This window comes from Carya illinoinensis, chromosome 10, assembly GCF_018687715.1.
Source record: "Carya illinoinensis cultivar Pawnee chromosome 10, C.illinoinensisPawnee_v1, whole genome shotgun sequence".
Lineage (NCBI taxonomy): Eukaryota > Viridiplantae > Streptophyta > Magnoliopsida > Fagales > Juglandaceae > Carya > Carya illinoinensis.
The window spans coordinates 16,091,997-16,164,085 of NC_056761.1; positions in this window are offsets into that span (position 1 = coordinate 16,091,997).

The window sequence follows — 72,089 nt, forward strand, 5'->3', positions numbered from 1 at the left end:
AAAGAATTGAATAAAGACAAATAATTTAAACATGCCTCGGAAGAGAAAGATCATAGATCTGAATTTCTTTTATGCACTCTTATGAAGATCATTACTTGAATAAAGGCAAGTTATGTAAGACATAGCTTTGTAACGTTTAAGGGTGGCCATACTGGCTATTTTTGGTTCTAGGACACTGAAAAATATTTGCCTAATCACAATAGGGACATAATCACGAATCCATTAACCATGGTTCTAGATTATTGCCAAGTTTTTCTCTTGGTCTAAAACATATGTTTAGATTATAACATTGTTTCAAAATTGCATTTAGATACATCCTGCATCCAGTACCAAGATCATTAATTAATGAGTCACTTACATAATTACCCATGGTTAACGTGGTCATTGTTACTTGTTTGTCTATGAATCTTCCAACTTCATAGGCACCCAAAAGAATGCATATAATTAATATGTTTGGGGCAGATCTTGGGAGGTAGTCTTCACATTAGTCTCATAGGAAGCCTACAATATGAACGTGTATTATATTTTTCATGTATCCTGAATATGTATATTTTTTAATTTGTAAGGGACTTTTTCCTATGAGCAAACCTCGCGCAAAATTTTTTTGCAATATGAGACTAATTTTCTGGCCATAAAAATAGAGGCAATTTCCCGCAACAAAAATCCATCGAAAGAAGTCCTCCCAGCGTCGATTAACCATGGTTTAACTTATATTTGCAAAGCAATTTGGACTATTTTCAATGACATATAATCGTCGCAAAAACTCAATACTTTGCAACCACCGCAAACAAAGGCCGAAACTTCATTTACTTGGCTCAAAAATTGCAACAACGTTTCTGCAAACGTTAGAATTGAAAGATTTTTTTTTCCCCGGTGAACATAGGGCTTTTACTGGCAAATATGGTACACAACATTAATTTGTCTCCTATGTACAAATAGAGATCTTTTCCATTGGATGATCTAACTTGGATTGTGATAAACACAACATTAATTAAATAGTATGTTGATATTGTATTTTGTACACCTATGGGCCGGGCTTTCAGTAGTCCACATCTTCAATCTGGAGCCTGCAAACACAAAGAGGAGATCGGCAGGAGGTGGCCCTAGGGTGGTTGGGAAAGCCTTTGATGCCTAAATCATTGTTATCCTTATAGATGAAGTGAGAAAAGTAGGAAGTTAGCTAGCCCTCCGCATACTTACGAGTGCGTTGTCAGTCTCTTTTATACCTTACTTCGTGGCCTAGCCATGCCCTGCGACTGGGTGAAAGGGTGTCCTCCTGGAGTCCCTTCTGCTAGGCCTCATTTAATGCGTTGTGGTTTTTTGAGTAAGGTAATTAATGCAGCGTGATCCTCTGGTGAGTGCATTTAATGTGGCGTGATCCTCTAGTGTTGCCTTAGAGTTCAATTCTGTCGAGATGGCATGTTCCCTCCTTCCTTCATCAGGGTAGCATCCCATGCCCCCTGAGTAGAGACCCATCCCCCATTCTAGAACCTTGCACCCAACAGGTTGAGAGTCCTTATTCGGGTCATTGAGTGGCCTGGTGGATTCGGGCCTTTGGGTATGGGACCTGGCTTCTTGGGCCCTTTAGGGTTTTGGGAAAGACCCCCTTAACACCTAGTCTGGGCTTGAAGACCTAGAGAAAAATCCTCCTAACAATTACCCCAAGAATTCTCATCAAGCTAGGCTGATGGGAATTCTTTATGCTCTTGGCTACCTGCTACTCTATATCCGATTGGCTGGGATGAGATGCAGTAATCACCCCTTGATCATTCCACGTGTTGGGCTGTTATTCTTTATCGTTCCTTTTGATGCAATTCCCGGAGATTTGATCCTGGTATTCGATGGTGGTAGTTCTATCTTTCCTGCAATGGTGGTTGACAGATGTTTTCATCCTCTCCTCGCATCATCATGTGTATGTGGGACTTGAGTCATCTCTGTCTTTCGCATTCTTTAGTGTATTGAAAGAGTCAACTTTCACTTCTTCTATATAAATCTTGCCACACCCTTGCCTCTCCCCTTTTATTTCATTTGCTTTTCCCTTACCTCTCTCTATCTTCTCATTTCCCTTGGTGTATTTGTTCCCTAATGATTGCTAGGAAGTCTACTGAACCTACAAGTTTCAACGGGCAGATTCGTTTTGAGGCCGACGTCTTGGAGCCAGGTTACACCTATCGCTCCTGGCATTCAGAAGCCTCTCCCGGCTTCCTTCGATCACCGATCTCCACCTAGCGCATTCTTGACATGATGGCCTTAGAGGCCCCTGCATCCTGCGAGGGGGCTGTCGATGCTAATGGCTCAGCATTGCAAGTCGCTCTCTTCCCCAGCATGTTCTCCTGTGGATTGAGTCTGCCTTTCCCTTGTTCGGTTCTCTCTTGCATCACCTTGGGTTGGCTCTTGTCCAACTCCATTCAAATGTATGGCGAATCATGATCTACTATTGCATTTTGTGGTAGCGGGCTTTGTTGAAGTTGAACCCGAAGAGTGTCGATTGATTTGTCGCGAGTTCCTCTTGACTCATAATGTGAAGTGAGGTAGTGGGAATATCTATAGCTTTAGGGCGATGAGCAGCCTCGTAGTGTTAGAGCAGCAGTATTGTAAGGTTTTTGATTGGACTGACAAGTTCTTTTTCGTGTCTGGCCTTGGATGGGAGTTCCCTATTAAGCAAGCCGGTCTTCCGACCGACCGCCATGCTTGATGAGGTGCATCCCATTGCCATTGTAAGGGAGTGGGCAACACAATGCCTCCTCCTCGTTCACTCGGAAGCCCTCATCAGGGAGGATAATCTTGCTACTTTTCTTCCTCTTGTTGGGCATATCATTCCTTCCGCCCTGGCATGTTGATTCGTCTACCTGCTACGTCGCCGAGGAAGCAGGCCTCGAGCTTCCCCTTGAGGGCAAGGGAAGAAAGTTTGCTTAGAGGTCGGCAAGGTCGGAAGTGACCTTATACCCCCGTGGAGCTTCACCCTTGGGGCTGTTGGCATCTAGTGGCCTGGGCCTTTGACATTTGCCTGAACTCCTTTCTGTATGCCTGTTGTGGAGCTAGCTTGACGATCTGGGGCGAGGAAGTCTCTTGATCTCAGTACGTCCACTGTGCCTTCCTCTTCTGTAACCTTGGTCATTGAGCCCATTGTTACTGCTGATTCGAGGGTCCCCGTCATGCCTGCAGAACTACGGGGCACAACTTGGAGAGGGAACTTGGTTCAGATGCATTTTTTGGGAGCTCTTATTGTAACGCCCGTCCTTGTGGTGGGTCATTTTTCATATCGATTTTGATAAAAACCGACGGGAATTACGATTCATTTTCAATCTCTTTTCCATACATACCAGGATACAAAAGGCTCCATGTTATAAATAAAATCTCATTTTTTTTTTAAACTTTCAGCGGAAAACATTACATTACATAATTAAAGCTTTTAATGTGAAACATCTTGCCTAGGCCTTCGTGCTCTTCCCCTTGGGCTGTGCCTGTTCTGACCTGTCATGCTCATCTTATGCCTGGGAGGGCACACATAAAAACTAAAATGAGTCGATGACTCGTAAGCATTACTTCATACAGTTAAAATATAATAACATAGTTTTTCAGTCATGCAGTTATCATTCCATAAATACATATCTTACGTAGCATGCATACGTCTTTCTTTTCGTTTGAAAACGTTTCGAGGTGGGGTTTTTATTTAAAACATGATTTCTTCTTTAAAACAGTTCCCCACGCATCGCTGCCTTCGTTACTTAAAGAATCTTTTCATGCATTTATATTTCTACGTACATTCATGCATACATACGTTCATTAAATCATCTTTTCTTACTTACGTACATTCATGCATTCGGTCCATTCATTCATACATACATACATGCATCCATTCTTAACATGCATTCGTTCATTCTTATCACTTTCATGTGGTCGTTGCACACTGTTACGCCCCGTGCGCTGGGGTTAGCGGTCTTTTGGACCTGATTCCGCCCGTGGCCGTAGGTTGGGAATCCATTCAGTCAGGGTGCAGCACTGGGTGCACTACCAGTTCTACTTACCCGGCATTGCAATCTGCCCATTTCTTTGATATCATTTCCAGTCCAGTCCATGTGGCCATTACGTATTTTCATACATCATACATTCAATCCGTTCATTTCTTTACAGTCCTTTCCTTTTCATTCGTATCGTTTAAAGCATAATTTTCTTTACTTTCATAAAAGTTGCTTTAAGAGAAGTTTCCTTAAGAGGAAAAAAATGATTTTGTTTCTTTTCCATTAAAATTATTTTAGAAAGAGTTATTTTATTTTAGAAAAGATAGTTTTCTTTCTTTATCAAACCTTACAATCCTTAACAGTTCTAACATCCTTTAAAGCTTCTTTTCGTTTCCTTTCATAAATAGACATACAATACGTACTACGTATAGCATCCATTCACATGCATACACGTACATAATTTGGGTGCATAAAAAGGGGCTGCCAAGGAAGGCCGCTACGTACTTATACTTGAAAACTTACGTTTTATTTTCCTTTTTACAGAAAAGCTTTCGTCTTATTCTTCATTTTTATAGAGAAAACTCTAGAAGAGTATGAACGTAACACTTACCTGGACTTCATGCCATACTCAATTCATGCAGTCCATTCATGTGCGTGTCAGATGGCAACCTACATGCATACACATAACTTTATGTCATCATCTATCTAATGCATAAGTAACTATTCTAGAAAATAGAACTATGCCTTGCTTGAAACACTCTCTATCCATCCCTGGGCTCTTACGTGTTATTTACTATGTTAAAACCTTCGAGGTCTTATTCCTTAAAGTGAACCTCTGTGATTCACCTTAGGGTTAAGACACTAAGACCTCCGTCTCGTTCTTCTATTTACACAATTCAACGCATAATTCTGACATACAGAGTCATGCGTCCCAACCTTAAACTATATGCTCATCACTACTTTCACGTATCCTAGCCCATGCTACATCTTCATTTCATCCACTTAGGCTACATGAATTCAAGCCAACTCTGGGACTAAAATACCATGTAACCATGATCAAAACAGATTACCCATTACATATGGTAAACCTGTCTAGTACACTTGTCTTGCCAGAGACACAAGTATCTCATCCCTTTTTTTTATCACCTAAGAGCAACTTATAATTCGAATAAACGCCTGCTTGTATAAACAAGCTCCAAACTCCAATACCAACTTGTTAAGACCCGGTCGATAGGACTTTTCCTACTTCCCGGCTCTTTATAAGTTCATCCCAACACTTAATGGGAGATGATTGCATCCATAAATGCACCTCTGTCACGTCACGTAATTCGAGATAAATCCCGAGTCACATCACGATACCCATCATGCTTCCGCTGCACGCTCTGATACTTCTTCATCACTTCCTTATACTCCTAGTCACAAGTCAGTCTCAAGGCAATACCCGTTACCTTGGACTACAGGACACATCACTACTGCTTCGGGACACTGTTACACAGTTCCCGCCACTTGACAAGAGGACTACATCCACAAATGTGCCTCTGTCACATTATGCAGCTCAAGACAGAATCTCGAGTTACAATACGGGGCCCATTGTGCTTCTGCTGCACTCTCTGATACCTTTTCACCACTTCCATATACCTTTAGCCATAGTCAACCACAAGGTAAATCTCGTCACCCCGGACTACAGGCTATGTCACCATTGTTTCGGGATACTGTTACACAGTTCCCGACACTAGACCATACACTTCACACTTCTCTGCTACGTCATCCAACCCTTCGTGACACGCCATCTAGTGTATCACGACCTCGTATAGAGTACACTCACGTGAACTCTCTTCCATCCACAGTATGACAACATCACTACGATACACGCCTCACGGTGCATCGCTACGCGACACGGAGTACGTGCCACGCGTACTCCTTTCGTTACAACACTCATCATCACGATGCACATCACACGGTGCATCGCCATACAACACAGAGTACACTCCACGTGCACTCCCTTTCTTCTACGCCACACATCACTACAGCACACGTCACACGACGCGTCGCTGCATTTCACAGAGTACGCTTCACGCGTACTCTCTTCACACTACACGCCGTATCACATATGTGGCATCCATCTCACGCCCATACTTCACAACATAGTCCACAATGCTACACAATCAAGCCCAACACTTCACAACTACACTTCGCTTCACAACTACGCAGCGAACTCCACAAATACTAACTACACAGTCTACGATCCAACCAATCAACTACTTTAAACATAAATAACTAGAGATAGAGGGTTATACCATCGATGGGCTAACTCGTGCGTTGCTCGCTGCTCGTCACGATCATGCGTCGTGGGAGCATACGTGGCGGTAACACCGCGTACGGTGGCTGTCCACCACTTAAAGTGGCGGTTCAGGCTTGAGGATAGCTAGGCGTGGCCTTGGAAAGGCTCATGATGGCCTCGTGGTGGTCAAAGGTGGCGGAGCACGGCGGCATCATGCCGTGAACAGTGAATCCGAATGGTGGGTGTTTGCTTGAGGTGGTGGAAGACCATAGAACTTCATGGCAAGCTAGGGAAAGGTAGAGGAACATGTGGTAGAGCTGTGGTGGTGAGGTGGTGGCCATACGGTGGCTCACGGCGGCGGATCGGCCGTTTGAAGCCATTTTCGGCCTTGGAGAGTGAGGGAGAGTGAGAGCTCTACATAGCTCCGTTGGCCATGGAATTTCTTGGGGAAGTTCGTGGTGATGAGAGGAACAAGGTGGTGGTGGTGAAACACCATGGGTGGCCGTGGATGGTGGTGCACGGTGGTGCAACCGAACGTGTGTGTGTGAAGACCCATCGGAGAAAGAGTGAGAGTTAGGGAGAAAGAAGGACATGGGGAGGAAGCCCTTGACATGGTGGTTCCATTGGTGGTGCTTGGTGGCCGTTTCAACCGTGTATGGTGGTCCAAAGAGGTGAAAAAGGGTTGAAGACCCATTTCTTTGAAGGGAGATAGAGAGAGACTCGGTGGCTGGTAAAGCACACCACCGGTGCAGTGGAGGTCGCCGGTGAGGGAGGATCACGCCGGTGTGGGAGGTGAGGCACGGCGGCCGGAGGTGGCGCCGGCTGGAGCTTCAACCGAACGGACATGGAAGTCCATGCACAGTGATGAAACACGGCTGGACGTGCACGAGGGAGAGAGAAGAGAGAAAAAGAAAGAAAAGAAAAAGAGAAAAGACTGAAGGGAAAGGGTAGGGGCCTGGGTATTTATCTTCAATCCTACGCTTCGGGATCCTTAAAAGGATCTAACGATGAGTTTAAAACACTGATTTGAAAACGCGTAAGTATTTTATTTAAAATAAAACACTTAGATAAAACACTGAGAGAAATTAAGATAGAATATTATTTTATAAACTAAGGTTTATAAAATAATATTTTCTTCATCATTATATAAAATGATAAAATATCATTAATTAATCAAAGTGCATAAAATCATTTAAACAAAACACTGAGAGGAATTAAGATAGAATATTATTTTATAAACTAAAGTTTATAAAATAATATTTCTTCATCATTATCTAAATTGATAATGTATCATTAATCACTCAAAGAGGATAAAACCATTTAATTTAAATAAGAGTTTTCAACGTAAAGTTAAACCTCTTAATATTTTAAAACAACTAAAATATTTAATATAAGATATTATCCACAATTATAATATTTGCAGAGCTCATTAAAATATTATAATTGTGCTACATTAAAACAAGCTTATCTAATAATACTGAAAATATCTTCCATAGATATTTTCTATAGATATTTTCATAATATTAAAATATCCATAAACTTTAAAATATCTATCTTACTTTGAAATTCGCATAATAACTTTCAGAACACGCCATCGAGATACAACACGTAGGATAAGATTCAACATGTAGATCGAGGCTAGTCAGATAGACTGACTCTCGACACGTAGAGCAAGGCTCAGCACATACACCGAAGTTTGAGACGTGGATCAAGGCTCATACGTAAAGAAGAAGAAAGAAGGAGCGGATATCACACTTATAGACATGGCACCTCGCCAAATCCCGTTTGGTGAAGCATGCCTCCGGAGGTCAATGTGGAGGTGTCCCTTTCTTCAGCATCTACCACTCAGTCTTAGCTGGGGACCTTGTGCCTGGGGATTCGGTTGGGGGCTCTATGGTGGAGTTTGATTCTGCTGGGGAATGCACGTCAGTTCGAAGGTCTCTTTAGGGAGTTGCATCTATAGGCGACTTCCCATCCACCACTGCTACCGTTAGCCCATTGGCTGGCTTGCTTGTTGGTTTCGTCGAGGGTTTTCAACCAGTGGTTGAGTTTCCCATTCCTACCTCACCAAGTGTTAGGGAGACTGTGGTGGTCACCGTAAGGTCTGAAGAGAGGGGTTATCATCTTTCCCAGCTGCCCCACATCCTGTGATCGAGGAGGTTCCCGCTTCCCTGTGAGGTAGGTTGGACAGGGGTCCCTGAGAGACACTGGGGGTGCAGGGGCAGATTAAAGATCACCTCTCTCAGGTGACTCAACCGGGGCCATCCTTGCATCTTCTCGTCTTGAGGGCAGGACCAGGCGAGTGGAGGCCTTGGAGCTGGTGTCCAGATCGTTATGGGGCCTTCTCTCTGAGGTTTTCCTTACTTCATACTCTTCTTTTTGCCTCGTTCTCCTTCCCTTAACTTCTTGCCCTCACTTTCTTGCTTCTAGTCGTGAAGGTTGTAAGGGACTGATTGGTTGGCTGAGTACATTGTGAGTGGCCAAGAGGCGGTCGAGAGGGAGAAACTGGAGCTTCGGTCCATGGTGATGATGATCCTCCATTATGAAAGTGGAGAGAGGGAGGAGAGGAGCTACCTGGAGGCGGAGCTTGCAATGGCTAGGGAGTAGGTTGTGATGGCCCAGGAGTTGCAGGACTTGCTTCAAGCGGAGAACGAAAGACTGAGGGGCCTTCGGGATTTTGACGCCTAACGGCTTAAGATGTTGGAGGGGTAGTGTTCATCATTGTCAGCTATTGTAGAGGATTGGGGAGTCTTGCTATCGACGACTAGGGCCAGAGAGGAAAAGGTGTTGACCGAGTTGGGGGTGGCCCAGAAGAGGGTGGCCATTCAGAAGTTGATCATCCAGGATCTTCAGAGCAACTTGTGTCAAGTACAAGAGGTCGCTACCTGCGCAAGCGACCAACTGGGGAGGGCCCTCTTAGTCCATGATGACGCTTGGTCACACAGATATCTTGAAGGCCTTGAGAGGATGAGCGACTACATCATTCTGAACCCTCAAGAGAGTTTAAGGGTGCTAGAGGCGCTTTTGAGGGCTGTTGACCTCAAAGATCTTGACCTCGATCCTGCCGCCCTTAATCATGCTAGCGAGATTGATTGGGCTATAATTCCAGACACTTTCCTTACTGTGAATGATGTCTCCCCGGACTGTGCTCCTAGGGTCGGCCTTGAAGAGGCTGAGGTTGACCCCATTGGGCATCAACCGGACTTGGGCACCCTTGAGGATGGCCTTGACTCCGGGATGGAGTTTGATGCTCCTCTTGACTAATCTCATCTTTTATTTTTGTACTTAGCATGATGTAACCTCTTCACCTTTACTCTCGTATTAGTATATATTGCGGTGGTTGAAGCACTATTGCACTTGTACATACATTCTGCCTTTCATTGTGCGATTATATGCCTGTTTTGCATTGTGATTGCTTTCCTGCATTTCCCAATTTCCTTCCCCCTCATTGCTTGTCTTGTCGGGGTTGCCTGCTTCATTTAGCATGCTTCTCTGCATGAGGTTTCCTTCTCAGAGAGGAGGTGTTGCATTTCGTATTCCATGCTTTTGCTCTTCCGCTAAGTGGCAACCTTGGGTTTTCCCAATGAAACCAATCGTGGAGTCGATGCGTCACTCAAAAATCCCCGTGGGCCTTGCGCAGTTCGCTATTAAGGCCCACCCATTATGTTTTCCTCGCATTGATGGTGCCAAATGACGTTTGTTGCTCATGTCGTGAGATTCATGTTATACTGTTTATGAGATTCATGCCGAATTTGATGGGCCCGTGGGATACACACCTCCTAGAACCTTGGGGAGTGAACTGTCACACCTCGCCTATATAATTCCTTCCTGCCTTGTGACTTTGCCATCAAACCTCCCCTCTAACCCTTCAAGCGTTTAGGGTCTTTTACCTTCTTTGTAGAGGTTTTCCTTGGTTAACTTAGACTTTAATGAACCTTCTAGCCTTGGGTGAGGCTTCTTGTATGGAGGTTCACATCGAAGTGGGTGTTTGGCGACTCCTCATGGCTCTCAGAGGAAATTTGGCTAGAGATCATGTTGCTTCTTGTCACTATGAGATGCGTTGTAAAGGTGGTGCAGATTGGGCTTTGGGGTAGCATCATTTGATGGTTTTCCCTATCTCAGGACTCGTTGTGTAGTCTATGTTCTATTATGACATCTCGACTTGTTCCCCTGATCGAGATGGATTAGGGCCTCTCACTTAGGCTTGGCGGGTGAAGGGGATTTTTCCTGGCCAGAGCCTATTCTGGTTCAGGCCCATCCTCTCTAGCCAAGGAGGGGAAAAGGGGAGCCCTTGTCTTGGTAAGGGGTCCTTGCCAAGTTCAACTCAGGCTCTTTACATCGCTGTCACCTTTGACTTGGGCGGTGATCATGAGGGAGATACCTCTATTTGCCACTCCATATGGAGTTCTCAGTCCATGTGGAAGTGGTTTTGACTGCGGCTAGTTTGCTCGATGGTCGTTCGTGAGTCAAGAGTCTTGATGTGCTCAAGCTCGCCCTCCTGTCTTCACCTCCTTCATACTTCTAGGATGGTGCCTCTTTAGCGACCCCACCGATGGTGTCTTTTTTGCCGATGGTACCTCTGTGCATCTTGTTGAGTTTGACCCCGCCGATAGATTACTTCTATCGCTTTTTCCTTGTATGGTTCCTTGCGAACACACTATAATATTCCTCTTTGTAAAGATTCCGACAGTTGATGAATAAAATGCTTTTTGCATATGTTTGTTGCATTTACTATTATCATTCTTTATTTTACAGTCCATTCATGTTGCGCACGAGGCCCCTTGGGGGCAACCAAGTGTTGACCACTCGACGACATTGTTGAAGTCGAGGGCTTGGCTCCCTTTCCTCCTGAAGAGTGGACAATTTCCCGTGTCATGAGGGCAGGCCAGCGTGCTTCAGGGCACCCTACTGAGTCGAGTGGCTTGCGACATTGGACCTGTCGTACACTTTTGTGGGGGTCAAGCAGCACTTAGGCTGAATTCTCCCTATTGACCATCACGATTGGTGAGAGTGGCCAAGCAGCATGTGAAGCCGGGCTCACCCATAAGTCTTTGTGGAGGTCTAGCAGCATGGATGACCGAGCTTCCTTGTTGACCCTCGTGCTTGGTGAGAGGGGGCTGAGTGGCATGTGAAGCTAGGCTCACCTAGAAGTCCTTGAGGAGGTTGAGTAGCACTTAGGTTGAACTCACCTCATTGACCCTATCACTTGGCAAAAGGGAGTCGAGCGGCATGTGAAGCCGGGCTTGTCCAGAAGTCCTTGCAGAGGTTGAGCGGCATGTATGGTCAGGCTCGCCTCATTGACCCTCACACTCGTTGAGGAATTGAGCAGCATGCGAAGTCGAGCTTGTCTAGTTCACCTTTGTACTTGGTGAGAGGGAGGCGAGCAATGTTATAAAGTCGGGCTTGCTCAGAAGTCCTTGTGGGGGTCAAGCAGCAATTAGGCTATCCCAAGTGCAGGAGGGTGTCATGTAATAATTAGGAATAAAAAGTCCTAAATTTTCTCATCATGAAAAGTTGTTTTAAATTCAAATTCTTGTAAAATGGTAAAAGTATTCACAACGAGAAAATAAAGATGGTGATTTATGCAATGAGTGGAAGAGTGCAACGAAAATGAAAAGGACACTGGTCATGGACCATATCTATATTTTTAGATTTTTGAGTGTAGCAAGAAAGAGTAAGAATTAAGATGCAAAACAGTAAATTAAATACTAAACTAAATTTGTTGAAATTAATTAATCAAGAGGTGACTTACTAAACTAATTTAATAACAAGGCATTACATGAAAGCCAAAACTAACTAAACACCAATTTATAAAACAAGCCAACCAATCAAATATTAACCAAATAATGGGGCAAAGTAGAAATTAACTCTAAATTACCCATCTATTAACCAACGAAAAATGCCAAACTAATTTCAAGACTCAAACTTAACAACTAAATATAACGAAGTTAAATTAAGCAATTAAGAAACCAACTAAGCTGAGCAATCTCAATTAACAGAAAATTAATTAGCAAAACTAAAATTAATGAAGCCCTAATTAACCCTTAATCAATCTAATGTCTAATGGAACTAAGAGATTCACAAAACTAAGCTAAGAGATAAGCTAGATTAGAAAATAATTAATGCAATATGAGTTGAAAATTGAAAAGCCCCAAAACCTAGATTCCGGGGTTCATCCTTGTATTCAAATCATAATTCTAAAAATCAATCCATAACCATTGTAATACTTATCTAATGAAAGCTTAATAAAATAGGAAAAATAACTAACATCAATTAAAATAAACAACAAATAAAAGGCCCAAACTTCTAAGCCAAAGATCTAAAAAATACATCATAAACTTTAAACTAAAATTAAATAAAAACTTAAGCAATGGAAAGAGCAAGGTAGATGGCTGGAGATGGGGGCTGGATAGCAGTGGAGGAGGGCTGGGGAGTGGTAGTTGGACCACTCAATGAACTCTTCAACGGTGCTGTAGCTTCATCATTTCGAAAATAAAAATGCCAACTTTTTTGTTCTGTTTTTCCCTATTTTGCGTCAAAGAACCCAGTTTGTATCCCGCTCCAAATGAAAAGAAAATAAAAAATTTGCTCCATGTATTGCGTCCGTCAAAACCCCCGCATGCGTAAACCAACTACCTTTCTTTCTCTCTCAAAATGCATAAACCCATTGCCTCTTCTCAAAATGCGTGTGTTTTAAAATTAAAGACCCCTCTCATTTTCATTCCAGCATGCCTCTAAAACCCAGCTATGTTGCATCGCTTTGAGAGGAAAACAAAAGACCCTCATTGGTGTCTTTTCTCTTTTGTAATGTTGTGCATTTTTTTGGCCTAAAAAGAAAAATAGAAACCAGAAAAAATAAAGAATAGAATATTAAAGATGTGACGAAATATTTTCTAATTAAATCACAAGTTATAAAATTAAGTATAAACCATACTATGAACCAATTTAAATCACAACTCAAATTTAGGCCTCTTAACCATTTTTTCATCTAAAACCAATAATAATGTTATGAAATAATTAAAATATATTAGTTCTAGGTGTATAAAATATATAATAATTCAGCTCAATCAAACAACACTTAGGTTGAACTAGCTTCATTGATCCTTGCACTTGGCAAGAGGGGGTCGAGCGGCATGTGAAGTTGGGCTTGCATAGAAGTCCTTTTTGAGGTTGAGCAGCACTTAGGTTGAACTCACCTCATTGACCCTCACGCTCGGTGAGAGGGGTTGAGCGGCATGTGAAGCTAGGTTTGCCCAAAAATCCTTGCGAGGTCGAGTAGTATGTATGGCCAAACTAGCCTCATTGACCCTCGCACTTAGCAATAGGGGTCCGAGTAGCATTGTGAAGCTAGGCTTGCCCAGAAGTCCTTGTGGAGGTCAAGCAGCACTTAGGCTAAACTCTTTTGTTGACCCTCATGCTTGGCGAGAGGGGCCAAGCAACATGTGAAGTCAAGCTTGCCCAGAAGTCCTTGTGGAGGTCGAGCAACACTTAGGCTGAACTTGGCTCATTGAACCTTGTGCTTGGTGAGAGAGGCCGAGCAAAATGTGAAATTGGGTTCGCCCAAATAATTTAACAGAGGTCGATTTCTTGTGCACGCTACAGAGTTCAAACCACAAAATGGGCTATTATTGTTGTTCAATAACCTGAATTTTCAGGCCAATGTGTGGGGATGTTCTATATCATTATCCATTGTAGGAGACAATCTCTTTGAAGTTGTGTCGGGTATTCTTGGGACTATCCCACACTTCATCGAGGGAGGGGTAGAGGTGCTCAAACCATACTCTCCCCATTCATCCTTCCGGGAGAGGTAATTAGTGGACTACTTTAGAGCCGGATTACTCTTCACCTTGGAGGGACGAGATAATTTGTTTGGGCAGTCTTAGGGCTAGTCCCTCTCTCCTCTGTGAGGGAGGTCAGGTTAGCCAGGGCTAGTCCCGCTTGTTTACCCTCAAGAGGATGCAATCTATTTTGGTAGTGTGTCTGACTAGACCCGCTCCCAACCATTGACACCATAGGGAAGGTAGGTGAGGGTCGAGCTAGCATTGTGCCCACTCTTAATCATTGCAAAGGTTGGGGTAAGAGTTTAGGTGGCCTTAGGGCCTGCTTGCTCTCCTCTGTTGGAGGGTCAAGATGGCCTCTGGCTCATCCTGCCTTTGGTGTCCCTCGGGGAGGTAATGATTGGGCAGTGTGTGTGACTGTACCAGTTGCCGTCTTGTGAATACCCACGAGGAAGGTAAGTTGTCCGGTAGCTGAGGATTGACCTGTACTTCACTGTGGGAAGGATTGAGTAGCCTTTGGCATTACACCCATTCCTTTGTTACCTTACGAGAAGGTATGTTGACAGTTGTGTAGTCGGTCCACACTTCAGCCATGACGGAACAGGGTAATTTGTTTGGGTAGCCTTAGGGCTGGACTTGCTCTCTTCCGTTGGGGGGTAGGGTTAGTATTGGACTAGTCCTGCCTATTTACCCTCACGTGGCAGTAGTCTGTTTGGACAGTTTGTGACTGGACCTGCTCCTGCCCGTTGATGTCACAAGGAAGGTAGGTAAGGGACGGGTCGGTGCCGTGCCCATTCTTCATCATGGAAGGACAACGTAATTCTTTCGAGTAGCCTCAGAGCCAGGCCTGTTCTCCTCCCTAAGGGAGGTTAGGCTAGCCCAGGCTAATCCCACCTGTTGACCTCACGTGGAGGTAGTCTATTTAGGCAGCTTGTAGCTGGACCCGCTCCCGATCATTGACGCTCACAAGAAAAGTAAATTATCAGGCAACCAAGGGCTGGCCTGCACTCCCCCGCGGGAGGGATAAAACAGTCTTTGGCATTACACCCATTGCTTTATTCACAGGTGAAGATTCAACGTTGAAGGAGATATTCACAGGTGAGGATTGTTGTTGATGCATATTTGCTCATTGAATTGCTAAAAAAGAGACTAGTGTTGTTCATTAAGCATAGTTCATACACCAAAAAATGAAGTTTATAAAATTGTAGGTGGGACCAGGATGCTTCTTTGTTTTTCTTATATGCGCGCTCTCCCCTCCTCCAGCCAGGACAGGTCGCGTTTTTGACAAGAGCTTGCCATGACTTCATGTGAGACGCATACTCGTGCTGTGTGTCAACCCATTGGGCTTCGGTTTCAACTCTTACAAGTAACATCCATTCTCCAATGCTTGTTCTACTTAAATCTTCCTTGTCCCTTGGGTAATTGGAAACTTCACCTTCAAATGGTAGGTGGAGGTGATGGCCTTTAGCTTGTTGAGAGTTGGTCGGCCAACGATGGAGTTGTAAGAGAAGGGGGCCTTCACTACCAAGAAGTCAACCATAATAGGGGTCGTAGAGGGAGCGTTGCCCGCCAAGACATGTAGGGTGATCATCTCGGTTGGTTGGAGTCGAGCTGTGTCTATCCCCATGAGGGTAAACGCTTCCCAAAATAGGATGTTAGCCAAGCTGCCGTTGTCAATGAGAATCATTCTTGTGGTGAAGTTGGCGATCTGTATAGTTATCACTAGTGCGTCGTCATGTGGGTAGATGACTCCTTCCTCATCATCACGGAGGTGGTTCGCCCCTCTTGTACTTGGAAGGGTGGTACGTTGTTGAGTAAACTTCTCAGTAACGGGCCTCCCGGGCATGTGTCTTTCTTTCGGAGGAGGTCACTCCTCTACTAGCTAAGCCTCTTGCTATAATTTTGATTTACCCCATCGGGGGCATCTCTCGATGCGGCTATTGGGGGGTCTGCATGGAGGTTCTTGCTCAAACTCCCTCCTCCATAGGCTCTCTGCTCTATTTTGCTTGTAGTCCCTATCGAGGCTCTTTCTCGAGACCTCCTCCTCCATACCTGCTCTTCCTACTAGAACGAGGGATGTCTTGGCACTGTTCAGTCTATCCGGTGTGAACGGCATTCACCCGTGTTGTGGGTGGTCGACTGGTGGTAGGTGCAGTAGTGACACATCATTGGGTCATCCTCTTAAGTCAGCTGGCATTCCTCTCTCTGGATGGTGAACCTAGAGCGGTCGTGCTAGTATTTCACATTCCTCAATAAAGGCTCTTCCTTCCTTACCTCACCCAGCTTTCACTCACTAGAGGAGCCTTTAGTCGAGGCCTTCCCCTTTTGGTCTACCCGCTCTAGCTCTTTCCTTCATGGTTCAGTTAAGGCGCGAAGTGTGTTTTTGACATTAATGAAATTATCTACCTAGTCCATGAACTCTCGTAGGGTCGTGGGGGTCCTCTTGGCAAGCTTTGCCATAAATGTGGACTGGGGCCATTCTCCTTCTAGGAGTGTTGCCAAGGTGTTCTTCTCATCTTGGTCCTCCATTGTTATGTGTTTTTTGTTGAACCTAGCCAAGTAGGCTTTTAGGCTCTCATCCTCTTTCTACTGATAGTGAGAAGGAATGCTACAGGGTGCCTCCTCCTTCTGCTAGCCATGAAGTGTGTGAGAAACATGTGGGCCAGCTCCATGAAATTTTCTATGGAGCTGGGCACCAAGGAATCAAACCACACCCTCGCTGGTCCTTTTAGGGTTAGCAGGAAGGCCTTGCAAGCCACTTTCTTGGGGAATCCATGCAAGGTCATATACGCCTTGAAAGTTTTGAAGTGCTCGGCTGGATCTCGGGTCCAGTCATACACTTCCATGGGGGGAACCCGGAACTTTGGTGGTCGCGGGGCGACCATTACTTGTGCATTGTATGGAAAGCCTGTGCTAACGAGTAGTTGGTCCACTGACAATGAGTCGCCAATCTTCTTCATCATTTCCTCGTATTTTTCTTTGAGGTTGTGTAGTTTGTCCTGCATGTTCTTCCTTTCTTCTTGGTTGTTGTCATCTCCCTCCATATGTCTGGATCTATGGTGGTCGCTGGTGCTGGGTTCTTCATCGTGTATTGAGTCTTGGACATTATCCTTGAGGGCTTTTTTTTCCTTGCGGAGGGCACATATGTCATTAGTAAACTTTTCTATGAGTTGCTCCATTGTTGTTATTCTGGCTTCCATGCTTGCTGTCATTGTTTCTTCTTGGTCCCGGACTATTTGAGAATTGGTTCTTGTAGGCAAATAGAGGACACATTATTTTCTTAGGATCCCACAGACGGCACTATTGTTGATGTCGTGTTTCGTACCACTATAGGTCGGGCTCTTAGTAGTCCCAGTCTTTGATCTGGAGCCTGCAATCACAAAAAGGAGATTAGCAAGAGGTGGCCCTTGGGTGGCAGGGGAAGCCTTTAATGCCTAACTCAGTGATATCCTTAGAGATGATGCGAGAAAAGTAGGGAAGTTAGCTAGACCTCAGCGTACCTTTCGAGTGCCTCGTCGGTCTCTTTATACCTTAGTTCGGGGGCAAGATAGCCATGCCTTGCAATTGGGTAGAGGGGTGTCCTCCTAGAGTCTCTTCTGCCAGGCTTCATTTAATGCAGTGTGATCCTCTGGTGAGCACATTTAATGTAACGTGATCCTTTGGTGTTGCATTAGAGTTCAGTCCAGTCAAGATGGCATGTTCCCTCATTCCTTCATTGGTGTAGCCTCACGTACCCCTTGAGTAGTGACCCATCCCCTAACCTAGAACCTTGCACCTAGTTTACACAGGTCGAGAGTCCTTGGTCAGGTCGTCGAGTGGCTTGGTAGATTCGGGCCTTAAGGTATGGGGCTTGGCTTCTTGGGCTTTTTGGAGTTTTGGGAAAGACCCCCTAACACCTGGCTTGTCCTACACTCTGGGGCCTAAGACCTTGGGGAAAAATCCCCCTAATAACTAGTAATAGAAATTATGTTTTCTGTAATTTCATATGTATGCAATTACGAAGTAACATAATTTCTATAGTGACACTATTAAATGTTATAGCGATGTTCATATAATGATCTTATACACTGCCATTCATTGTGAATTTAAAATCCATCTTCTGATCAAATAAATGACCCTATAATAGTTGAAAAAAATCCTCATCAAGAACAATTAACACATCAATTTTCTTAAAAGCTATATATTTTTCCATCATTATTTTCTTCTAAAATCTTTTTCAAGAATCTATATGTTTGGTCATGAGAAGGCAGGAAGGACTTGGGAAAGAGAGTCATCATGTAATGTTAGGAACCCAGCTAGAGAAGGAAAGTGGATACGATGGAACCGAGCTGACGAAGTGTAGTGATGCGAAGGTCTAAGTAGGAAACAACGCTGTGGGATTTAAATGGAGCACAACAATTTTGGTGAGTGGCTGGAATATGGAGCTACCATTTAAAGGGTTGTAATATGCAGTGTTTAATTTAGGCTTTAGGTCTGTCGTTTATGGCTTTTTTGTAATGCACATCGTTTTGGGAACTAAAAATACCAAATGGTGTGTGTTATGCTATTGTTATTTTTATGTATTTTTTCAAGTCAGTTTATCATAGCTAGAGGTTAGTTACAAGCTAGAGTTCTGCGTATAAGAGGAAGGAAGACATGAACAGAACAGATATTTGGAATTTTGCTAAGTCTGAATATGTAAGGAGGTTGGATTTCCCAAAAAAAAAAAAAAACCCTTATCAATACAAATGTTACTCATTCGAGCATTTCTACATACACCTTCCATCTCTGCATCCCATTTAACTATAGCATTCTTCTTTTACATCTCTTAACACTCTCTGGTTACATTCATCCTTTACAAGAGGTTCTTAACAATTGGTATCTAGAGCCAACGATTCATTATGGACGGGGTAAGCTTCAACAAACAGCAAAAAAATTTGCTATTGATGGAAAAGATTCTTGACAAAATGTTGCACATTAGAGAACTAATTGACCGATTGCTTGAAAATCACAAAGTTTTCAAATACCAAGTACAGGAATACTTCTTGGTCTGGGTTGTGAATTTTTGATTTGGGGACTCCTAACCCAAGAATCCTTCGTCACCACCATTACATCCCCAAACTCACAGTCTGTTAGGGTTGTGGTCGCTAATAACTGTAACTCCTTCACCACTCGCCACGACAGCAAGTTGTTCCAGTGGGGGTCTACTGCTACGAACACTATCACACCTCCCATCTCCAAAGAATTTGTGCTCCTTACTCTTGACCCAGGTGAGCCTCATCATGCGGCAGTCATCCATAAAGGCCATGTCTTTTTCGTGCTTCTGCTTCACCCAGATGAAGCCTATGGTGCAGTTGTAGCCCACCTCTATGACTTCATCAAGAGGGAGGAATAAGCATCGGAGATTTGAATGGTTGTTCATGACTCAACCAGCTTCCTCTCTGGCCTAAATCACAACTCCATCTTCATCAACCCTGCCACACCACCCCTCATTGCCTCTTACAACCACTTAACATCCAATCCTTTTTCTTATAGTTATGTTGCGATCCAAGAACTTCAGGCTTGCCACTCATTGGAATGTGGAACCAGGTCACGAATGGGAACTATTCTCATTTGCAAGATCAGAAAAGAGCATCGAGGTATATTCATTGTGATGCCCCTAGATTCTGCTTAGGATCGAACTGACATTTGAAGTGTTGGGACATGCAACATAAGGTTACCTGCCCCCGTTCACGACATATAAGATGCAATATTCCTAAAATACATCTAGCATTATGCAATATTTGCAGTGGATAATTTTTTTGAGCAATACTATGCACCAAACTTATAATATCCCAAATAGTTAAATCGTAATCCAAGCATACTTAACAAAATAAACATCCATGATTTCAGTATGAGTCTTAGAAGACTATAATCTCAAAAACATAAGAGGTCAGACTCCATATTTACATAACCAAAATACACTATTGAGGAAGTTTGTCGAGTAACTCAACTAACAAGGCCAGAATATTGTCTAAAAACTAACTATAGAAGCTGTAAGCTCAGAGTCGTGTCTGCGGCATCTAGTAAAACTCCTTCAGTCTACCAATGTCTACTCCTGGGATTACCACGGTGAGATTTGATTACAAATCTCAGTAAATTAACAGGAAACTCACACACAGGTTAATGATGCATGCATGATAGTAAAAGTATGAATGCATAATTAAAGTTGTAAGTAAACATAACATAACTTGACATATAGCATGGCATAACTGATATAAACTGAACTGAAACGTGAACTAAACTTGACTTGACATGAACTTGATCTTAAAACATAATATGGACTAACAACATAACATGAACGTGAAGTAGAAACATAACATGGACTTAAAATATAACATGAACGTGAATAGACATAACATAAACATGAACTTGAACTTAACATAAACCTGAGCATAACATAATATAAATGTGAACTAGAGACATAATGTGAACGTGAACTTGAACATAACATGTACATGAACATAACATGACGTGAACGTGAACCTAAACATAACATAAATGTGAACATAACATGATATGAACATGAACTTAAAACTTAACGTGAACATAAACATAACATAACATGAATGTGAGCTTGAACATAATATAAACGTGAACATAACATGATATGAACATGAACTTGAAATTTAACGTGAACATGAATATAACATAACATGAACGTAAGCTTGAGCATAATATAATATGAACATGAACTTGAAACATAACATGAACATGAACATAACATAGTATGAACGTGATCTTGAACATAACATAAACGTGAACATAACATAATATGAACATGAACTTGAAACTTAACGTGAACATGAACATAACATAACGGCAGATTATACTCTTTCACCGTAGTACTCGTCAGCGCATAGCTTTGATCGCAGTACCAGGTAGCGCGTATCATCCTTTTGTAGTATGGTAGATTATACTCATTCACCATAGTACTTGGCAGCGCATAGCCTTGACCACAATACCAGGCAGCGCGTATTATCTTTGATTGTAACATAACTTTACATAATGGTAGATTATACTCATTCATAGTAGTACTCGGTAGCTCATAGCCTTGACCGCAGTACTTGGTAGCACATAACCTTGACCGTACCAAAATTTCACATAACGATAGATTATACTTATTCACCGTAGTACTCGGTAGCACATAGCCTTCACCGTAAAATGAGGCAGCGTGTATTATCTTGACCGTAACATAACTTAAATGATTTAACCATCTGTAGTATAGTAGATTATACTCCTTCAGCTTAGTACTCGGCAAAGCATAGCCTTGACCGCAATACCTGGCAATGTATATCATCCTTGACCGTAGTATAAATTAACTGATAACTGAAACTTAACTGTTCTCGAAATACACAACTGTATTTAAAATGAAACATGACTGGAATATAAAAGAATAGAAGTCCTAACGTCACATAACATGACTTGAATGTAACTTGAGAGACGTGCCTTACTTGAGATAGAAATATTTTGTAGTATGATATAACATGTAACAAACAACATGACATAACATGTAACAGTGAATATTACATGACATGACATACATGGAATAGATGGCATAACATAATATGACATACTTGTAACATATAGCAATACGTGACATAATAGATTGTGTAACAGATAAGCATTCGTGACAGAATAAATTATGCATAACAGATAAACATGTAATGACGTGGCATGGCATGGTATATATGATAACATACAAATTTAAATTTTAGTTCCCTTACTTGTCATACATACAATAAACTGATAATAAATTAGAAGCTAATTTACATCAATTGTTGCATTGTACGAGAATAAAGTACGAAATACTAGAAACTGTAAGAGGGTATTCTAAAAATTAAAAATTTAATTACTAACAATTAGAAGCATGAAAACAAGCTAACTTAGAGTAAAATTATCATTTTACCCTCTACATGTGAGAAAATGACCATTTTATCCCTAACTTAAGGATTTCACATCCTAACTCCAAAAATTTCTAAAATTTACATTGTTAATGTAAAGTTTGTCCTAAATTCAAATATCAACTCTGAAAATTTTGAAACAAATCACAACTATAAAAAATACACTATGGCCAAAACATCCAATAGGCCATTTTTTTTTAAGAAGAGTTAAGGCCACATGTCCAAGAGTGACCCATTCTCAGATTTATTAAGAAATACCCTCACTTACGGCAGAGGAATACCAAAATTACATAAGAACCAATAAAGATAGAAAAAATTACATCCCTTAAAATAAATCTCCCCACCAACAAGAACAAACCTTTAAGCAATAAAAACAACTTAATGACATCTAATCAACTTAATTACCTCTAACATAAGGCAAGGACAATTTATCTATGTGAATCAAACCTTTAAGAAATTTTGGAACATGTAACAAAGGTCGCCAAACCAAGGTTGAACCTTGAGCTCCCATTTTAGCTAAAAAATCAGCCGGTGCATTTCCTTCTCTATAAACATGCTTAATAACAAAATCCCCACTTTCGTACAGTCTCATAGCCTCCTCCCAAAAATCTTCCAAATGCCAAACTCCACAATGCTTCATCTGAACCCAAGATACACAATTCAAGGAATCAAACTCAACAAAACTCATGCTTAAACCAAAATTTTGCAACATAGATCTTCTATCCTAAGTTTAAAACAATACTTAAAACATCCATTTAGAAAAACTAATAATCAACACTAAACTTTTTATAAAAACATCCACACAGTTGAATCATAAGCTTTGACCCTAAATCAAAATATCTCCAAGAATTTCAAAAAGATCAAATCTTACTTCTAACATATTCATAACATCATCATAAGGTCAACCATGCTTTAAATCATTAAAATAAAGTCACCAAAATCACAAAATAACACTTAGTCCAAAAACAGGAACTTTTTTCTTAAATAGTTTTGATCAATCTCTTGATTCATGGTTTAAAAAGATGAGATCTTCAAACTAAAATATCACATGGTTTAAAAATATGTCCTAAATAAGATCCAACCATCAAACTTAAAATCACATGGCTAAAACTCAATACAACATGGATCTAACCCAAAAAATCAAATCTTAGGCCTAACCGAAATCCTCTTGCATAGAAAAATCATATCTTTAAAACTAATATCAAATATCTTCAAAATAAAATCCTAAAATGAAAATAAGAGACTTGGGATCATCATATAAAAATATCAAAGCCTTTAGAGTAAGATCAACCCACGAAATATTCAAACTTTCTCCAAACAGAACTGCTTTTCCACTTCGAGTTTTCAAGTTTCTAGATCTAAGAAAATATATCATCAAAAACTTTATTTATGCAACAAAACCTCAATGGAAACTCATAAACATATGCTAACAACACTCCATAAAATTTTCGGAGCAAGATATGTCCACTAGCTTGGTCAAAACTCCAAAACATAATATACTCTCTAGTTTTACTCCCAAAATAACCTTTCCATTGTTAAAAATACTTTTGACCAAACAAATGACCATGGAATGAGACGAATAATATATTTACGAAAAATACACTCAAATACAAAAAATGTTTATGAAGAATTCATCATGTAAAAATACTTACAAAGGGTTAAAAGCTCCACGTAAAAAGACCTAGAAATCTGCCCCAGAGAGCTCTTTTGGGTTTCTCTCTAAGAACAGGGTGAAGAAGTGATGAAAGGGAAGGAAGTGTATCTTCCATGACTCAAGACTTCTGGAGGGGTAAGATATGGACTTGAATGACCCTTGATTGGAGGAGACTATGTGACATAAAGTGGAGAATAGTGAGAGGCAAAAGATTGCCTGCAGAAATTGTGGGAAATGGAGGTTGATGAGGTGGATTCACCTTCTTATCAAGGCACTATTTGGTGCATCCAAGGGCAGTGGATGGTCTGCCATGTGGGGGAGGAAATTTCTTCAAGAAGCTTTGTCAAGGTGGCCAAATCTGCGGGCCTTGGTGGGTCTCAACCAAGTGGACTTCAATTTGGGGTTTAAAGGGGGTTTGGTTAGGATTTGAGATGCTATCAAGTTCAAATCCAATTTTTCTTGGCCCAATCAAATTTTCAAGGTTTAAAATGTTGGATAATGATGTCATAACAAATATTCGATGAATTAATAGCATGTGAAAGTGATTTAATCAAGTGATTAAATACAATACTAGAAATCAGATAAAAAGCGGTTTGAAGGCCAATTTTAAGGTTTAGGGAAACCATTTAGGGTTTCAATTTCAACCAAGCTTTTGGGATTTCAATTGGATTCCAACCATTTAGGGTTTCAATAGGGTTGAAACCGTCTTTGATTTGGCTCAATTTGGTTGATTAGATGAAAAAAAGTTTTGCTTAGGTGGCATGATCTCACACCTTGATTTCCATCACAAATCCATCTAATGGTTCATCTTTATACTAAGTGTATAATACTATTCACTATGTATGGCTAAAATCTTTCAAAGTGTCCCAATAAAACTTTTCTAATCTAATTTGGACATTCCACACAGTAATTTTGAAAATACTGCACTTAGTATATTTATCGAGGTTACTATTCACTCCAAAAAAATGCATAATAAACTTAGTACTAAAAAATCATAAATATTCATATTAACATATAGTGAAAATCTTTTAGCAAAACTCAACCCCGAATTGCCTCTAAAAATAATTTCACAGTTTTGAATAGCCGTTTCGTCCAAAATTATGAAAGTGAGTTATTGCGCCATAAAATTCTAAATAATCAATTGAGTCTAGTGGCTCAGACCATAATGTATTCTGACACTTCTAACTATTTCAAACAATTAAAATTGCATTACTGGTACCGTAGTGAGTGATAACACTGACTATATTGACAGACTAAAACCTTTGCGATTAGTCGATTCGTGAAAACTTATGGAGTTTTCACGAGGTTCTTAAAGTATATAGAAATTTCACCATTGTATTTCTAGCGGATTGTTACACTCACCTTCTCTGCTCTTCCATCTCCCTTGGTGATCAGAAGTCAATGAACTCCCCAACTTGGTAATTACATATAGTTTGATAATGCCTCTACTAAGATAATAGAAAGCTAGAAATCAGCAACTCTCAAAATTGAGGTTTTTAGTTTGAAAATCAAATTAAATAAGAAGGACCTTTCCCTTGCTTGTTTTGAGAGGCTGCTGGTGCTTCTTAAGATTATGGCTATGAATCCAGCTAGTGTTCGTTTGCAGGTTGTTGAGTGGTTGGAGTCTTTTTCAAATGTTGGTGATAAATTGGATGAAGGGGTGAATAGTGCACCTCAATTGTTTGATATATTGCCACTTAAAGGTGTTTTGTTGTATGGGACATTTCTCAGAGTTGGACTTGTGAATTGTGCTGACATTGTATTTGAACGTATTTACTTCAAGGATTTGGATAGGGAGAAGAAAAAAATCATAGTTCAGGTTACCATAAATGAATTAAGACAAAAGATATCAATATATGATCTTTTTCTTGGTGATATTGTTCATCTCGCCATTGGAGATCAGGTCTCATCAAATGGACTTGTTTTTGGGTTCTCAGCGTTGATAAATGAATCTAGTTTAACAGGAGAGAGTGAACTAGTTAATGTCCATTTTGGTAATCCTTTTCTCCAGTCAGGAACTAAAGTTCAAGATGGATCATGCAATATGCTCGTGACTATTGTTGGAATGAGAACTCAGTGATATGGCTACTCTCTCTATTATGATGAAAGGCCTAATTAGCTGCATGCTGCAATAAGGGTGTACCGATCCGCTCTTTCTTTCTTTTATAGTTACGAGCCTTGTTCTAAGTGTCGAGCCTCGATGATGTGTTTTTAAAGATACCAAGCGGATTTTTAAAGCAAGTTCAATACTTTAAACGCCCTAGAAATATTTATCTATCATATTTCTAGTATTATCGGACTAAGCTTGTTTTTAAATAACACAATTATAATATTTTTGAAGAAATTTCAAAAATATTATAATTGTGAAAAATTATTTAAATTAAATGATTTTAGTTATTTAAAAATATTACAAGATTTAAAATATGTTGTAAACTCTAAATTAATTTAAATAGTTTTATTCTCCTCACTTTTTCCTTTACTCTCTCTCTCTCTCTTCTAGCCCTTTGGTATGCTCTCTCTTTCTCTTCTCCACCATGGCATTTCCTCCTCCAGCCGGCGCCACCACACCCCACCCAGCACCACCACCACCACTGGCAACTCCCGTCCCTACCGGTGATGAAGTGTTAGAAATGCATAATTAAGCTGTTTTAGTGAGTGATTTATTACATCAAAGAATGGTTGAACACTTAATTATGCATCAAAATTTTAACACTTAATGGAAAATTTATTGATGATAATATTTTGCACATCAAAGTCTCATATTTGCTCTTGAAATACTTAAACTATAATATCATTTCATTTATATATTATAGGGCATTTATGGAAGGAAAGAAAGAGTGGGACCTATAAAGAAATAAAAGAATTGATTATGGTCAAGTTGGAGTTTTATTTTCATTTTTTTTGTTCTAGACACAGCTTTATTTTCTTTCTTTTTCATTTAGCTGGACACAACAGCAGAGTCTTTATTGCTTTCTTTTGGTTTTCATTTGGCGCAACAGCAGAGTGGAGTAGGAGCACATCACACATGCAGACCAGCAAAGCACTCATTCACAGAACACCAGCTCACACACGCAGCACGTTACAGTAGACTCACACATGCATAAAAGTGCAAACACAGCAGACCGCAGCCTCATTCGGACAGCACACAACCTGCACATTGCAGAACACTCACACATGCAGAAAATGTGACAGCAACTCACACATACAGCAGAACACTCATTCAGACACAAATATGCAGACCAACTCACACATGCAATACACATGCAGAAAGAAACTCACATTGAAGACAGCAGCTAGAGCAGCAGAGATTATTCCTCCTTTTTCGTTCGGGTAGCTGGCAAGAGGAGGAGCATATATACTTCTTTTATTTTCTTACCTTCTCATTAGAGACAGAGAGAGTTGAGTAGCTTAGCTTTTGAGTTGTTATTTTCTTTCTTTCCTTTTTCATTTCAAACGCTGGGTAGTTTATTTAGTTTTCTTTTCTACTTCATTTCGTATTCATTCGGCTACAGCAGAACCTAGCTTAGCTTAGAGTTGTTAGTTTGTTCTTTCATTTTTGCTTTCTTTTTTCGTTTAAGCTGGAAAATAGCAGAGTGGAGTTTCAGTTTCTATTTTATTTTCTTTCTTTCATTCAGACAAAGAAGAGGGGCGGAAGCTCCCATTTTCGGATTTGTTTCTGTTGTTTTACGTTCTTTCTGTTGTTTTACGTTATTAGTGCAGATGGTAGATGGCTGGTGTTGTTTTTATTTTCATTCTTGCTTTGCTTTTAGATGGAAACCTAGCAGCAGAGTTTTAGTTTGAAGTTTATTTATTTTCTCTTCTTCAGTTAGACAAAAGCAGCAGTTTTTACTATCCTTTTTTTTTCGTTTGGTAGGATTGTAGGCTGGTTTTGTTCTTTTTCTTCTTTTATTTGTTTTGCTTTTCGTTTGAGACGCTGGCTGGATTATTTATTTTATTTCTTCTTCTTTTCGTTTTGGTTCGTCAGTAGTTAGTTCTTAAGAGTTTTTATTTTCTTTCTTTACATTGCAGAGTAGAAAGCGGCTTATTTATTTTATTTTCTTCTTCTTATCATTTAGTTCGGCACAACAGAGGCTTGAGATTTGTTTTATTTTTCCTGTGTTGCGATTTCTCATTCGTTTAGGCTCATCTTTATTTTGAGTTTTTTTTTTGCTCTCAGATTTTGTTATGGCTTTAATTAGATTAATTTTTGTTGCTAGAAATATCATGTGTAGCTAATTTTAGAAACTTTGGTTGTGGAATGAGATTTAATTTATTTTAGGTTCTAGTTTAATGCAATATTTTGTGATTGATTGTTGATTTCACTATATTACTAGTCAGATTTAAATTGAAAATAGATTGCGATTCTTGCTCTTGTTTTGTTGTTGACGTAAGGCACAACAAAAGCCTGAAAATTATCAAGGCTTCTCTCGATTGGCTGTTGATGTGTGTTTGGCTAGTAAAGTAGAGAATCCCTTAGAAAAAATATTGCAAAACTTGAGCACAAATTTTTATCTTCCGTTTATCAATGCTTTGATTGGATTGTTAATCAAGAAAATTATCTGGGATCCGAAATAAAGAGAGTCTCACACCCAACCCAAGTGTTTGTTAAATTGGTTTTTTTTTTAAACTCTAATTTCAACCTCGATTATCTTTTTGCATTGCATTTGAATTTTATTTTTATCTCTCATACTTGACTCATTTGTTACTCACAAATATCTTATTCGCTTTGATAACCTATTGTCCCTGTGGAATACAATTCTGGATTTATCCTTGATACAACTTGACACTTCTACACTTGGAAGCACATTCGACCACGAGTCAAGTTTTTGGCGCTGTTGCCGGGGACAACTGGTACTTATTAGAGCATTCCTCTACTACTGAGAGGATGTTGTGGAGCTGTGAACCTTTTCACAGCCTGGGTGACATCTAATCTTTTTCCCTTCTCTCTGTTTATTTTTCATGGTCCTTAATTATCTGCTCTTGTTTGTATGACTGGTTGGACTAGAGACCATACATCTCGACTGTTTAGGCCAGAATCATTGACATCTTTTAGTTCTGCATCATCTTCTGTTGAATCATCATCAGACACTGATAGCATCATGGCTGAAAATGAGCATCATGATAGGGAAGTGGAGAATCCAAACAGGACTCTTAGAGAATATATTCAGCCTATTAGGACTAGCACACCTTCTTGCATCATTTTACCTATTAATGCAAATGCTTTTAATTTCAAACCCGGGATGATTCCATTGTTACCACACTTTCATGGTATGGAATCTAAAAACCCCAATTTGCATATCAAAGAGTTTGAAGAAGTGTGTTCAACATTCGTGGATAGAACATGCACTAATGAGGTCATAAGATTGAAACTGTTTCCATTTTCTTTAAAAGACAAGGCTAAGACATGGTTGAATTCCTTAAGACCAAGATCCATTGGGACTTGGCAAGAAATGCAAACTGAGTTTTTAAAAAAAAAATTTCCCATGCATAGAACCAATGCTTTGAAAAGACAGATCATGAATTTTTGCCAAAAGGATGTAGAAACATTTTATCATTGTTGGGAACGATTCAGAGACCTTTTAAATGCATGTCCTCATCATGGATATGAGAATTGGAGGGTCATTAGTTTTTTTTATGAGGGGTTGCAACAAAAAATGAGACAATTTGTGGAGACCATGTGTAATGGAGCGTTTTTTAACAAAGAACTTGAGGAAGCTTTTGAATATTTTGATTATTTAGCTGAAAATGCACAATCATGGGATACATCTAATGTTCATGATAGTCGGAAAGTTCAAGGACAATTTCAGGGGGTGGGAAATATAATCTGAGAGAAGTAGATGATTTGAATGCTAGGTTGGCTATGATTTCTAAGAAATTAGAAATCATAGAACTGAAGAAAGTGAATGAAGTACAAGCTGTACCTCAAATTACCTTGAGCTGTAATATTTATGAAGGCCAAGGGCATTCAACTAATGATTGCCCAACCATTCCAGCTTTTAAAGAAGTTCTTTTGGATCAATCTAATGCTGTTAATATGGTTGCTAAATCTTTTTCAGGTGCTTATTCCAACACCTACAATTCGGGATGGAGAAATCACCCTAATTTCAGTTGGAGAGGTGATCAAGTTGCTTTACCTGCACCCAACATAGCTGGTCCTTCACAAATTGTACCCTACACTACCCCAGGAGGTCCAGGACCATCTCAATATGCCAACCACATGGTCCCAGCTCAGAAAAAGAACCTTGAAGACAATTTCCAGCAATTATCCACCAACTTCTAGCAATTGTCCACCAATTTTCAGCAATTCATGCAAAGCCAAGCTGCTATCAACAGTCAAAATTCACAAGCCATTGCTGAGATTCGTGGGTCAGTCACAAGGTTGACTACAACCATGAGTGCTCAAGAGAAAGGGAAGTTCCCTGCACAATCTCAGCCTAATCCCCAAGGCCAAAACCAGCAATTTCAAAGTATGGCAGGAGATTCAAATGTCAAGCAAGTCAAGGCTATTACAACCTTGAGAAGTGGTAAGGTGATTGGCATTCCAGCTCAAGAGGTAGAAAAGAATGGTAACACTTCTAAACCTCCTTCTGAAAATGAGGCACATGATCCTTTGGAATCTGAAAGTGTCCCAAGCACTACACTTGCACCTTTTCCTCAAAGGTTAGCCCCTTTGCACAAAGATAAGCATCACGCTAAAATTCTTGAAATTTTTAAGCAAGTTAGGATTAATATACCATTGTTAGATGCTATTCAACAGATTCCTACCTATGCTAAATTTTTAAAGGATTTATGTACCGTAAAAAGTCTACTTCTATCACATTGCAGTTGGCTGATAGGTCTATAAAGATTCCTAGAGGTGTTGTGGAAGATGTTTTGGTTCAAGTAGACAAATTCTACTATCCAGTAGACTTTGTCGTACTCGACATGCAATTGACTAATCATTCTACTTTCCAAGCACCTGTTATCTTAGGAAGACCCTTCTTGGCTACTTCTAATACACTCATAAATTGTAGAAGTGGAGTTTTAAAGTTGAGTTTTGGAAATATGACCTTGGAGCTAAATATTTTTAATCTTTGCATGCAACCGCAAGAAGTTGAAGAAGTTCATGAAGTGAATTTGCTGGAAAATTTCATTGATGAAAACTCTGCACATTACTTTCAACTTATTGATTCTTTAGAGGAATTTGAAGAAGATTTGAAAATATTTGATAATGTTAATAACTCATCTCTTGTTTCCTCAATAGGTCAGCAAGTTACACCACCATGGAAGCCAAAATTTGAGCAACTTCCACCATTGACATCAACCCTCAAGCCTTCGGAGGAGCAATTCCCAACTTTGGACTTCAAACCTCTTCCATTGGAGTTGAAGTATGCTTTCTTAGGACCACAAAGCACTTTCCCTGTGGTAATTTCTTCTCACTTAACTAGTGAACAAGAAGATAAATTGCTAGATGTGCTTAAGAAGCATAAAAAATCTATTGGTTGGACGATGGCTGATATAAAAGGTAAAAATCCCTTGGAGTGTACCCATAGGATTTATTTAGAAGATGATGCAAAACCTTCTAGGGAAATGCAAAGAAGGTTGAATTCCACAATGAAGGAAGTGGTTAAAGGTGAGGTGTTGAAATTGCTTGATGTGGGTATCATTTACCCCATCTCGGATAGCAAGTGGGTAAGTCCTATTCATGTAGTTCCAAAAAAATCTGGGCTTACCATTGTTAAAAATGAGCAAAATGAATCGATTCTCACCAGAATTCCTACTGGTTGGCGCATGTGTATAGATTATAGGAAGTTGAATGCCGCCACTAGGAAAGATCATTTTCCTTTGCCTTTTCTTGATCAAGTGTTAGAAAAAGTTGCTGTACATGCCTTTTATTGTTTCTTAGATGGATTCTCCGGTTACTATCAATTAGAAATAGCACCAGATGATCAAGAAAAGACTACCTTTACTTGTCCTTTTGGTACTTTTGCTTTTAGGAGAATGCCTAAGTCAATAAAAGACATTAGATCTTTTCTTGGGCATGCGGGTTTTTATAGGAGATTTATCAAAGACTTTAGCTCTACTTCTAAGCCTCTATGTAAGCTATTGATGAATGATGTAAAATTTGATTGGACACCCGAGTGTCAAGAAGCTTTTTGTCGGCTTAAAACTTTGCTAACCACTGCTCCTATTCCTCAACCTCCTGATTGGTCACTTTCTTTTGAAATCATGTGTGATGCAAGTGATTTTGCTATAGGAGCTGTTCTTGGACAGCGTAGGAACAAACTTCCTTATGTCATTTACTATGCAAGTAAAACTTTGAATTTTGCTCAAAAAAATTATTCTACTACTGAAAAAGAATTACTTGCTGTGGTATTTGCTTTAGAGAAGTTTTGTGCATATATTCTTGGTTCTCCTATAGTCATCTTTACTGACCATGTAGCTCTCAAGTATTTATTGACAAAGAAAGATGCAAAACCAAGGTTGATTAGATGGATACTTTTACTCCAGGAGTTCAATATTATCATCAATGATAAGAAAGGAGTAGAGAATGTGGTAGCCGACCATTTGTCTAGGCTCACAATTGCTGAAACTGAAAAACCAACACCTGTTCTTGATTCTTTTCCTGATGAACATCTTATGTTAGTTGAAAATTTGCCTTGGTTTGCTGATATAGTAAATTTCTTGGTGACAGGACAAACACCACCTCATTGGAGCACTCAAGATATATGGAAATTCATGCATGAGGTGAGATCGTTCTTCTATGATGATCCTTACCTTTTCAAGTATTGTTCAGATCAAATCATTAGGAAGTGTGTGCCCAATGATGAAATTTCTGGTGTCTTAAATTTTTGCCATACGGAAGCTTGTGGTGGGCATTTTTCAGCCCACAAAACAGTGGCCAAAATTCTTCAAAGCGGATTTTATTGGCCAACCATGTTCAAGGATGCCTTTATTTTTTGTCAAACTTGTGAACCTTGTCAGAAATTAGGAGGAATCACTAGGAGAAATATGATGCCTATGCAACCCATACTAGTGATTGAAATTTTTGATTGTTGGGGGATAGATTTTATGGGACCATTTCCTTCTTCTTATGGCTATTTATACATTTTGCTTGCTGTTGACTATGTTTCTAAGTAGGTTGAGACAGTCCCTTGCAAATCTAATGATCATCAAGTTGTTTTAAAATTTTTGAAAGAAAACATTTTTGCAAGGTTTGGCATGCCTAAAGCCATAATCAGTGATAATGGCACCCACTTTTGTAACAAGCATTTCTCGCCCTTAATGAAGAAGTATGGTATCCATCACAAAATCTCTACTCACTATCATCCTCAAACCAATGGACAAGCTGAACTAGCAAATAGGGAGATTAAAAACATTCTTGAAAAAACAGTTAACCCAAACAGGAAGGATTGGTCTTTGAGATTGTCTGATGCCTTGTGGGCTTATAGAACAGCCTTTAAAACCATTTTGGGCATGTCTCCATATAGACTAGTGTATGGTAAGGCTTGCCATTTGCCTGTAGAGTTGGAACATAGAGCGTACTGGGCCATTAAGCAATTCAATTTTAACATTGATAAAGCTGGTTGTGTGAGAAAATTGCAGTTATCTAAGTTGGATGAGTTGAGGAAGGATGCCTACAATAACTCTAAGTTGTCCAAGGAAAAAATGAAGAACTTCCATGACAAACATATCCAACGTAAGACTTTTGAGTCTAATCAAAAAGTGTTATTGTACAACTCTCGGTTACACTTGTTCCCTGGTAAGTTAAGGTCTCGATGGAGTGGGCCTTATGTGGTACAAACTGTTTTTCCTCATGGTGCTATAGAGATAATGAATCCTCTCAATGGTAACATTTTTAAGGTTAATGGTCAAAGGCTCAACCCTTTTATTTCTAACTTTGCACCTAAGGAATCTACTCTACATTTGCTTGATCCTAATTAATGGTTCTTGATCTATCCATTTCTTTTCATTGTCTTCTTTTTTTCTTCAATTTTTATTTTTTATTTTGGCTGCATTCCTTTCAAAGCTATCTAGGTACTTCCTTTTCCTCTTTCCTTCAGTTTTTCTTTGAATTATCGGTTCTTCTTTTAGTTGTTTTGCCCCTTAACTGCTCTCTTTGTATAAATTCTTTCGTTTCTCTTACATCATTGAGGACAATGCTACAATCTAGTTGGGGGGTGGAAAAGAATTTATTTCTCTGTTTGCATGCCTTAGACATATTTTGGTCCACTTTGGGGGAGTGTTAGTAATGAGTTGAAAGCAGATTAAATCCCTCATTCTTGAAGTTTACACGCTGGAAAGTGATTAAAAAAAAAAAAAGATTTGTTGAGGTCATGGAACATGTGGAATGTAGTGCAAATATGAGTATATGTCAAAAGATGGACTTATCCATTTTATTTAGTTGTTAAACCAAGGGAAAGATGTTAAAAGTTTTGCTAAAACACACACAACACATACCCGGAAGGCCTAGAAAGACTACATTGAGTCATTGTTGGTTGATTTACACTTCAATTGTTTGAGACTCTAATGAACCATATCCGAATGGCTTAGGAAGAAATCTGAAATGAATTAAATGAGAAAAGGGACAAGCCAGGGATCCCAAAAAAACAAAAACAAAAATCCTTTAGGTAGACTAGTGGTAAGGGCTGATTTGTGAAAGTGTGGGTAGGCGCACATTCATAAGTCCGATTCCCCCACTAGGAAATATAAAAAAAAACATAAATTACATATGTGTAGTGAAAAAGGCTGCCTATTACCGGGGTCCTTACAAAAAAATAAAAAAAGTAGGCGCCTTTCAAAGTGTAATAGCGTGAAAGCCGCCACTACAATGGTTTTGAATTAGAGTAAGACCATGTGGTTTTCTTGAGATTGGTTGTTGTGATTGAAACTGTTAATGTCTCTTGGTAGTCGATCTTGGAATTCTAACCCCATTTCCATGCACTTGAAAGAAAGCAAACTTTGTTACATGTAATTCCCTTGGTTGATTAACTAAATGGTGTATAAATCTCTCAGTTGATACAAAATTCATATTAATCTATCTCCAGTGTTCTTAAACTCAACAAGTTTATTTCATAGCATGTGATTCTTGGATTTTCTGAAATTGTATTTGGTAATCTCACCTTTGCATGAATTCTTTCACTCTTTTTGCTAGAGACTAGCAAAGAGCTAGTTGGGGGGTGTGATGAAGTGTTAGAAATGCATAATTAAGCTGCTTTAGTGAGTGATTTATTACATCAAAGAATGGTTGAACACTTAATTATGCATCAAAATTTTAACACTTAATGGAAAATTTATTGATGATAATATTTTGCACATCAGAGTCTCATATTTGCTCTTGAAATACTTAAACTATAATATCATTTCATTTATATATTATAGGGCATTTATGGAAGGAAAGAAAGAGTGGGACCTATAAAGAAATAAAAGAATTGCTTATGGTCAAGTTGGAGTTTATTTTCATTTTTTTTGTTCCGGACACAACTTTATTTTCTTTCTTTTTCATTTAGCTGGACACAGCAGCAGAGTTTTTATTGCTTTCTTTTGGTTTTCGTTTGGCACAACAGTAGAGTGGAGCAGGAGCACATCACACATGCAGACCAGCAAAGCACTCATTCGGACAAAACACCAGCTCACACACGCAGCACGTTACAGTAGACTCACACATGCAGAAAAGTACAAACACAGCAGACAGCAGCCTCATTCGAACAGCACACAACCTGCACGTTGCAGAACACTCACACATGCAGAAAACGTGACAGCAACTCACACATACAGCAGAACACTCATTCGGACTCAAACATGCAGACCAACTCACACATGCAGAAAGAAACTCACGTTGAAGACAGCAGCTGGAGCAGCAGAGATTATTCCTCCTTTTTCATTCGGGTAGCTGGCAAGAGGAGGAGCATATATACTTCTTTTATTTTCTTACCTTCTCATTAGAGATAGAGAGAGTTGAGTAGCTTAGCTTTTGAGTTGTTATTTTCTTTCTTTCCTTTTTCATTTCAAACACTGGGTAGTTTATTTAGTTTTATTTTCTGCTTCATTTCGTATTCATTCGGCTACAGCAGAACCTAGCTTAGCTTAGAGTTGTTAGTTTGTTCTTTCATTTTTGCTTTCTTTTTTCGTTTAAGCTGGAAAACAGCAGAGTGGAGTTTCAGTTTCTATTTTATTTTCTTTCTTTCGTTCAGACAAAGAAGAGGGGCGGAAGCTCCCATTTTCGGATTTGTTTCTGTTGTTTTACGTTCTTTTTGTTGTTTTACGTTATTCGTGTAGATGGTAGACAGCTGGTGTTGTTTTTATTTTCATTCCTGCTTTGCTTTCAGATGGAGACCTAGCAGTAGAGTTTTAGTTTGAAGTTTATTTATTTTCTCTTCTTCAGTTAGATGGAAGCAGCAATTTTTACTATCCTTTTTTTTTTTCGTTTGGTAGGATTGCCGGCTGGTTTTGTTCTTTTATTTGTTTTGCTTTTCGTTTGAGACGCTGGCTGGATTATTTATTTTATTTCTTCTTCTTTTCGTTTTGGTTCGTCAGTAGTTAGTTCTTAAGAGTTTTTATTTTCTTTCTTTACGTTACAGAGTAGAAAGCGGCTTATTTATTTTATTTTCTTCTTCTTATCATTTCGTTCGGCACAGCAGAGGCTTGAGATTTTTTTTATTTTTCCTGTGCTGCGATTTCTCATTCGTTTAGGCTCATCTTTATTTTGAGTTTTTTTTTTTGCTCTCAGATTTTGTTATGGCTTTAATTAGATTAATTTTTGTTGCTAGAAATAATATCATGTGTAGCTAATTTTAGAAACTTGGGTTGTGGAATGAGATTTAATTTATTTTAGGTTCTAGTTTAATGCAATATTTTGTGATTGATTGTTGATTTCACTATATTACTAGTCAGATTTAAATTGAAAATAGATTACGGCTCTTGCTCTTGTTTTGTTGTTGACGTAAGGCACAACAAAAGTTTAAAAATTATCAAGGCTTCACTCGATTAGTTGTTGATGTGTGTTTGGCTAGTAAAGTAGAGAATCTGTGATGACCCGCTTTCGCGTGTATTTTCACTGAAATGGTTGTTTTTATTTTATTTAATATATTAGTTTAGTTATTTTAATTTATTGCGTTTTAAAATTGGTTTTTTATTTAATTGATGTTGTGTTTTATTTCTTTTAGTTTTTTTTCCTTTTTTCGGTTTTTAAATCTCATTGCGGCGGTCTAGTTTTGTTTTCCTGGAATGAGGATTGGACCTCATCTTCTTTCCTTACACCTCTTTTCCTTTTTTCCTTTCTTCTTTTTCCTTTTTCTCTTTTTCTTCTTTCTTTTTCTTTCTTTTTCTCTTTTTTCTTTCTTTTCTTTTTTTTCTTCCCCTTTCCTCGCGTCGACCCGGTCCCTCTCTCTCTCCTCCTCTCCACGCCGGAACTCCTTCCCGCCCTCGAACCGCCGCCGTCCGGCCACCGTGAGGCACACCGCCCCCACCGGTCGACTCCCCTCCCTCCGGCGCACCTCACCACCGATTTCCAGCCCCATTCGGCCGACCGTTTGGCCGGAAAATCCCTTTAAAGCCTACACGGTTTTTGGCTCGATCCGCCGCCGTTGCTCCACCTCCGGCTACCATTTCTTCACCACTTCATCACCGGTCCCTTGCCATCCTAACCCACCTATTTTTGGCCTCTAACGACCACCGGAACAGCTCCCACGAGCTAGCTTTCCTTTTTGGGAAATCCGGCCTCTCTCCGGCGTTTTCGCCGCTGCCCACGGCCAACCACCACTTCCAATAGCTTCACAATCATCCCTAGACCATTCCCTATCGATCCCAAGCCTTGGTTTGTCCCCGTTCAAAAGTAGGTATTTCACAACCCACGGCCACAGTGATTTTTCACTGTAACGTTGCTTTTTCTCCGCCGTTTGCAACGCCGGGTGTTTTCTAAAATTACCGTATAGCGCTGTAAGTATTTTCCAAACCCTATTTTCAGATTTAAATATATATCGCTCATTCAATTTATTATTACTGCTGGTTGGTTGATTCCGGACTGAGTCCGAGGAGTTCGGAGGTCGGATGGATAGAGGACGGAGTTGCTTGATTTATTGTATTATGGTTGGTTGTTTGTTTGTGCATTGATAATTGAATTTGCATGGTGCATGCACATGTATTTTATTTTATTTGAGAAATCCTGTTTTGTTGGCATGAATGGGTTTTCGGGTGCGTGTGTCTCACTCGGGTCACTCGGAAGTGGATAATACTGAGTGACGTCCCCTGAGTTGTCGTTGGGCGACGACGGGAGCGGGGCTAGAGGATGGCCCGGCCAGGTACGCGCTGGGTGCGAGTCTGGGCATCGCTCTACTCACCGACTCCATGGCCTTCGCAGGCGAGGGCTAGAGGATGGCCTGGCTAGGTACGGGCGGGGCGCGAGTCTGGGCATCACTCGTTTAGGTGTCACATGCGTAGTCGTTACCTGCGGTGTGGCACAGAGCCAGGGTGTGCGGATGATCCCTAGGGGAGATCATGGTGCATGCATAACCGGATTGTTTTTATGGTTTTCGGATGTGGGCCATTTTCTGGGAAAATGGTGGTTTGGGCCATTATCTAGGATAATGGCAAGGCTTGGTTTTGAGGATATGTTTTTATGGGCCAAATGGGTTTTTGGCGTGCGTGGTAAAAATGTGGTTTTGCGGGACATGTGCATTGGCTTTTCTTGCATCCATGTTGCTTGAGTTCTATGTGTTTTTATCTGGTGGTGTTTGGGTTTTACTTACCTGCGGTACCATTTTTGGTTCCGTAGCTTTTGGTGCAGAGTTCAAGGATGAGGAGGAGGAGGCTGAGCCCGAGGATGCAGCTCCGCCGGGTTGCTGATGTTATGCTTTGTATTTGATATTATATTATATGCGTGTTTTGTAATATTTTATTTATGTACGTTTTGGAATAGCTTTGTATTAAACAAGAAAAATTCTGGTACTTAGTTATTGACTTGCTTTTCGCTGCGTATTTCTCGTGCACATTGTTGCTTTTGCACACACTTGGCACACGTTGTTAGGGTGGTGACCCGGGATGTCATCATCCGGACGTCTCGATTTCCCGTTGTCCGTGCGTGGGGATTTGGGGGCGTCACAGAATCCCTTAGAAAAAATATTGCAAAACTTGAGCACAACTTTTTATCTTTCGTTTATCAATGCCTTGATTGGATTGTTAATTGAGAAAATTATCTGGGAACCGAAATAAAGAGAGTCTCACACCCAACCCAAGTGTTTGTTAAATTGTTTTTTTTTTTAAACTCTAATTTCAACCTCGATTATCTTTTTGCATTGCATTTGAATTTTATTTTTATCTCTTATACTTGATTCATTTGTTACTCACAAATCTCTTATTCGTTTTGATAACCCATTGTCCCTGTGGAATACGATTCTAGACTTATCCTTGATACAACTTGACACTTCTACACTTGGAAGCACATTCGACCATGAGTCAGTCAAAAATAACACAATTATAATATTTTTGAAGAAATCCAAAAATATTATAATTGTGAAAAATTATTTAAATTAAATGATTTTAGTTATTTAAAAATATTACAAGATTTAAAATATGTTGAAAACTCTAAATTAATTTAAATAGTTTTATTCTCCTCACTTTTTCCTTTACTCTCTCTCTCTCTTTCTCTCTCTTCTAGCCCTTCGGTATGCTCTCTCTTTCTCTTCTCCACCATGGCATTTCCTCCTCCAGCCGGCGCCACCACACCCCACCTAGCCCCACCACCACCACTGGCAACTCCCATCCCCATAGGCAAGTCCACCCCTATCGGTGGTGAGTCACACAGCAGCCCCTCTCTCTCTCCTCCTTCTCCTTTTACAAAATGGGTTTCAAAACCCATTTCTTCCTCCTAGCACCATCGTATGTGGCCAACGTGGCCATCGAACACCACCAACAGCTTCACCACCTCATAGGCTTCCTCTCCACATCCTTCTTTCACTACAAATCTCTCTCTCTCTCCTCTCTCTCTCTCTCTCTCTCTCTCTCTCTCTCTCTCTCTCTCTCTCTCTGTGTTACACCACACACACACACATGAAGCTAACGCACGGGTTCTCCACTGTGCGCTGCCGTGCACAGCTACCCATTCCACCTTACCACCAACACCGTGATTCTCAGCCACCCACACCACCCCTAGCCATTTCCATGCCTAACCGAAGTCCCCACCTCTCTCACTCTCCCACACTCTCTCATGGCCTCTTCTCCACCTTAGGGCCAGATCTGCCACTGTGGACCACCTTCAAGCCACCACCTCGCCACCACAGCTCCACCACACCTCCCTCAAGCTCCTCCACGCCCATCCAAGCTCCGTTAGCTCTCCTTCTCCATTTCCTAGTTTAGCCATACACGGCCCAAATCTTCTCCACAAACCACCGTGCTTCCATCGTGTGCCACCTCGGCACCACCTCAAGGCCACCACTCTAGGACCATGACCAAACCCTTCCCCACTCAGATCCACACCCGTAGCCACTTCTAGTAGCCCAAACAACCACCGTACGTGGTTTAACTGCCAAATACAACTCTGCCGAAGTCTTTGATCGTGACAGACAGCGAGCAATGCACAAGTTATCCCATCGATGGTATAACCCTCTACCCCCTCGTTATTTATATTAAATATTAGTTTATAAGTTGTGGACTGTGCTGTTAGTATTGTGGAGTTCGCTGTGAAGTGTTGGGCTTAATTATGTAGTGTGCGGCGTAGTGTTGTGGAGTATGGGTGTGAGGTGTATGCCGTAGTTGTAATGTGGTGTATTGTTGTGAAGGGAATACACATGGTGTGTACTCCCTGTCGTGTGATGTAGTGAAGGGAGTACACACAATGCGTACTCCATATTGTGTAGTGACTCACCATATGTCATGTTGCGAAGAAAAGGATGGTTGCGTAGTAGATGAGCGTAGAGCATGTTTTGTAGCATCAAAAACTGTGTAACAGTGTCCTAAAATAATTGTGATGTGGCCTGTAGTTTGAGGTGACAAGTGTCACCTTGTAGTTGACTTATGGTTTAGAGTATGTGTGAAATGATGGGATAGTATAAGAGTAGCGTAGTGGAAGCATGACGAGTGTCATGACGTAACTTGGGATTTATCTCAAGCTATGTGACGTAACAGAGATGTAGTAGTGAATGAAGCCCTATCGTGTCAAGTGTTGGGATGAACTTGCAAAGGGGCTAGGAAGTAGGAAGGTCCTGCTGACTGGGTTTGAATAGAAGTTGGTATCGGAGTATGGAGCTTGTTTATACAAGCGGACGTTCATTAGACTATAAGTTGATCTTTTTCACGTTCATTAGACTATAAGTTGATCTTAGGTGAAAAAGGGTAAGGTACATGTGTGTCTGGTGAGACATGTGTACCGGATGGATTTACCATATATAATGGGTAATCTATCATAAGCATGGCTGCATGATGTTAAGCTTCAAAGTTGGCTTAAAGTCATGTGTCATGTATGGATGGGAATAAGGATTGAGTATGGGCTAGGAAGCATGAAGGTAGTATTGGGTATGTTTTCTAGGATCGGGATGCATGACTTAGTTGGTCTGAGTCATGAATTGGAATGTAGTTAATAGGAGAGTAAGACAAAAGTTTTAGGTTCTACTTGGCCACTAAGAATTTTCAGATGAGAATTTTGAGTTTTAAGATTAAATATTAAAATATTATATTTTAATATTATTATTACTTTGAGATTTGAAAAAGTAGGAAAAAAGTTAAATTGTTTATTATATTTTGTATGGGGATTTGGAAAAGTTGTAATGATGAGATGAAAATTTTATGTTTGAGATGAAAATTTGTGTAGCCAAACAGTACCTTAATGTCTTAACCCCAAGATGAAACATAGAGGTAGTGACGGTAAATGGACCCCAAATGTTTTAGCATTGTAAATGGCATGTAAGAACACAGGGATATATGTAAAGTATTCCAAGTGAAACGTAATTCTATTTCTAGTATAGTTGCTTATGCATTAGATAGAGAATGATGTGAGGTTATGTGTATGCATGTAGGTTGTCATATGACATGCACATGAATGGACTGCATAGAATGAGTATGGCTTGGAGTCCAGGTAAGCATTAGCTTCATACGCTTCTAGAGTTTTCTAAATAAATGAAAAATAAAATGAAATGCTTTTTCTTTACGATGCTTTACTAAACAACACGAAACACGTTTTAAGAAAGGATGCTAAGTATAAGTTTTCAAGTATAAGTATGTAAGGGTCCTCCTTGGCAGTCCATTTTTATGCACCCAAAGTATGTAAATGTATGCATTTGAATGGATGTTATACGCAGTATGTATTGTATGTATTTTCGTAAAAAGAAATGTGAGGCCTTAGCCCTATGCTTTAAAGGACGTGAAGCAAATGTTTTAAAATGCCCCTATGAAAGATGAAGCTTTAAATGATGCATGAACTGATATTTTAAATAACGCCATGAAAGATGATTAAGGTCATGTTTTTTAAATGAATTTTAAGAATGGATGGACTGAATGACTGAAAGAACTGTAAAGAATTGAAAGTACTAAACTGAATGAAAGGACTGAATGTTTAATGTATGAAAATAAGTAATGGCCATGAATGAACGGAAAGGGTACTGAAGGATTGGATTGGGCAGATTGCAATGCCGGGTAAGTAGTACTAGTAGTGCACCCAGTGCTATACCCTAATGGAATAGATTCTCAACCCGTGGCCACAGGCGGAATCAGGTCTAAAAGACCGCTAACCCTCACACACAGGGCGTAACAGTATGCAATGGCCAATGAAAGGTATAAGAAAGAATGGATGCATGTTAAAAAAAATATGTATGCATGATAAGACCTTTAAGAAATAAAGGCAGCAGCGAGGCGTGGGGATCTATTTTACGAGAAGAAGACCATTTTTAAAAATAAAAAACCCCAACTCGCAACGTTTTAAAATGCAATGAATGTCTATGTATGATATGTATGGAGTGATGAATGCATGACTAAAAACCTATGTTATTATATTTTAACTGTATGAAGTAATACTTACAAGTCATCGACTCATTTTAGTTTTTATGTGTGCCCTCCCAGAGACAAGATGAGCATGACGCGTCAGGACGGACACGGCCCAAAAGGAAGAGCACGAAAGCCTAGGCACGATGTTTTATACGAGAGACTTTAATTTAAAAAATTTAATATTTTCCGTTGTAACCTTTTAAATTAAGAAACATGTTTTATTTATAAATATGAAGTTTTTTGTATCTTGGCATGAAAGGAAAAGAAATTTGAAAAGGAATCGTAATTCTCATCTGTTTTCATAAAATCATTTTCTAAAAGATCCACCACAAGGACAGGCATTACAAAGGGTTCCACTGGATCTGGTCTAGAGATCTAGAGATGATGCAATGGAAATTTTGGAATCCTTTGCAATTTCTATTACAATAGTGGTGGTTGTTGTTCCTTAAGGACTACCTTTGGCTATGACATCTTGCTTTTGCCATGAAGAAAATGATGAAAGATAAGGCATTTATTTGTCATTTAGCTGCTTGTGAGACAATGAGATCTACCACATGTATCTGTAGTGATAAGAGTGGGGGCAATTTCAAGAAAAAGTTAAAAGAGCTCAGAGGATTTGAGGCCCTCTTTGAACTCATCGGGATTTGTCATTCCGATAAGGAGGGTTGGATGGAGTATGTTTTAGTTACTCAACATCTCAATAATGGACTGAATCTACAAAGTGTGATGTAGCTATTGAAGTGTTTGAAGATAATGGAAAATGCCACATTCCTTAGTAAATTTAATCAAGAGTCATTTGTTTGGAATTTCAAAGGGGTCAAATAGTGGAAAATTTATAATTGTTAAAGATTCTAGCAGTCATTTTGGTCTTGGTAATAGACCAAACTGTACTGAAGACGCTAAATTTGAACTTCTAAAGGGAAGCCAGGATCCTTTTGCTTCTAAAAAGGTTGAGTTCAGTCTTCTGAGTGGGCTTGTAGGGCAAGTTTATGCAATTGCAAGAGAATATAATTCAGTTTATAAGAGGCTTACTAATGTTTGGGAAGATTACTTGGCTATGAAGGATTCCTCAGTTGAAGGCCAATTCAAGTTTAAGGCTATCCTCCTTGCTTCTAAGAGGATTTAAGAGAAGTCACTGACTTGGAAGTGTTAAAGCAATACAACACCTTGTGGGCAATATGCTTTAAGAATGGGAGTTTATTAGGAACCCAGATAGAGAAGGAAAGGGGATACGACAGAACCGAGCTGACAGAGTGAAGTGATGAGAAGGTCTAAGTAAGAAATGGAGTCGTGGGATTCAAATGGAGCACAATAATATTTTTGGTGTGTGGCTGAAATATGGAGTTGTCGTTTAAAGGGCTGTAATACACAACATTTAATTTAGTCTTTAGGTCTGTCATTTATGGCTTTTTTGTGATGTGCATTATTTCATTGTTTATTGCGTTGAAGGGACCTGAACATAACGAAGTTGGAGATTGAGTACGACTTGATGTTGGTCATACAGTGGCTGGAAAAATTTTCTTGTACAGTTTGGTATTTATGGGATTACACATCAATTTAGAGAAGGAAATAAAGTAGCTGATTTTTTAGCAAGGAAGGGGGAGGATGGGATGAATTGTACATACATCGGTACTGATGATTTGCCCCTCCATTTAAGAAGTTTGATTAGATTGGATTATCTTGGCTTTTCTACTTTAGGAAATAATGTTTGGGTGGGGTTCACCTTTGTTGTAGGTGTTTAGTATTTTGTTGGTAAGGTTTAGTGGTTTATAGTTTGTTTTATTAAGTTTTTCCTCTACTGTAAGTGAGGGTTGTTTTCAATAAATTTTTGGAGGTGCCGTCTCCATTTCAAAAAAAAAAAAAAGTTTTTGAAGGTGGCGTCCCCCTTTCAAAAAAAAAAAAAAGAAGTATTTTGTCAGGTTAGTTTATCATAGCTAGAGGTTAGTTACAAGTCAGAGTCCTGCGTATAAAAGGAAGGGAAACGTGAACAGATGGGATATCTAGAATTTTGCTAAGTCTGAATCTATAAGGAGATTGGGATTTCATCAAAGAACCCTTATCAATACAAATGTTACTCGTTTGAGCATTTCTACAAACACCTTCCATCCCTGCATACCATTTCACTACAGCATTCTTCTTCTACATTTCATAACACTCCTGGTTACATTCATACATTACAAGAGGTTCCTAACATGTAATACTACCTAATTAGAAAATTTTCAATTACATGCAATCCCCTGCAAGTGTTTTATACTATAGATTTTTGCTCTGTTGTTTTTCAAATTCTTGGCAAGAAAATTATGTAATGAGATTGGATCATAAAGTGAAATTATCTATCAACCTTATGTTTTTTATTTATTTTTTATTTTTATTTATTTTTATTTATTTTTAAATAAATAAAGATCAAAGGGTCATAAAAGAATCATTAATCCAAATAAACTCGTCATCACCAAACTAAACACGTAACATTTTATTTCATTTTGAGATAGACACAAGGAGGCCGTTTGAACAAAGGCTATATTATAACTATTACGTGATGGGAGGACATAAATTTTCAATGGAAGTCTGAAGAATAGGGTAGGGCCGGGCATAGTGAGGAAGCTAGATAGGATTAATCCAAGGAAACAACATAGGATACGGTCTCATTACATGCAATCTTAGGATGGGTACATTAATCAGTATTATTTTTGGGTTTTGACACTCTTATGATGCATGTTCTTGTGCTTGATCAACATCTATGTCAAGATTTTTTAGTAATCCCAATGACAAAACAAAACACACACACCAAGATAAAAGCTTTTATTGTGCCGCAATCAATGACAATGATAGGTCTTGTATAAATGAGAATAAAAATACTCAAGTAAATATCCTCTTCGGGTGAGGATGTACCACAGTTTAACTAGAATAAATTTTCTCTCCTTCATTGATAATCCACGCTGCTTAAATAGCAGACCATATACATGAAATTGAAAAACAGAGTAAGCCGAAAAAGAGGAACATCCTAAGGCCACTACCAGTAACCGACACCTAACAAATGAAATAATGGAAATGGACTCCATGTACTACCAAAATAAAATGCAATAGAAAGATAACATTAAGCTTAAATAAAATGACTCAGTCCATGCACGTTGCTAAGACCCAATGCACGCATGCATGCCACTACGTCGTTACATCCCATTTGCGTTTCCTGTCAACTTCCTCCCAAATATTTGGGATTTGGTTTGAAACTTGTAGCTGATCGACCTGGCTTATCAATACTTCCCCCATTAAGTGGACCTTATCCTCAAGGTCCACACTTGGAAACATGTCCAGCAGCTTACTCGTAGGCTCCCATGTCGCCTCCTCTGCCGGAAGATGCTTCCATTGGACCAAATTTATTCCACTGCACCTCTACCTTCGTCGACCTCCAATGGCTGTTGATCAGTGATTTCCTCATGTATCACGTTGCCAGATCCCACATATCCTTCCAAGAGTAACAATTGTGGTTTTTGGCATTTACGTCCTGCTGTGAATCGTTCATTGCAGTTGAAATAGAGACCTTGAGCCCTTCTCTTTTGCATTTCCTCCCATGTTAAGCACCTGATTGGAATAGCAGGTGCTGCGGAAGCTACACTAGTTGCTGATGGAAGAGCTAGAGCTGCTCGTGTAGGTGGGGGTTGCAGTAAGAACTTCGGCTGCCGCGTAAGTTGATCGTCTCGCATCCATGCCAAGTTAATGGCATCCTTGAGGGACTGAGGTTTAAACATCTGAATTCCATTAGCAATTTCAGCTTTTAAGCCACCCATGAATGTCCCCACTAATGCCTTTTGAGTCCATCCCTGAACCCTATTGCCGATCTTTTCAAACTCGCATTGATAATCACGCAAAGGCCCTTGCTGTCGGACATGGGAAAGAGCTTCGTCGAAGTCCTCACACTCCGATGGTTCGAAGTGAGCCCAGAGTTCTTCCTCGAATTTCTCCCATGAAAGCATGTGTCCTTCGTCCTGAAACGTCCTGCGAATCCACTGCCATCATTGGTTAGCCTCACCTTCCAAATGGTATGCTGCCATGGAAACCTTTTGGGCTTCCACCGTGCCCTGGTATTCGAAAAACTGGTGTACACGGTTGAACCACTTGGTTGGGTTATCCCCAGAAAATCATGGGAATTCCAGCTTCGCCATTTTGGCGGAGATGATCTGTCGACCCCCATCGTTGCCTTCTCGGTGTGGGTTGCCGTGGTTGGGGTTCTCCTGGTTTATGATCAACATACTCAAAATTCGATTGAGAGCTTCCTCCATCCGCTGTAGTCCTTCTTGAACTGTACTTAGTCCAAACTCCAAGTGCTCAATACGCTCCTTGTTTGTTCCCATTATGAACCTGGCTCTAAGGCCAATGATAGGTCTCGTATAAATGAGAATAAAAATACTCACGTAAATATCCTCTTCGGGTGAGGATGTACCACAGTTTAACTAGAATAAATTTTCTCTCCTTCATTGATAATCCACGCTGTTTAAATAGCAGACCATAGACATGAAACTGAGAAACAGAGTAAGCCGAAAACAGAGGAACATCCTAAGGCCACTACCAGTAACCGACACCTAACAAATGAAATAATGGAAATGGACTCCATGTACTACCAAAATAAAATGCAACAAAAAGAATCTTCTAATTTCTCGGAGTGTGAGAAGAATCTTCTAATTTATTTGGAATTAAAAACTTCATTTTTCTTTAATTTCCTGTGGATTTTTCTTTTTTCTTTCTTGGTTTTACTGATTTTAAAAATTTAAAATAAAAGAGGAAAAATAGGGAATTGCGATGTCATGATGCGTTACTTTCGATTTCAATTTTAATTTGCTTTTATATATATAGGCTAATTCTGTCATTTTTTATTAAATGGGTTGGTTCAAGGCATGTTAACTCAGATTCCAATCGTAAATGAATCAATAATAACTAGATTTATTTAACTAAACATGTCAGCCTATTAGCACTAATTATCCTTTAATCTCTTGTTGGGGTCATAGCGTTTCGTTATAGTGAGAAAAACCGTACGGTATTCTCACTATGACCGTACGGTTATAGTGATAATAACCGTACGGTCATATCCTCTAGTTGAAATTGTGTCAAGTCGAGTTTACGTTGTATACGAGGGAAAAATTTCTGTTAGGGTATTGGTGATCTCACGGGATGTTAATCAAATGGATGTAAAAGTGTTTATACAAGTGAACTGCACATTTGTCCGTGAATTGTTTATTAACATATATAGAGTTACAAATGTCAATGGACCATTGGGACAGCAATGTTATGAGCTATATGGAGAATAGAAAATGAATCTACAACCATGCCACCTTTCTAGACTAACTAATATGAACTATGTATAGAGAGCTAATATCATGCAAAAGAATAAAATACATAAGTAGAACAAAATACATAATGGAGAGTCGCAGACTAGCAGTGATTCATGGAGTGATATGCGGAAGTTTGTCTCTTCATGCCCCCTCAAGCTCAAGGTGGGACAAGGGCAACATAGAGCTTGATGTGGTTTGGAATAAATTTCAAATTGTAGATATATTTTGTAAAGATATTTGCTACATGATTCGGACCAAAGACATGGGCAAGTTTAATCAAGCGTCGGGCTACCTATTCTCGCACAAAATGTACATCAATCTCAATGTATGTGTTTTGTACGATGGTGAAAAACATGATTCTTTGCCATACTCAGAGTACTAATGTTGTTTGAATGTAACATTGGAGGAGGAAGATCATAGCCAATATTTTTCAACAAATGCATGTACCAGATCAGTTCTATCATAGCGAATGCCAAAGCTTGGTACTCAGCTTCAGCTATGGATCGAGCTACTATAACTTGCTTCTTTGCCCAAGACAACAAGCTATTTCCCATAAAGATAGCAAAACCAGTTGTAGAGCGCCTGTCATCTCTTGAGCCAACTTAGTCGGCATCACAAAAACCACGTAGTGTGCTTGGGTGAAATGTAGGCCATGGTTTAGAGTCCCTTTGAGATACTTGAATATTCTTTTAGTAGCAATCAAATGAGGTGAACGTGGAGTTTGCATAAATTGAAAAACTAAATTTATAGCATAAGCAACATTCGGTCGAGTCACTCTGAGATACTGTAGTGTTCCCACAATTTTTCTATATAAGAGTTGGATTAGAAAGTGGAACACCTTCATTTACAGAAAGATGAGCACTAGTAGCAAGTGGCATGGAGACTGGTTTGACCCCTTCCATTGTAGCAAGGACAAGAGATATCTGGTTTGTGTGAGGGTTAAAGATGCACTAGTCCGAGCAACTTGAACACCAAGAAACTAATGCAGATTTCCCGAGTCTTTCATATGGAAGATGATAGACAAATGAGAAACAAATTTGGTGATGGACGTTGCTGACGTTCCTGTAAGAATAATGTAATCTACATAAATCAATAGAATTAGTATCTCAGATCCATGGTGACGAAAAAATAAGGATGTATCATAGTGACATCATTGGAAACCCATTTGTTGAAGATAGTTGCTAAACTTGAGATATGATGCTCGTGGGGCCTGTTTCAAACTGTACAAAGCTTTGTGAAGGCGAGAAACATAATCTAGATGTTTTGAGTCTTCAAAACCAGGTGGTTGAGTCAAATAGACTTTTTCTTGCAAGTCCCCATGCAAAAAGACGTCACTGATGTCTAATTGTTTAAGGGACCAACCATGAGATAGAGCTAAGGTGAGAACCAAGCGAATTGTGGCTAGTTTGACAATGGGACTAAAGGTTTCATCGCAGTTAAGACCTTGAAGTTTTGTAAAGCCCAGTGCAACATGGCACGCCTTATAACATTCTACCGAACCATCTACACGAGTCTTGACTTTTGAAGACCCATTTACTGGTGACTAAGTTCATGTTTGGAGAAGAGGGAACAAAAGTTTAGGTGTTGTTTTGATAAGGAGCAACTATCTAGGATTGCATAACCTCTTGCCACTTAGGATCTTTCTAGACCTGTTTATAGGTCTTCGCTGGGTCAACTGGAATTTTAGTTGAGGTTGCCACAAAACAAATGGGGAGTGGATGCCGTGTAGATAGAAATGTTCTAGGCCTCCGTGTACCATCTTGAGAACAGGTGACCATTTGGTGCGTGCGGGTTGGGCTAGGATCACTTGGAAGTTGAGAAGATGTTGCAGCTATAGGAGTTGGTAAGCCAAATGGATCTAGACCAAAAGATGACAAGCCCGTTGAATCTGTGTTCGAAGTAGTTTAGTCGAGGGACATTGAATTTGAACCCAATTTGTAGATCTTTGGGAAGGGGCCAAACTGAAAATAACTTCATCTTATTTGAGGAAGCAACCTGTTGAGAAGAGAATGGGAAATTATCCTCATTAAAAACAATGTGCCTTGATATAAATATATATATATTTCATGTATCCAAAGCCAAGCATCGGTAGCCCTTGTGATTTGGTGAGTAACCAATGAAGACACATTTGGTGGATTTAAAATCAAATTTGAACCCCCCAAACGGTGTGACATGGGGATAACAAGTACACCCCAAAACTCCAAGGAATGAATAATTTGGAGGAAAGTTAAAAACAAATTCAAATAGTGATTTTTCTTGAAGAGTTGGAGTGGGTAATTTATTTATGAGAAATACAGCAGTTTGGAAAGCAGCAATCTAGAATTTTCTTGGTAGTGAGGAATGTGCCAATAGGGTGAGGTCAGTTTCAACAATGTGGCAATGTTATCTTTCAGTAAGAGACACAGTTGTTGGCTGTAACCAAATAAATATGTCCCTCCGTACATCCCTAAGCATCGTCACCATGGGAGAGTTTGAGTATACTATATTGTGGGGTGCACATTGTTATTGTGTGGTCTTGCACCCCATACATTTTTTTTCTTCCAATTGAATACAAAAACAGTAATGAGTATACTTGAAAAATGTTTACCTTGGTGCCAATGAGAAGTTTGTCACATTTCAACTCTCACCTATATCATGTCTTGCAGATCAAGGTAAGATTATAATAAGGCCTTATGTGAGCACGCTTTTGTCACAATTATCAAACCGTACCCTTCATCATTTCCTCCTTAGAGCGACTTCATTTCACTACATACTTTGTGAACGATATCAATTATTCGTGGCTAACAAAATGAATTTAGACAAATACCTCAATCATACATTGAACTTTTATCAATTACTTCCTCTTAAGACCATTCTTGAGATTTTTCTTGATTATTTTATCAGTTACTTTACAATACATGATCATAAATATTACTAAAAAAATATGGTGCATAAAATGTAATATTTGTATCACGTTAGTGTCTCCTACGTACCTTACAAATGACAAATTTTATTCTTAGGTAGGATTACACAATCTAATTTATCTAGGACTCCCCAAATTATTTTGAGTTATGTCTTTTAACCATATGGCCACCTCACCTAGTTGTATCTTTACCATATATTAACTACACGCTCTTTGAATTTTTCTAGAGACAATCCCTTGATCACAAAATGTGCAACTGATGTGTGCATGAAAGTGCACTCTAAATACCTATTATTAGATTAAAATGCTAAAATGTTAATAGAAATAATAGAAATTAATGTGTATATTTGAATTGAGTTTCTATTTACTTTGGGATATTTTTAAGCAGATTTTTGTGTTTAATTTTAGAGTTTATAAAAGAGAAAGTCAAAGCCCAGTCAAATTCAAATGAGGACTTTCATGAAGTTTGAGAGCAATTTGAATCAGAAAAAAATCATAAAAGGAAACTGCAAGAAGTCCAAGTCTAAAATTCTCTAGGAGACAACCTGAACATATTTTAGTATTTTAATCATAACTTTCCACTCATATATTTGATTGATGCAATTATTGATGCGTTGGAAACATATCTTAAAGGGCTATAAATTTGTCTTTAATAAGAATTTTCAAATTCAAACTTTTGAAGTGCGTACGTGGCTGCTAAGATGAGTCCTAAAATTTAGACGATTTTTTGATGTGGGACTTATAAAGACATTAGGGCTTCTTTCCTACCCTATATAAGCATATCATTAGCAAGAAATGAGGGAGGATGAGAGGCACAAGAGGCAGATTTGAAGATAAAAGAATATCACTTTCATGGCAGCTATTTGCTTTATTTTTCTCTGGAGATTTTTATTGTTCATTATATTTATGGATAACTAAATTCTCAAAAAGGGTTAGGGATGAACTTGCACATTAGATGGTATTTTTAATTTATGTATTTGATTTTAAATTACTAAAACTCTTTTGTTTTATCATTCTCAATTCATTGTTGATGTTTTCTTCTTCGAATAGTCATAGAATTTATTTTATTTATAGATTTAGTCATACTTTTTCTATTGAATAGATTACTTCTTTGATTATGCATGGATCAATTATTTATCTATATTGATTTAGTTTTTGCTGCAATATCGTTCCCTAAGTATATTGTCGTCGTTGGATTTTCTCAATAGGGATAATAATTTACGTGTTTTAAAAGTGATAAATGATTTTTAAAGGATTATATTTAGTTTAATTTTGGTTTATAAATCTATACCTTTCGATTGAGAATTTTGGAAATTGAGTTCCCAATTGAGTTATTCAATAAATTAAAAATAATTAAAATACCATATTTGTTCAAGAGATTCACGACTTTCTATTGTTCGTCAATTTAATTACTTCTTTCGTTAGTAATTTTGTTTCAATTTAATTTACATTTAAAATTAATCTTTGTTATCTATTAATTATTTAATATTTTTATTTAGTTTCTTTGTTCCTTCTGCTATTCTTTTAATTTGTCTCTCTGTGGAATCAACACCCTAAAGCTGTGCTACAATTATCGCACTATTCTTTGGGCATTATTAGCTACCATCTCAATTGAGAGAATAAAATTGACATCAAGTTCAATACCCTTTTTATTTTACATAATGCACATGAGTGTGTTCTCCTTTAGAGTTCTATGTTCCACTTTTTATTATTGAGATTATAGGCTTGTTATCTCAAAATACATAGATTGGTTTGGTGAATATTTCTAACTTCTAACTTTCAATAAAGTGTTTTATCCAAACCACATTACTAACAGTAGTGCTACATGCAATGTACTCAGCTTCCACTCTGGACCTTGCAACATAACCTTATTTATTACTTAACCAAGAAACAATCGTTCCACCAAATAATAAAAAAATTATCCATTTATAGATTTTTTATTATTAACATCATTTCCAAAGCTTGCATCACTATCACCAATTAATTCTAAATTGCAGATTCCAAAACATAATTTTATACATTTTGTTGCCTTGTAAGTATCTTAGTATTTGCTTTACTACTTGCTAATGTTCTTTGGTTGGATTAGATTCATTTTTACTTACTAATACCACAACATGAAAAATATGAGGTCTTTTACTTGTCATTCATTATATACATGAGGCTGCCCAAAGCCTGAGCATAAGGAACATAAATCATCTCACCTATTTCTTCCTCATTTTTTGAGTATATATTTTTATTTAAAATATGTCATTTGCAAATAGGTGTGCTCAAAGCTTTACAATTTTTTTATACCAAATCTTTTAAGCACCTTTTGTCTTGATATTTTTCTTGGTCTAAATATAGTATTTTTGAATTTCAATCTCTTTTAATTCATATTACTAGTACATAAGCAGCCTCACCCATATCCTTCATAATATTAATCATATTTAGACAATTGCTTGCACGAATATATCATCTACATATAATGATAGTATTGCTATTTTATTATCATGCTTGCATATATATATATGTATGTATTTGTTTCCACGGTATTCCCCCGCCAAAAGTGAGGGTTTATTTGAATAAATATGGCATACACACACACAATGATTTAGTGGACTCATTTCATATCCTATTTCTGATATTGTTGGATGGAACCTCAAGTACCACTATCTTGAAGACTATTTGAGTCCATCTAGAGATCTTTTTAATTTGTAGACTTTATATGTGGTGCCCCATTCTTGGATAAAAGACCTGGTGAGAGGATCCATGGTGCCAAGGGTGCCAGCCAGATGACAATACCCAAGGTTCTAATCGGGTCAACCATAAAACATCACGTATAAGGATATTGATATCAAATTTCTGCAAAAAAGAAATAGAGGCTGAGTTAGGAGGCTAAACATGATTATAATACTAGAAGTTTAATCCATTTATAAATTCATACAATATTCACAAGGTATTCCATTTATTCCAATAAATATACATGTTTCCAAATACTTAGTGCATACACCCAAAACGAGGCAGACTGAACACATATGATCGCTTGACTTGTATACATGTACAGCTCCCCAAAAGGGTAAATAGATTCTAGAACCAAAGCAGGCTTCTGTGCCTAATCTCTGGTGAAGTTGGCTCTTGCTTCTTAGGTATTATTCTTGAATCTATCTCTACATCAAAGTCTATGGTTTTATTATTGAAACCATAGGTAGGTTAGGCATCTATGACAAAATTGTTAATGGCCAATGCTCGTGCAATGTACGGTTTTATGTAACAAAACGGTGAACACATATATTAGTGCATGGCGAGGAATCACTCTCTCAGGCAAAACATGTGTATTTGTAAACATGGTGAGGAATTAGCCTCTCAGTAAAACATGACTATATTAAGCATGGCGATGAATTATCCTTTGTGCAATAACTTAGTATATGTATATGTATAGATCGCCAAGGTGAGGAATCACCCTCTTCTCAAGCATTTAAAACTCATCACATTGATCACATAGATATTCATGACATAAACATTCATTTCTTGAAATGGTGATAGGGGAAGCCACTTCACATGAAACAACTCCCACCCAACCAATGTGCGAGTTGACTCACTTGTCTCATGCAAATTAACACTCATACGGAGATATATATGTTATACTAAGGAATGTCTACCTGGCCAATCAAGTCAAAGATATCACACATGATACACATGGAGTATTCTCCTTCTCGTTTATGAAGTGAGTTCAACACGATATCGTTCCACCTCGATCATCATTGGGACTCTCTCTATCAGCACAGAGCTCATGGTAATGTAGCTTTGGAATGGTCAGGAGAATATCTCTACTCGTCCATGATGATTGATACATGATAAGGTTACACACACACAAATATCACATGGAATTGATCTGAAAACATTTATATTCAAGATCATAGAAAATGCAAAATTAAAATGTTCATAAACATAATAGTGAAAATATTTATTTATTCATGATCAGAAGGAGGGAGATTGCAGAGTATGCATATGAAACTTTCATACATTCTCACAACATTCACCCCACATTCCCAACCTCCGTCTTAGAAGTTAACCTACTTCACTGCTTGGAATTACTATAGTAGTGTTGAGCTTCTCCTATCTATCTACTTTGAAGTCTCTTACTTCCTTTGAAGAATTTGACTCCAATGACACTTAGATGTTTGCGATCTCAAAAGTGGAATTTTGTGCCTTGTCTAATCCCTTTTGTAGGAAGGGACTATCAAATATCCTTCTGATGTACTTTTAACTCCAGGCATGCTTAAAAATGAGTCTCTCATCGACAAGATGATAGAGACAGACTGGTAGGACATGGCTTGCACGTCCTTACAACCTACCTTACCTATAGTTCTCAGTCTCTCCTCGAGTGAGGATCTCCTATGTGGCACTAGACCATGCCTTTGTGCTATAACATGTGATTTGTCAAGTTGTAATCCTTTTTGCAAACTCACTTTGGACGTGACTTTTCAGATGGAGTGTGGGCTTCTACGTATGACACTGTCACATTCTAAGTATTTCCGTGTTATTTAAGAAAGCTCCCATATCTACCCCAATCCTTCCTCGACTGTTATGCACCTTGGGCAAATAGCTCATTTTCTCGCTCGAGCTACTAGCCTCTTTAGTTGCTCTTTCTCGCCTTTGTGCATTAGGCAACTTTTCTAGCTTTCCTACCAATAGGTGAAAAGTCTATATATTGGACTAGCTACACCAAAACTATTTTTTACCAAACCAATAGAGTGTTTCTCATCTTTGCTTTTTACTCACACTCGATTGGTGGTCTATGAAATTTTGATAATTTCCAAATATAATTTTTATTAATTGATTCTAATTCATCTTTCATGACCTCAAACCACTTATCATAATTAATGCTATTCATTTCTTCATAAAGACTTTCAAGATCATTTTCTATGTTTTCAATGTTGATATTGAAAGCATCATGAAGTAATGTTGAAGCTTATCTAGTTTTCTTACACAAACTATTTTCAAGATTCGTATTAGAAGATTGTTTTTCATGATATTTTTTTTAATCCAAATAGTCTAAATTGGAGTAGTATTAGTATCTAAATTATGAGAAACTATAGGGATTTGTTGACTTTCTAAACCACTCAAGAAGTCAATCTGATCTATTGGATAGTGTTCTTGAGGAAAACAGTATCCATGGTTTCTATCAATCTCTTTTTGACTGATAAAATTGATGACCACTCACATTTTCTATAGATCTTATAAGCCTACATTATCAGGCTTTATCTTTTAACTTATCCTTTCGTGGTTTTGGAATAAGTACTTATGCCTTGTCGTCCCACACTTTGAATTTGGTTAAGTCTGGTCTATATTTCTATGGTGCAAGAGGTTTCACTTTGGTGTTAGCTATATTTAGTACAAATATTGCAGTTGATAATACTTTCCCAAAGACATATGTTTATAGATTAGTATAGGGCTTCATAGATCTAGTCATATCTAATAAAGTTATATTCGGTCTCTCTAAAATTATATTTTGTTAAGGTTTATATGGCATGATATAGATATGTCTTATACCATTTATTTTGCAAAAATCAGTTAAAGCTTTACATTTAGTACCCCCCATATTGCTATTCTAATTTTTAATAGGTTTTCCCAATTGCATTTCTACTTCTACCTTAAACTCTTCGGATTTTTCCATTGCCATAGATTTATGTCTGAGTAGGTAGATGTATCCATACCTTGAATCACCATTAGTAAAAGTAATAAAGTACTATAATCTTCTATGTGTCTTCTACAACTATCAGAATGAACTACTTCAAAATGATTTACTACTTAGTTTACCTTTGATACATGGTTCACATTTATCAAATTTATTTAAATTCACTTGTGGTATTAATCCACTTTTATATATTCTAATAATTTTACTTTTATTTATATGACCTAATCTTAAATGCCGTAATATGCATAATTGGTAAACACATTCAAATGATCAGAAATAGATACTTTAATAATAATAATAACAATAATAATATATCATCATCATCATCATCATCATCAATATTCAAGTAGTACATATTGTGATTTTTCATACATTTCACTGATACATTACCTTTACTAATAACAACCATTACAAACTTACTTAATTATTTTGATCTAATACAAACATATATATTAAATTTTTAAGAATATTAGACACATATAATATATCATTTAAAAAATAACATACTCATTTATTAAAAAATTATAGGTACGTTGCCCCCAACAAATCAAAATACGTGTTATTGGCCTATAGACTCTATGCCTCAACTGACCCCTGCTTGCATGTGTGTAGCCGCCATTGTGGGACCTTGTTGGACTACAAGCGACGCAGCAAGCGTTTAACCTCTCACTATTGTATAATTTCTAACTCTTTTTTATTAAGAATTGTATTGTTGTGAAGTTGAAATTGGACTAGTGTCGTTTGATGTGCTATGTTGCTAATTGTGAAGTTGTGTTGTGGTCGTGTTTGTGAAGTGTTGGGATGGTTGCATAGTTGTGATTGTGTAAGATGAAGTGTTGGATATTGTTGTGTGGTTGTGATTTGATTGTGGAGTGTGTCATTTGTGGCACAGTTATTTAGTTGTGGAGCGTGTTCTAGGATTATGTAATTTAAAGTGTTAGGCTGTTGTGTAGTTTGTGAAGTGCGATCTGTTGAAGTGATGGGCTATATTGTAGTGTAAAGTGTGTTCTGTTACTATGTAGTTGAAGAGTTGAGCACTACTATGTTGTGTTGTGGCTATAGGTAGCATGAAGTGACGAGGTGTTGTGTCGTGAGATATAGTTGATGATGTGGCAGTATGTTGTGAAGTGACAAGATTAAGTGTAGAGTTGTGATGTGATGGTGTTATACACAATGATGTGATCACTATGCAATTTGCAAAGTGACCGGGTGCCATGTGAGGTGATGGATCATTGCACAGTTTGGAGTTATGAACTATGTAAAGTGATTGGAGGCGATGTACTCATGATGTGGGTGTATGTCTTGTGGGTCGAGTGAAGTGTCGAGATGAGCTAAGTAGTTGGACGGGTTGTGTTAAAGGTTATGTTGGTTGGATTTGATTTGATTTGGGTGTTGATGTTGGTGTATACGAAGCTTGCATGCACAAATGGGAGTTTTAGTGAGTTATAAGTTGGTCTTAGGTGATAAATGAGTGAGGTATATGTGTACACTACTTAAACACATGGAGTACATGATGTTTAAGCCTCAAGGTTGGTTTAAAGTTGTGTATTATGCATGGTATAGATTATGATGAAGTGTTGGCTAAAGTTGATATGTGTAACTTCGTTGGTCCAAATTATGCATCGAAATGGATGGTTACGTAAGCAAAGAGTATGACGGAGGCGATTGTGTGTCGTATCCTTTAAAGTGACTCTAGGAGATTCGCTTTGAAGGATAAGAACTTGAAGTTGAATGCAAAGTGTTTGGAAGGAGAAAGTGGAAATGTGATTAATGAAGCATAGAAGATGGAAATTGATGGAAGAGTATGTCTGGATGAATAAAGTCCAAAGTTGAGTGTAGTTTATGTATTTTCTAAGTTTATGCTATGCACTTGAGGAAAAGAATGATGTGAGGTTAGGTATGAATATAGGTTGCCATCTAACACGAACATAAATGGACTGTATGATATGGGAATAGCATATAGTCCAGGTAAGTATTATTTTCATACTTTTATAGAATTTTCAAATGATATGAAAATAAAATTAAGTGTTTATCTTTACATTGTTTTATTAAATGAATGAAATGATTTATAAAAGTATGATATGTATAAGGTTTGAAAGTATAAATATGTAAAGACCTTTCGTGTTAGCCCCTATTTATACACCCAAAGTAATAAGTTGTATGCATGTGAATGGATGTTATATGTAGTATCTATTATCCATATTTTCCATGAAAAGAAATGTTAAAGTTTATGTTATATGTAGGCTCATAAATTACGATGAGATAAATGGGCATGTGAGTGAAAATAAAACAAAGGGTGTATGAAAATAGAGAGGGAATGTGAATCTATGTATACGAGAGTGAGAGTGAAGATGAGAACAGGGAGTAGAAGATTGGGGTGAAAGAGCTCACCTGCGTGAAGAGAAAATTCTAGAGATAGCATTACACGGCTTTGGTCCAACGGAGATAAAAGGAAAATTTCTAGGGTTCAATTTAACACAAACCCAAAATTAAAAATTAGGGTTCATATTGAATACATAAACAATAGAGAGAGAGAGAGAGAGAGAGAGAGAGAGAGAGAGAGAGAGAGAGAGAAATGACTCACCAGTGAAAATCAACCAACAGCAATGAGAGTGTAAGGCTCGTGAAAAATGCAACAGTAACATGAGACGAACCAAAAAACAAATTTCGAGAGAGAGGGAGAGCCTAAGTATCTTGGTATGATGAGGGGAAACTTTATGTGAGAAAAATAAAATAAAACTGTAGTAACTGTGCGGGAGTTAGAATCTAAGGAGAGAGAAAAACAAAACAGTATAGTGATGATGGAGGGAAGAGAGGGCTTCGGGTGTGGGACTGATAAAGGGTAACAAAAATAAGGGAAAAAAAAAAAAAAGAAACGGAAGAGGAAAGAGGTAACTTACCAAAACGACACCATGTAGAGTCTTCATAAGTTTGGCCTATTGTGCAGCTTGGCCTTGGCCTGACCTGGGTATTACAAATCTAGTAGCTGCAAACATTGGTGAGCTTATATCCAACCACAAAAGTTAGATACTACACCGAAAAACACTTTGACAAGTTCAAACAACAGTGAACTCAATTTCGGCATGAACCACTATATACCACTTACCACCATTCGACAATTGGGAGCTCTGACACCATGTAGAAACACACGGCACAAATACTTACTTTATTTATTGATGTACCATCATATATATACAATTGACATTTATACCTTCACTAGTTACACTAATTACAACCATGCCCTCTAATAGTATGCCCTCCTAGGAATGAAATGGGGAAGAAACATCAAGACAGACATGACTCAAGGAAAATGTGACATAGGCTTAGGTATATTTCATTCAAGTATGAATGCATATTGTGTAAAAAAAGAACTTTCTAATTTAATTCAATGAATTCTGCTACAAACTCCCTCTTAAATTTTAAAGCAGATTTGGATTTTTAACTATAGAATATTTTATATATTGGGAAGGAAAGAAGTTTTAAAAAGTTTAGTATTTCCTATCTTATTTTTTAAAAAATTACTAATCCATATAGTCTCACCACAAAGATGAGCTTTACAGTAGCCCCCCAAATTTTCACAAATATTCAAACTCAAGTGTACGGCCTAAGTATGATATTTCAAGTAAAATGTTAAATATCTGAAATTTAAAATTACGTGCAAAATTTGAATCTAATTGGTTGAACATCTTAAAAATTCTTTAGGACTTTCGTCCCAAAAACGAAAATTTGAATGAAACATGCATAAATTGTACATAAATGATGTCTTACTCCCGCGAGAATTTTCATTGGGTATTTTTTATTTTTTTTTAAATTGACTTCACCTAGTTTTATATATTCAACTATCGTTTTAAAAAAAAAAAAATCTATGAATACAATGTAGTAGTTCAAAAAACATTAAATATATACTACGCTCAAAGATTCGAATATTATTTTATACGTTTGTGGACTTGGCTATTTTAGAATAAATAGTACTTCAAACTGTGCAAAATCTTGATTCAAACACACGAGCTTTTAAAAAAGTACACTTAATAAATGAATATTGTCTCATCCATATGTGTGCTTTTGTCCATATTACGGTGAACCTCGATCGTCTTCTAGATCATATGTTTGACTTTATCGTCAAACGCTCCTGCAAGGTTGATAATCCAAAACCTCAGTTCATTTGGCTGCCTGGGAGGCTCTGAAGCTCAATTTGCAACCGCAGAAGTAAGTATTCCACAATCTCTTTTAACAGATCTACATTGTATATTATAGTTGCATGCAGTTGTGATCATGCATTTAGCACTTTTTCTCTTTCAGCAAATAGCGAAACTTTTCCCCTTTTTCAGCCATATATCCATAAATTCATCAATCTGCATCGAAGTTTATACTAATGTACTGATCATACCTCACAAATTATATTTGGCTCACAAATCATGTGCAAGTACATGAAAAATTCATCTCATGTGCTTCATATTCAGCATATTTTATTATCATTTCTATCTGTTTTTTTTTTCTTATGAGCGAACAAAAGAAATAATATTCCATATTTAAAGAATTATTCATCATCAGAGGTTTGCTTTTTGGAAGGAATATTACGTGAGCTAGCTAGGCTTTTACACGATGAGTGATGGAAACGTTATGGATCAACAAGGATTATCCATCATCTCCTCAAACGGAAGTTTACTGGGACGCAGCTACATCATTGGAGGAGTTGACCCCAATCGATGATGCTGAAAATGAGGCTAATGAGAGTAAGTTCTTTCTCTTTCTCTCTAGCTCACCCATATTGGCATTTGGCATGAAAATAGAGAAAAAGTTAAGCTTTGGGACAACAGATGATTAAACATGATATTAGAGTAAAGATTATAACTTTAAACATTGATTTCACAGTACTCTATGATTTATCCTCCATTTCAATATTAAATATATAAAAAATTTTGGAATAATTTGTGATTTTAACACCATCTGTTGGTAATTATTTTTGTCAAGGGAAAATACCAAGAGTACTGTCGGATGACGTCCCTCTCATTTCTCATACTGATTTGAGCTCTTCTAAAACAAGAAAATTGTCACCGGACTGGTCCTGAAGGAACGAACTTTATTGCTCGGTTGGCATGCTTGGGAGCTTGAAAAGTTAGCCCACAAGCTTGGCGTGGAGATAGATGTATGTTCGGAGCTCACCTTTGTTAAAGGGGCAGTTTGATTTGAAACTCATCTTAATTACTTTCATCTAATTATTATAATATTTTTAAATTTAATATAAAATATAATAAATAATTTAATTTATTTAAAATTTTAAAATAATAATAATATTAAAAAATAATATTTTGTTTAATTTTTAATATGTTAATTTAACTCAAGCTAAGTAAAATTTATTAACCCTGTCAGCTAGGTTTAGCAAATCTAGCCTGGAGGAAATGGCTATGTTTCACTTCTGAAAATGCCTTTGATTTGACGTGTCGGGGGCCGCTCTGGCGATGGTAGTCGAGGTCTACTCGAAAATTACAAGCGTAGGTATCCGTACAAGAATCTTATCATTCCATAATCGGAACCGGTAAGATGTTTTGTCAAAAAAAAAAACTGGTGGTTGGAGTTGACCTTTTCGGACCTCATCTGCAACTTCGTCTCTATATGCAGGGTTGACCTAGTCACGATAATTTTAAATAAAATAATATATTTTATTAGATTTAATCACATCAAATTAAAAATCAAAATCAAAATAAAATTTTTAAAAATATTATTCTATTACATAGTTATATACAAGTTGTCATTTAGTTGGAAGGCTACCATTATTCCTTGTTCATTGATAACTGGTTTTCTAATTGGTTTCGTGCCAGGAGTGTTATAAACTGAATGCGCATACCAAATAACCAGAGCCGGAACGTTTTACTAGCCAAATAGAACTTCCGTGCAACTATTGTTACAGCTAGGTCATGGGGAAGACCTTGGGACTAGGTCAACTAGCATTTCGGTTTGTTATAGCTTGCGAATCTTCTCCGATTTGTTACGAAACCTTCCTAGGAGCATACATATCTTGTGGATAATAAAGCAGTGTCGAACAGACAAATGAGTTGAACCCAAATCAACTAAAGCTGAGTGCATTTTTAGCAAAAAAAAAAATTAGACATGCCAGTGTGTCCACATCTCTCGATAAATATTCTTTAGTCGGACTGTTGGAGGAACCTCGATGGGTGAGAACGGATTTGTCCCACAGTCTTCGTTGTTGTAACCGTGGGGGCGAGAGACGTTGTAGTTGGTGGTTTGCTGAAGAGGTCCGAGGTTGCGGGCACTCTCAACGATAGGGTGAGCTTTATTACTTGCCGAGGTATTCTCAACACGGGTAGGTTTAGTGCTTATCGTGCTTGTGCTTGGAGGCGAGCGAGCATTTACGTGACATGTGCATGAGCGTCCTGTGCCTACGTGTGCAGCACATTCCTTGACTCTTGCTATTTGAAACTTTAAATCACAAAATAACATAGTGATGAGAGATTATCTTCTTGGTTTTTTGGGATAATTTTGCTAGACACCTCCTTTGTGTAGAACTTGTCTTTATTTGGTCAAGCAACCTTTCATTTGGAGTGTAATATATCGTTCCCACACACGATGCCAAATTGTTCATATTTTTCGTGTGAAGGGAGAATGCCAATAGTATCGTCAAAATACTCCCTCATTTCTCGTACTTGTGATTTGAACTATGTTGAATTTTGTGCTTCTTTTTATAGTCTCACACTGGTGGGAAATAAGCAGAAGCAAATCTTTAAAACTTATAAATAAGAGGCGTAGTCTCTTAATTTAAGTGTACCAGTTGAAAGCTTATTTAGTAACTTTTGACTTTAGTTAAATTCCTCTGTTGACCTTTTTGTAAAAGGGAAAGAGGTGTAAAGTTAAAGTTTTACTAGTGGGGAAGATTTGTAGGTGAGTTTGAGGGTGATGAGAAAAATTGTGTAATTGTAACAATTTTTTACATAGTGAATTTTTCTCTCTGGGTCTGGTGATTTTTCTCATGTTTTAGAATTTTCACGTAAATTTCTTATGTTGTTATTATTTCTCTATTTTTCTTGTTATTCCTAAAAATGGTAGATCCAATAGTGTGAATTTGGGAGGTCCAAATTCTCAACAATTGGTATCAGAGCCACTAGGTTCTTTTTGTGGGGTGGAACTTTGATGTGGTAGTGCGGATACGTACAGTCTAAGGATGTTCTGTCAAGGAGATTGAAAATTTTAAGTGTATCCATTGTGACCCTCAAATCTTTCCTAGGAACTGACTTAGTGAGGTACTATTCATTTCTACAGTAAAATTCATCAAAACAATGTCAGAAAGTAGGCTTTCAAATCTTGTCAGATTTAAGGTGGAGAAATTTGATGGGAGAATCAATTTTAGCTTGTGGTAAGTACAAGTTAAGGATGTCTTGATTCAATCAGGATTACACAAGGCATTGAAGGGCATACCAACATCTGAAATCAGCACTGGTACTAGTATGACTGGTGAAATGAGCAGATTTAAAATGAGCGATAAAGATTGTGAGGATCTAGATTTGAGAACAGCAAGTGTGATACGTCTGTGCTTGGCGAAAAATGTTCTTGTAAATGTGTGTTGCCCAGATGACTAATACAAGAGGGGGTGAATTGAGTTGTATTTAGAAAAATAACAATTATAAATCAAATATACAATATAAAATATAAACAAAATACGAAACATCAATAAATATAAAGAGTAAGGGTAAGAGAGAAGCAAACTCAGTATGTTAAGGAGGTTCGGCCCCACTGCTTACGTCATTGCCTTGAGCTATCCCTTGAGGATCCCCAAATTCACAATTCAACCTCCTTCAGATGGAGATAGAAACCTATTACACATTTAAACAATACGGCTACAAAGGATCCGTGTAGAACACCCTTTACACTTGCAATCACCTTACACGTGGTGATTCAACTTTTTCCTGTGTAGAACACTTTCTACACACACAAGGGTTATACATACCCTTTTACTGATACAAGAGCTGATAGTTGGTAGGTTATCAGAAAATACTTCTCAATGAGTGAAATAAGAACAATACAGTACAAACTATATCTCTTTCAAAATGAACAAGGATTAAAGCTCAATGTTTAGAGAAGAGAGAATGAAAGCTTTGAATGAATGTTGTATGCTCTGGATGTTGTAAATTTGAAGCTCCAAAATATTCTTCTTTTTAAAAAAAATATAAAAAAACTTTTAGAGAAGAAGAAAATCTCATATCGAAGGAAAATTATATCAATCTCAAATTCACTTTGTTTTATTAAATATATACCTTATATGTAACACCCCGATCCCGCAGGGATCGAAGAGTTACTTCCTATCACTTAAACCTACATTTCAACAATATAATTATAGACTCGAAATTTCTAATATCATAAAGAAATTGTAATTCAAACTAATTTCCTCAATATAATAAATTTTCCAAAATGCTAAGTCTTCATAACACAATAAAATTTCTTAATAGACTTTGCCAATACACATATGGAAGCCCTGTAAAATTAAACCACCATTCTTAAATCATCTCACCCAATGCTTCATAATCTGACTCTTAGCTGAAATATCCAGAATAATCTAAAAAATATTGTGGATATAAGGGGTGAGTTATCAACAACTTAGTAAGCAGACCACATTTATTAGTATGTAAACATGAACATTTTTTAAGTACAGTATGCAAAACAAAATATTTTTCAGAATTATCATGTAGGACAAAACAAGTTTTCAAACATAACAGAGTGATGGTTTTAAGACATAAAACCCCGAGTATTTTGGTATAACATAATCTGAGCATCATTCTCACATCAAAACAGAGCATCTCACAAAGCATAGACCATGTTTCACCCCCGTGGTAGGGTTGTCCTAACCCCGATGGTCAAACCGGGCAGAGACAGAGGTGAATATTCTCTTTATTATTCTCGGAGTTCCGAGTGTGCACACAGAAAATACTACATAAAAGCTATTTTGCTTCCAAAGTGGGTGCACTCAGAGACCTAGAAGTTGTTGCCAACCCAAATAGAGTAGAGCAGAGCAAAACATAGTAGAGCAGAGTAAAGCAGAGATAGAGTCAGATACAAAATCAGTACACCATGCCAAAGGCTTTCAGATGCCATATCAGAATAAAACAGAGTACCAAAAATATTCAGATCTTTCTCGTATACTGAAATATAAGGTCGGAGCATCTTTCTAAATAAATGCACAAATTTTCATATTTGTCATATTGCTATTTTTCACATTTTAGAGACAGCATGACAAAAATATAGCTCATGTCTACAAAATGCATGTCAAAAAATATTTTTCCTTTTTCATACTGATTTCATGAGTAATACAAAGAAACGACCAATGTTGTTTTTTCCAAGTTCTCATTTCATAAAAAAAAAAATGCGAAGTTTTCAAAAAGTTAACCTCAGTATCAAATATTTGTATAAAACCTAATATAGGAATACCGCTTATCTAGACTCCTTAACTTTTTTAATCTTCCTCATAACAGTGCCAACATAAATCCTATCATCACCTATAAACTAGTAAAACTTAACTTTCTTAAATTTCCAATACAAATGTATTTCAATACCTAAACCCGAAATGCCAACATTAACCTATTTCAATCTCTCAAAGAACCAAAAATTCTCTTAACCCTAAAATACCATCACTTTCTAAATTTATTGAATATGGGAAAACAACTTAAATTCATTTCGAAAATTAACTTAATCATATTTAAAACTCATATCTCCATAAATTATTATTAAAACGATAATTTAATACTACTAACATATAACGTAGTAGGAAATCATAAATTTCTTAAACAATAGTAGTTCATAAAATATATTTAATAATACTCATATTAAAAATTATAATACTAAATCATATCTAATTTAAAACTATTCAAGATTTATTCTATATAATAGGCTTAAAGTGATTAAAAAAAAAAGTTTAAACCAATTTACTACCGAAAATCAAATTACAAAAATATTAGTTATAAACTTAATTTCACATAATATAAATGTGAAATTGGCATATTTAAAAATATAATTTTTGAAACAAGGAACAACGAGGCTACTACGGCCAGCAAATAAATTTAGTAAGTCCAAAATATGATATTACCGTGGAAAAGTAAGGGTAAAAACGTAAGCACGTATTTATTCTAACAACTTAAAAGCATGCAGGAGTTTTACGTAAACTGCAAAGCCAACGGGCTATGTGAGGGCGAACTCACCGAGAGAATGGCCAAGGACAACGGAAGCGGCGTCTGGACAAGATCGACTGTGAATGGCTCGGCTGAAGAGCACTGAGAGAGAGAGAGAGAGAGAGAGAGAGAGAGAGAGAGAGAATCTGAGATTGAAAAAGAGAGAGGGAGTTACGTTACGTGGAGGGGGGGGGGGGGGGGGAGGGGATTTGCAGTCCGACCAAGGAGACTTGCTTCGTGATCTGCGGTGGCTCCACTTGCGGGTTCAGGGCTGGGCTACAGCGCACGGACAACAAAAGACTGGGCGGCTTGTATGGAGGCAGAGATCGAGGGAAAACATGCTCTGTTTTTGGCAAGTAAAAACAGAGGCCTCAAAGCACGCGATGGTAGCTATGGCTTCGTGTGTTCTGGGCAGTGGGTGGGTCGACGGTGGCAAACGGCCAATGAAAGAAGAAGAAGTAGCGGCACCGCGAAGGGCTAGAGGATGCGGGCTTGTGACGTGGGGTGGTTAGTTTGTGACCAAGGGTGGGGGAAAGCAGGTGCTTTGTTTTCTTGTTAAGAAACACAGTTGTTGGTGTTTTGGAAAGCCCTGGCAGTGGTGGTTCTGCGTTTCGAGTTGGCTGGGCAGTGGGCTGTCACACGGTGGTTTAGTAAAGGGGATTTACGGTGGGGGTGCTGTGAAGGAGCAAGGGACGTGATTCTCTGTCTTGAACCGGGCTTAAAAACTGAGGGGCAAGGGAGATTTCCTTACTTTGTTTTGGGGGGCAAAACAGAGGCTCTCTTTTTCGGTGATGGCCAACGGCAGGATGCTATGCAGAGATGACGGCAACGGGGAGAAGGCTGAAGTGCTTGGGCAGTTTCTCCTTACATGAAATAATAAATGAGTATGTTAAGAAACCCTACAGAAGGAAAATAAAAAAAGAAAAAAAGAAGAAAAAAAGGAAAAAGAAGAAAGACAGAAAGAAAGATCCTTTATCTAAACGGTGACCTTCACCAAAAAGGGTTAAAATTTTCGTAATTGGACCAAGTTATGGCCTGAATATATATAATATCGGTTGCGTAAATTAAAGCACAAACTCTGCTAGCAAGTAGGGCTGAGTAGAAATCCGAAAATCGGACTCTAACTCCACTCTGATTCGACTCCGATCATCCGCCTCCGACTCCGACTCCCTATTCTAACTCCGATTTCCACTCCGTTCCGCTAATGTACATATTTTATAAAAAATATAAATGTTTTTCTATATAGTAATCGTATAAATATAAATATAATAACATGTAATATTAATGTATAAATACTAAAATACTTAATAACATGTAACATTGTAAGATGCATAGTGAGTCTCCTCTCTGAAGGTCCTCTCTTGGGAGAATTATAGAGGTGGTGTTTTGTCCCTGAGGTGGTTTCTTTTCCAGTCTCGGTGTTGTTTAGTTTAGTATGGATGGTTTGCAAAATCAATGGTGTAATCTGCGGCTGAGTGAGGAGGAGGATGCATCAATTGTGTTGGAGGATGTGGATGTTTCAGTGGTGAAGAGTAAGGGTGATCTGAATTTGATAGGGAAAATATGGTGTGATAGACAACTGGGGAAGCAGGTGGTGGAGTCGACTATGGCAGGAATATGGAGGCTTAGCAAACCTGCTGTCTTGAAGGAAGTTGGCAGGAATGTGTTTGTGCTGAGTTTTGCAACTCACGCTGATAAGGAAAGAATTGAAGCAGGAAGGCCATGGTTCTTTGATGGCCAATTGTTTGTGATTATCCCATTTGATGGCATTACTCTAGTGCAGGCTTTGAAGTTTGATGCTGCACATTTCTGGGTGCAATTCCACAATCTTCCTTTATTTGGTATGAATAAGGAGTATGGGGTCAAGTTGGGCGGATCTATTGGCAGTGTTTTAGATGTGGATGTTGATCATGATGAGGTAGGATGGGGTAGTTGCCTCAGAGTCAAGATTATGATTGATCTGAAAAAACCATTGGCTCGAGGAAGGACCTGCACAGTGCAAGGTACTAAAGTGTGGTGTCCTATTCAATATGAGAAGCTCCCTAGATTTTGTTTCACATGTGGTTGAGTCATACATGAAAATTCCACTTGTCAACTGGAACCTCAAGCAACTCCTCAGTTTGGTGCTTGGCTGTAGGCAGAGTCCAGTTTCAAGAGGAAATGGGAGTCATTGCAAGAGCATAACATCAAAGGTGAAGCCATGGACAATGGGGTGATGCAGGAGCAGAATAAGGTGTTGGCTGGTGGTGCAGTGGTGGCTAGTGGTGTAACGGTGGCTAAGGCTACAACAGGTAACAGAAGTTCTTATTCATTGCACCATAAAGAGGGGAGCATTCATTCAGGAATAAAGGAAGGAATGAAGACATTAGTTACTGAATGTAACAGTCAGCACATTAGTTACTGAATGTAACAGTCAGCAGGATGTTTCTGATGTTATAACGCCTGCTGTGAATTTTGAATCTGAAGTAATTACTGAAGATCATATACATAAAGTATGTGATAATGGGCCTTCCAATGGCCCTATTGGGGCTGAATATGGGCTATCTAATGCAAATGGAGGGGAGTGTGCAAAGCCTGTCCAACTAACTCGAGACCACCTGAATGTGTCACACTGTGATCAAGCTCAACCACTGCAGAGAAGATGTATCAGAAGCATTTGGAAGAAAAGAGCCAGGGCAGCTTATCATATCTCTACTGAGCAGTTGCCAATCCAAGCTGAGGAAGATGCCAAGAGGAAGAGATCATTGGTGGGGATTGATGATGCTGAAGTACTTGGAAGTGGACATAAAAGAGGTAAGTACACAGTTTTATCCACTGATGTTGATAAAGATTTTCTTTCTAGAAGAGGAAATAAACAATTAGGATCGGCATAGGCTGTTCAATAGCCCTGTCGAGATCAATGAGCTTCATAAGTTGGAATTTCTGTGGGCTTGGGAACCTATTGAGAATTCAAGTTTTATCTGACTTGGTCAGAAAAGAAGCCCCTGAGATTTTATTTTTACAAGAGACTAGAATGCATTCTCGAGCTATGGAAAGGTTGAAGTTTAAGTTGTGTTTTTTTGGTTGTTTAGCTGTAAGTAGTGAAGGGAGAAGTGGAGGAATAGCTTTATATTGGAAGAAGAAATATAGTGTTAAAATTCAAAATTTTTCAAAGTGCCATATTCATGCTGAGGTAACTGAGGAAGATGCTGTGACGCCCCCAAATCCACACGCCCGAACACGGGGAAATCGAGACGTCCGGATGGTGACAACCCGGGCCACCATCCCATCGACGGGTGCCAAGTGTGTGCAAAAGCAACAAATGTGCACAAAGAAACACGCAGCGGATAACGAAAGTCATAACTAAGTACCAGAATTTTTCTTAACGTAATACAAGCTGTTTAAAACATACATAGATAAAATATTACAAAAACACAAATACAGTTTTAAACCAAATATAAAGCATAGCATCAGCAACCCGGCGGAGCCGCATCCTCGGGCTCAGCCTCCTCCTCTTCGTCCTTCAACTCTGCACCAAAAGCTACGGAACCAAAAATGGTACCGCAGGTAAGTAAAACCCAAACACTACCAGATAAAAACACATAGAACTCAAACAACATGCATGAAACATGCCCAATGCATAAAGCCTATAAAACATAATTTTCCACACACGCCAAAAACCCATTTGGCCCAAAAATACATCCTTTCAAAAAAAAACATGCCAAAAGTCACATTTGGCCTTTATCCGTCTCAAACCATTATCCATTTTAACCGTATTCACCAAGACCTCCCCTAGGGGTCATCTGCACACCCTGGCTCCAGTGCCACACCGCAGAGTACCACCACGCATGTGACACCTAACGAGCGATGCCCAGTTCCGTGCCCCGCACGTTCGTAGCCAAGCATCCTCTAGCCCTCACCAGCGAAGGGCCACGGAGTCGGTGCGTAGAGCGATGCCCGGTTCCGAGCCCGGCGCGTTCGTAGCCAAGCAACCCCTAGCCCCCGCTCCCGTCGTCTAGCGACAACCCAGGGGACATCACTCAGTTTATTCCGCTCCCGAGTGACCAGAGGAGCTCCACCGAGATAATACCCCATCCCGGCTTGGGGTCGTGATACACACGCACCCGTAAGTCCACTTACGCCAATAAACAGGCTTTTCACACTTAAACAAGAACACATGTGCATGCACCATGCAATGCCATAACAATGCATAATAAAATAATCCAACAACATAAATCAAATAAACAGGCAACTCCGTCCTCCATCCATCCGACCCCCGAACTCCTCGGACTGAGTCCGGAATCAACCAACCAGCAGATAAAATAATTGAATGAGCAATATATATTTAAATCAGAAAATAGGGTTTGAAAAATACTTACAGCGCTATATGGTATTTTTAGAAAGCTTGCGGCGTTGCAAACGACGGAAGAAAAGCAATGTAACAGTTTAATTTACACTGTTGCCGTGGGTAATAAATTACCCATTTTCGAACGGGGACAAACCAAGGCACGAAATTGATAGGGAATGGTCTTGAGATATTTATGAAGCTAAAGGATATGAGTTTTGGCCGTGGGTGGTGGTGGAAACGGCGGTCGAAGGCCAAAAAGGGGCTGAACTGAGTTGAGCTCGTGGGAGCTGCTCCGGCAACAGATCGAGGCCGGAAATGAGTGGTTTAGGTCGGCAAGAGGTAGGGGAAGAAGCTATGAAAAGATGGTGGCTGGAGGTGGTGCGACGGCGCCGGAATCGGTGAAAAACCGTATGGCTTGGAGGAGCTCGTGGTGGCTAACGGTGGCTCGGATTGAGGTGAAACTTGGTGGGGATGTTCACCGGTGAGAGGGGAAGAAAACTGGGTGGGTGGTGTAGGCCACGCCGCCGGCGAGCGGCTGTTCTGGGCTGCGAAAGCAACCGGCGACAAGGGCAAAAATAGCAGGTGCAGCGACTTCCGGCGGTTCTCGAAAGCTAACGGCTGGTCCGATGGTTCTGAAAATTGGTGGGGATGATCTCTGGTGGAAGGGGAAGAGAATGGTGGTGACGGTGCACCAAACGGTGGCCGGACGGCAGAGAACTGGCCGGTCAAAGTGGCGGCGACGGCGACGGGAATGAGAAAAAGGGGCAGCTATGCGTACGTGGGAGAGAAAGGAGAAGAAAGAAGAAGAAAAGAAAGAAAAAGAAAGAAAAAGAAGGAAAAATAAAAGGAAAAAGGGAAAAAGAAAAAGAGGAAAGAAAAGAAATGAGGTCCAATCTTCACTCCGGAGACCAAAAACCGATCCGCCGAAAACGATATTAAAAACCGTAAAACGACTAAAATAAATTAAACATATCAAATAAATTAAAACCAATTTAAAATACATTAATTTAAAATAAATAAACCAATATATTAATTAAATTAAAAACAACCCTTCAGTGAAAATACACGTAAAAACGGGTCATCACAGATGCAGTGGATGTTTCTTGGTGACTGACTGTATTTTATGGTAAACCAGAAGT